Here is a 53,792-nt window from a genome sequence, read left to right as displayed (position 1 = left end):
CTAATGAAAAGAATTCAAATTAAGAAAATTAACACGTATATGTTGACACGATGATACATGCTATGATTATTACCATGTTTTCACAGGACATGTTTACGCATACGATTTTACTGCAGACATGAAATGTATGTTGATTATGCTATTTTTCAATGTTGTGTACTACGTATATGTACTCGTTACTTCTGGTACAGGTGTGTTGAGTCTTTAGACTCACTAGGCGTGTGTGATGCAGGTGAGTTTGCTGCTGAGGAGACTGGAGGTACTGAACTCTGAGTAGGCAGGTCTGGTGCGGTGACATAACCCGAGGACCACACGTTTTTTCCGCATATTGATTTATGAGTTTTGAGATGAGTTAAACAGTTTTTATACGTTGATGATATTACGATTTTTACACGTTAATGTTTACGTTTGAATTTTGGATGATGTTGGCTATCTTAAACCGCGCTATTCCTATTATCAAATAAATACGTTTATTTTAAACGTTATTTATTAGTTGTGAGCTTTTTTAAAAAAAATATATATTTCTGCACTTTTGAAACGATAGATGTTACAAATTATGAACGGGTTTGGAAGTCACCTGGTAAAACATGACCGGTGATCTTATGTATGTGGCAGTGGACATCCCTACCAGCCCAGTACTGTGGTTTAGTCTGATCAGGCGCAATATGTATGGGTCACTTGCTTTGAAACATATCTCTACGCAAAATGATGATGTTTATGTATGTTTAAGTATGTATGTCGTAAGCACGTTTATGAAAAAATTTATGAAATGATGGCACATTTATGGTTATGTAAGTATCTTCAGGTTTTAAGTATGTATGGACTACTTTAAAATGTATGTGGATTTATTACGTATTACTCGTTATTATCAGTTTATACATGTTGAGTCTTTTGACTCACTAGACTTGATCAATGCAACTGAGGACGAGTTTAAGGAGACGAGTTTTAGTATGTTGATTGAACATGGTCAAGTCCTGAGTGGTCTAGAAAGTCATAAGTTATCTAATTACTTCGGTAGAGAGTTTGATTGGTACGGTTAAGTTATGAAATTTTAAGTTGCTGATATTTTTTTAGTATGTATGTGCAGTAGTAGCCCAAGCAAGATCCAACGAAGCCTTCAATGCTATGTAAGTATGTTCGATGTGCAAAAAGAGAAAATGTTTTATTCTTGAGGTATGCGAATTGTCTTGTGAACAATTTTAAATGGGTTTGGAAGCCGGAGAACGTGTCCGGGGATCTTTCCACCCTGATAAAGCATGATCGGGTTATGATTAGGATTGGGAAGTGGTAAAGCATGACCAGGGACCAATCCACCCGGTAAAGCATGACCAGGGATCTTATGTACATGGCGGTGGACATCCCTACCAGCCCAGTACTATGGTTTAGTCTGATCAGACGCAATATGTATGGGTCACTTGTTTTGAAACATATCTCTACGCAAAATGATGATGTTTATGTATGTTTAAGTATGTATGTCACAAGCACGTTTATGAAATGATGGCACGTCTGTGGTTATATAAGTATGTTCAGGTTTTAAGTATTATTGGACTACTTTAAAATGCATGTGGATTTATTACGTATTACTCGTTATTCTCAGTTTATACATGTTGTGTCACGCCCCGAGCCCGAGCCCGCACCTGCGTGACTGCACAATGGGCTCCTATAGCAACTACTTCGTATTCGTCCTCGCTTTACGAAAATGATTAACCCAAGTTTATAGAAGTCCATTGTAGCCCTTTATAAACTCATTTTAAATATTTAGTTTTTAAGATGTGGGACAAGGGTATCACATGTTGAGTCTTTTAACTCACTATACTTGATTGATGCAGGTGAGGACGACTTTGAGAAGACAAGAGGCGGAGGCCGATGAGATGGATCGGACTGGGCGGAGGACTAACCCGAGGACCGCTTAAATTTTCAAGAAATTTTATGCATGTTGAACTCATTTACTCTGATTTTAATGAAACCACTTTACGTTGTTGTTTTAAACAAGTATTTTTACAAGCTAGTTAGTGGTTACTCGATGACACAAAAATAGTTTGAACTCTTTTATGTTTCAAGTATTTAGACAAGATTTTTATTTGTATTTCATTTTTGAGAGTTTATTTCTTATTTAAGAAAAAATTTTATTTTCCGCAAATTTTAAGTATGTTTAAAAGTACAGTACATTACAAAAGCTCTAGAATATCTCATCTTGACAAATAATTATTATTTGTCTATGTTTCATGAACAACTTTCTGGATCCATTTGGTAGTGATGGGATTTCTGGGAAGATGGGTGATGTAGTATAAATTGAGGCAACAACCCCAAATTCATTCCATGCTTTTACCTATTTGAGATAGGAATTTGGTTTCATCCATATACTATGATACTTTTCTGCTACATCAATTCGGATTGTGGCTGGGTTGATACTTATTTTTGTATTCAATTTCTCTTAGTTTTGTGGATATACCTGAAATGGAGAAATTATATGCTCGTTAGTACCAATCTTAGATTTTCATTGTCAGATTGAGTTCTAAGATTGATATCTCACTCTTCAATCCTCGAGGTGAAGGGTTAACTTGAAAGCTCGAGATAAGGATCTAGAGCTTCAATTTTTGCTTTGACCGACTCATTTAAGGATGATCTCGATTTAGCACTTGTGCTTGGGGTACTTGAATCTCTTACTCCAGGTATAGAGTCTTATACTCGAAAACTCTCTGTTTGAGAAACTAGTGGCTTCTCAAGTAAACAAATTGTTATTCAATCAGAAAGTGCTCTTATCAACTTGTTGTAGCATACCCACAGCTTCTGCATTTATGATAAGATTATTGAACTCGATTTGAAGCATTTCTTAGTGTTTTATCAAATTCCTCTATATTTTCATGATGACATCGACATTAGCGTTGTCCATCTCTTGTTAAAAAATATGCAAGAATATTTTCATGAGATTTTATAATATTAAAAGTATAATTTTGACACAAAGTCTGCCATCTCAATAATCTAGCCTTCTCGGATTTAGATTCAATTCTATTTTTCAAGAAAACTCTTACACGTGTATTATCAACTTTTAAGTTAATTTTTTTGCAGGTAAAAATATGATCATTTTTCAAAAGTCGTTTGTACTGCATAACATTCATTTTCATTGATATGAAATCTTACGGCTTCTGCTTCTGAGAATAGTCTACTGCAATACCTGCATAGTTGTTCTCCTTCTGGTATAACTTTGTAAGAACTGTTGCCTACCAATGTTCATTGACATCTGTATATAATATCAAATCATCTTCATCTTGAGGAATATCCATTTTAGGGAGCTTTTTTCAAATCTCTTTTAATTGGCTTAATCTTTTTGTGTGTTATTCTATCTATAAGAATTTTTCATCTTTCTTTAGTAATAGATAAACATTTTCCTTTGTTTTGTTAGATTTTTTATGAACATTCCAGCAAAGTTAACAACTCCTAAAAGCTTTGAAGTTGTTTCTTGTTTTTGAGTTTTTTTTGGAAAATTCTGTTTTTCACAATGTATTATTGCAGAATTATTTCCGATTAATCTATTTCTATTCCAAGAAATTCAATTTTCCTTGTTGCGATGACCACCTTATTTTCTGATAAAACAATTCCTTTTTTACAAACCTTAAAGAAAATATCTAAATTTTTAATATGTGTATCCATATTTTTAGATGTTATAAAATATTTTGAATACAAACACAATAATCTTTAAATAGATTATCAATATTTCAAAGTGATTTAGTCAATCTCACTGGTAATGCTTTCCAAATACAGAGTTTTTGTAGTGTAGAGAAAGTTGTGAATTTCTTGCTTTCTTCCTTCATCCGAATTTGATAGAATCTAGATTTACAATCAAATTTAAAGAATTTTTTGGCATTGCGTATACATTTGATTAAATGCTCTGTACTGGTATAAACACTCATCAAACTCCAAAATTTTATTAAATTTTTTATAACTAATTACTAATCTGATTTTGTTCTTTTTTATTGCACCGTGATTTCTTATAAGAAAACCTAGACTGCTATATGCTGATATTCTTACTTTGTCTAAACCAAGGTTAAAATGTTCTTCGATCATAATCTGTATATGCTTTTGATCTACTATCTTTAATTGGGATAGGCTTACATATGATGAAATCATATTTCTTATCTTCCTTAATTTTAAGGCTGACTTAAAGTTGGTTTCTGTCTCACCATGTCAAGGAATCTCCAATGTAGTTTTCTTTTATCATTTTCTTGACATCTTCTAGGGATACTTTTGATTCGAACTCTACATCATTCTGATGTAAAGCTATTTTGAGGAATTCTATTTCTTCTGGTTGGAGGTTTTGATCTGCACTTAATGTCTCTCTTACGCTCTGGACTATAACTTTGTGACCACATGATATCGTGAACACTAATATTCTAATATCATTTTCTTGTGTATATGATTTAAACAATTGCAAGAATTTATTTCCTAGCAGCATGTTTGCTCATGTATCATGAAAATAAATCGGTGGTGTTTTCACCTTGTATCAAGGTGTTTTCCAGCACCCCTGATTAATATTTCTGTCATCTTAATCATTTTATGTAAAATTAAGATTCTATTGGAGAAATCTCGTCCAACAGTATGAGGTAATTCTTTTTCCAATTTTTTTGAAAACACTCCTTATTTTGCTGTAAAGATTCCCGCTCCAAAATCAATATAATCAGCAAAATATTCTATGAAGATTCATATCGAAAATGGCTTGTGGTAATTGGATTTTACACATTCTATCTGCTGTCATTAATTACATTCCATTCTGTAGAAGCTTTCAAGGTTTGCGTTCCTCGAGAAACTCTAACCCAAGAACCAATTGATCTGGTTCTTTTCCTAGAATTCCTTTGTTATGAACTTCTAACTCCCCAATATTGAAAATTCCTTGGTAAGTTCCTATCATATATTGTTCCAAATAGTATAGAGTATTACAAGGAAAATAATTTATTTGTCTTGTAATATTAAATATTATTTCGACTTCTCTCTACCCTTTTGAAAATCTAAGCTTTTCTATTGTCGAAAGCTTTTTAGTACCTGTTGGATTTCTTGGACGTGTTTTTCTCCACCCGCAACTTATCAATCTATCTCCTTGAAAATATAGTATTTTGATTATAATATAAGACTTTGATTTCGGTTTATCTTGGATATGAATATTTGTTTCTTGTATTAAAGAAAACTCGATTTTTTCTAGATAAATTGCCTGATCAACTTTTCCAAATATTTCTGGTATTTCAACAAGCTCATTTCTAATAAATAATTATGAGAGATGTGTATTAGATAGAGCATATGCAATTTGATATGTAATAGAATATGGTCTATCACCATCTTTCATAAGCCTATTTTCTTTGAAATTTTGATATAATGTTAAAGTTCTGCTGAAATATCGATCTGCCAGGTTTTATGCTGAAACGTCTGCCCTTTTCATTGCTTAAAAAGTAATAGAAATTTTTTTTTTCTAAAATTTCGGCCTACACATAAACATTTTTATAAAATGTTTTGCCCCTTTAAAATAAAACCTCAACCAACCAATATTTTAAAAATCAATTGAATTAGTCATAAAATAAAATCTTCTACTGTTTTACCAAACCTAAAAAGCAATAATTTGAAAAGAATAGCCCATACTAAACCTCTCAAAAATCTCTCAAAGCATAGTCTTAAAAATCTTTAGCTTAAATCAGTAATCATAAACGTAAATGCGGAAAAGAAGAAGCGCTGGTCCTCGGGTTGTGTGCACCGACAGTCCAGCAAAATCAACCGTCAAGACCTCCCTCATACCCACCTGCATCCATCACACCTAGTGAGTCTAAAGACTCAGCACACCATAATCTTTATAACAAATAATACATATAAAATCGTATGCAACAGTGAAAATATTTTTACGTAAAAATAACATTTCATGACATGAATAAATAAGCCTTAACTTTTCCTCAACATGACATAAAACCTTTAAACATGATCATAACATTTTCTTTTTTCCTTTGTTGAATTCAGATCGTTAATTGTGACTTTCCTCAAACCTCAAAAGTCGATGGATCCATCTACATGTAACCACAGTACTGGGCGGCGGGGGACACCAGCAACACTCTCACCGGTCAACTGGGCCCTGGCCTATCCTATTTCGAATAGAAAAACGTTCGTCGGGGCTCCCTCTGGGGCATTCTCCCATAAATGGGCTCCCTCTGGGGCCTTCTCCCCTCACGATATTCTCATTCTTACCTCAAACCTCAATCCTCATAACCTCATATTCGTAATATTGGAAGCACGATCGTCGGGCTCCCACTGGGACCGTCGCCCTCACGATATCTCCAATATTAACGAATTAGTCACAATCACTTAACTTCCTTCAACGTTTTACATTCACATCACTGTATAAAATCATGCAAAACATTATCTTTCCTTTTTGAAACCAAGCATGCAACATGTATTTTAAATGTCTTCTTTAAATCATAAAAATCCTTTAGACATTTAAAAATCATAATTTAATCATGGATGTTTCATATATATTTAAAAATAATCATTATTTCATAAAAACAGCATTTAGGGCACTGCCATGACCTTTACTAATTTCCCGGTGTAAAAAAACCGTTTTACCCCTGGACTCGACATTTTTTGTTTTCGATTCTTTTCTTGGTTTCATGACTCTAACATGTCCCAAATAATTATTTAAGCTTACATGAATTTTTACATAATTTTATTTAGCTTAAATATTAGACTTTTTCGTTTATCTTTAAATAATTGTTTTGACGGTGTTTTAATCCCGAAAAATCCCAAACTTTAATATAAAATTCCTAAATTCTAAATTTAGTATTTTATATTATTTTAGCCCTTATGGACCACGAATCGACCCCTGTGAGCCGTTTTCCAATTTTCATTAGTTTGAAAACCCTATTTTGACACCAAAATTCGACCCCGAGCCAACTTCCGATTTTCACGAGTTACCCCCAAACCTTGTTGGTCCAAAACTTGACCAACCTCCTAAATTAACCTACTGGACCCTTAGACCACCAAGAACCCGGCCCAAACCACAAAAACGAAGCCCTCCCAAAAAAGCTGGCCGAGACCCCCTAGTGTTGTAGGACTCTATGATTTGCTTCCCAACCCTTGAACCAACGAGTCCAGCCCTTGCACCGCCCCCCGTGCACCCTCCTAGGACTCTAGTGCATCGCCTTAAACCAGCCCTTGAACTCCAGACCAAGCCCCCAAGCCCCTGGAAGTCTCAGCTCCCTGCGCATGCTGCGCGTTTTCTCGGGTAAAGTCCTAGCATGGCTAGGACTCTTTCCCTAGCCCTTGGTTCGAGTCCTAGCTTGGCTAGGACTCTCCCCCTGACTCATGACAGACTTTGGCCGAGTGCTAGACCAGGCCATGACCAAGCCGCCGTAAATGAGATTTTTATTGTCATCATGCATAAAATTGTATTTTTAGGAATATTCAAGTGACGATCGAGGAACGGGGACCGAGGGCTGAAAAATGCAAAATGTTTTTATCAAATAATTATTTTTAATTATTTAAAACATGGTTGATGCTTTTTAGTATTTTTTAAAATAAAGGGTTTTGAGGTGATTTTATACGCCTTGACGTAAATTTTATCGGTGTTGGTTTTTCAACTAAAATACGAACTTTTTGGCAACCCGGCTAATAAATTCACATGTTTAAATAAACCAAACTTTGGTTAAATTTTATTAAATCCTAATTAAAACTAATGGGCTTAAATTTTAAGGCTTAATAGGCCTAAAGCCTAGTTAGTAATTTAATTAGAGTATATATTATATTGAAACATAAAAAAACCTTATTGTAGCACCAACCAAAAATCGGCCACTCAATTTTATAATATGAAAATTCTCTCCCAACACTCACCCACACACGGCAGCACACACTCACAAGTCCAAAGGGTTTTTCGAAGGGTTCAAGAGGAGAACAAGCCAAGGTTTGCGTCCCGTTCTTCGTCGTCAACGTATATTCGAGCGTATAAAACGCAAATTCACGCCATACATCTCATTTTCTCATCCATTATATCATATTAATGTTTTAATTATAGGATTCATGAAGAACATGTCTAGTTTTTTCAGAATTTTGAAATATAGCACTTATGGGTTTCGAGTTCATGATTTGTGTTGCATTAAAAAAATTGTTCAAGCATGTAGGGGGCTGCCATGATGTCTAGATATGATTTAGGAAGGCTTTTTATGTTAATTGAAGTCCCACATTCCCACGCAATACACGCTGAAACAAAAAAGAAACAAGAACAAGATGAACCCGAGAAACCTGCTGTCATGGGTTTTGGGATTCGGTTTTCATGAGGGAAGGGGGCGGCTTGGTCTTGGCCTTTTCTAGCACTCGGCCAAAGTCTGTCATGGGTCAGGGGGAGAGTCCTAGCCAAGCTAGGACTCGAACCAAGGGCTAGGGAAAGAGTCCTAGCCATGCAAGGACTCTACCCGAGAAAACGCGCAGCATGCGCAGGGAGCTGAGACTTCCAGGGGCTTGGGGGCTCGGTCTGGGGTTCAAGGGCCCGGTTAAGGCGATGCACTAGAGTCCTAGGAGGGTGCACGGGGGGCGGTGCAAGGGCTGGGCTCGTTGGTTCAAGGGTTGGGAAGCAAATCATAGAGTCCTACCACACTAGGGGGTCTCGGCCAGCTTAGGGTCATTTGGGAGGGCTTCGTTTTTGTTGTTTGGGACAGGTTCTTAGTGGTCTAAGGGTCTAGTAGGTTAATTTAAGAGGTTGGTCATGTTTTGGACCAACATAGTTTGGGGGTAACTCGTGAAAATCGGAAGTTGGCTCGGGGTCGAAGTTTAAGTGTCAAAATAGGATTTTCAAACTAATGAAAATTGGAAAACGGCTCACGGGGGTCGAGTCGTGGTCCATAAGGGCTAAAATAATATAAAAAGACTAAATTTAGAATTTAGGAATTTTATATTAAAGTTTGGGATTTTTCGGGATTAAAACACCGTCAAAACAATTATTTAAAGATAAATGAAAAAGTCTAATATTTAAGCTAAATAAAATTATGGAAAAATTCATGTAAGCTTAAATAATTATTTGGGACATGTTAGAGTCTTGAAACCAAGAAAAGAATCGAAAACGAAAAATGTCGAGTCCAGGGGTAAAACGGTCTTTTTACACCGGAAAATTAGTAAAGGCCATGGCAGTGCCCTAAATGCTGTTTTTATGAAATAATGATTATTTTTAAATGTTTATGAAACATCCATGATTAAATTATGATTTTTAAATGTCTAAAGGATTTTTATGATTTAAAGAAGACATTTAAAATACATGTTGCATGCTTGGTTTCAAAAAGGAAAGAAAATGTTTTGCATGATTTTATAAAGTGATGTGAATGTAAAACGTTGAAGGAAGTGAAGTGATTGTGATTAATTCGTTAATATTGGAGATATCGTGAGGGCGACGGTCCCAGTGGGAGCCCGACGATCGTGCTTCCAATATTACGAATATGAGGTTATGAGGATTGAGGATTGAGGTAAGAATGAGAATATCGCGAGGGGAGAAGGCCCCAGAGGGAGCCCATTTATGGGAGAATGCCCCAGAGGGAGCCCCGACGAACGTTTTTCTATTCGAAATAGGATAGGCCAGGGCCCAGTTGACCGGTGAGAGTGTTGCTGGTGTCCCCCGCCGCCCAGTACTGTGGTTACATGTAGATGGATCCATCGAATTTTGAGGTTTGAGGAAAGTCACAATTAACGATCTGAATTCAACAAAGGAAAAAAGAAAATGTTATGATCATGTTAAAAGGTTTTATGTCATGTTGAGGAAAAGTTAAGGCTTATTTATGCATGTCATGAAATGTTATTTTTACGTAAAAGTATTTTCACTGTTGCGTGCGATTTTATATGTATTATTTGTTATAAAGATTATGGTGTGTTGAGTCTTTAGACTCACTAGGTGTGATGGATGCAGATGGGTATGAGGGAGGTCTTGAAGGGTGATTTTGCTGGACTGTCGGTGCACACAACCCGAGGACCAGCGCTTCTTCTTTTCCGCATTTACGTTTATGATTACTGATTTTAGCTAAAGATTTTTAAGACTTTGCTTTGAGAGATTTTTGAGAGGTTTAGTATGGGCTATTCTTTTCAAATTATTGCTTTTTAAGTTTGATAAAACAACAGACGATTTTATTTTATGACTAATTCAATTGATTTTTAAAATGCTAGTTGGTTGAGGTTTTATTCTAAAGGGGCAAAACATTTTATAAAAATGTTTATGTGTAGACCGAAATTTTAGGAAAAAAAATTTTTTCTAGTACTTTTTAAGCAATGAAAAGGGAAGACGTTTCATATGCAATCTCGAGTAAATTACTCCTATAATTTTTCCCGCACATAGATTCCATAAGATTATTCCCCGTAATGAATTTTGAATATTAGCTATTCGTTTATCGCATATAGCAATGTTAATAGGTGAATCTAGTCCTTCTTTAAAATTATATTTTATCATAATCTGGATTACTCCAATATGAATCCAGGGCATGGTTTGTGCTACTTCTTTCTTGAGTTTTTGTAATTCCTCCTTAATTTCTTCAGAAAGAATTAATTGCATCTCCATCTGGTTTCCCGTAAGTTCCCTTCTAGAAACTTTATAGATTAAATGATGCTTTCTATTTCTTAGAACAAGATTTCTTCAGAACTTTTCTACATGTCATGCAGAGAATCCTTGATATCTCTGTACGCTATAATTTTACCACATAATTTTTTTGACCATTTTATGAGATATTGTTGTATGTCTAAAGAAATCAGACAAGTATTCACGTGTTTCATGTCTAAACACTCCGCCTTCAGTTAGATTCTGATTCTGATTATGTTCCATCAGATTCTTCCTGACTCAAGATTTCTTCTTTTTCATATATATTTTCATTTGAAGTAATATATTTAAACTAGTATACTTGAACTAGATCTTGATAATAAACGCTTCTTTAATATCCCGAGTTGGTTTAAAGCATTTTATCCATTTTTTGTCATTTTCTGGATAGTTGGTCAAATTATGGTCTCTTGCTCCACATGTCCAATAATTACAATATTTAAAACTTTTACTAGCTCGTGTTTGAGCTCTTCTGAAAGTTTTTTTTGCTGTTCTACGCCTCATGCTTTGAGATGAGTTTGAAGCTTGGGATTTTATCTTACTTCTTGATGGTCTATTTCTTTGCCCAAATTTGTTAGATCTGACTTTTTTCTAGACCATATTGTTCTAGGTTTCCAAGAACTACTTCCACTTCTTCCCTTTCTAGCATAAAGATGAGATCTAATGCCCTTCTTTTTCTGTCTTTGTGGCTTACTTCGAATTATTGTTGGAAGATAATTTTAAATACAACATAAAAAATACGTTTATTGATACCACTTAATCGTTTGTAATTCTTTTGTAATGATGTCATATGACACAATTCTACAAATTTTCCTTAGGATTTCTCTCGAGGGACTTGGCATTTTTGGTAGGGGTGTTCATTGTTTGGATATAACCGAAAAAACCGACCGAATTTTGTAATTCGGTTTTTTTTGATCGGTTTTTCAATTCGCTTTTGGATTTGATTTTTGAAATATTCGGTTTTCCGGTTTGATTTCGGTTCTTATGTATTGAAAAACCAAAATAACCGAATCGGCCGCATTTTATGTTATATTATTATTTAGTCCCTAGGGTTTCCAGCTTTAATAGATCTTAGTCCAAAACTTTTGGTATTTATAATATAATTTGTTTCCATATCTCACATATAAAAAAAACTTAGTCGGCCCTAGCTACTCTCATACACAGAAAATCAGGGCTTACTTTCTTCCTCCTCATGACCTTTTCTCTTGACTGTGTTGTATGTTGTCGGCCTCAATCCTCATACTCTGTGCTGGACTATTGCTGATTATGATGAATCCTCATGCACCGCTGCTGCTGAAATCATTATATCGCAACCATGAGAAATTTTCGAAAATATGGCTAGAAATCGAAGATGATAATGCTTCTTATGTAGAGGTTTGTAAGTGGGATTCGTTTAATCCTTAAAATATTTAATCTTTATGTATGGAAATTTAACTATTTTTTGTCATTTTTTAAGTTTATAATAATTAAAAAAAAAACTTTTCTTTGGAATGAAATTTTTATAATTCTCGGTGCTTCAATTTATTTTTTGGAATGACCAATTATTGTGAAAAGAATGTTCATGGGACTATGAGTGTGAATTTGATAAATTAAAGTATATATTATTGGAATGACCAATTATAGATATGGATTTAGGAGTGAATAAAGTAAATAACATTTTCCATGTATAGTAGTCTTTGATAATTTAATTACATACTTCTTTTGTCCTTGTTGGATTTTTTCATTTGTTCTTATTTTAATCTTCATATTATGTTTATTGTATTATTAGATAGCTGAAATTGATAGTACATTTGGTGAAAGTAGAAATTCAAATAACAAGCCACCTATTGCAACTTCTACAAAAACTACTGAATATTCAAAGAAGAGAAAAACGGTAAAGCCTAGATCAATTGTGTGGGAAAATTTTGAAAGGTATGTTGACTGTGATGAGAATAAAAGAGCAAGGTGTCTTTATTGTAGTTCAAACTATGCTGCTGATTCAAATGCCAGTGGAACATCTTCTTTAAATAATCATCTGAGAAAGTGTACACAAAATCCCCATAATGTTGGGACTAAACAAGCCAAATTAAGATTTCAACCAAATTCAAAAGATAGTGAAAATTCAGTTAATATTTAGAGATTTGATCAAGAAGCATGTAGAAAATTATTAGCTCAGATGATAATTGTAGATGAACAACCTTTTAGTCTTGTTGAAAGAGAAGGGTTCAAGCACTTTATTAATTTAGTACAACCTCTATTTCGAATTCCTTCTCGTGCAACAATAACGAGAGATTGCTTTGAACTTTTTTTGGAAGAAAAGAAAAAACTGAAGTTGTTTTTTAAAGACACACATTAAAGAGTTTGTCTCACAACAAATACATGAATTCAATACAACGAATCAATTATATGTGTCTCACAGTTCATTTTATTGATAAATATTGGAAACTGCACAAGAAGATCCTGAATTTTTGTCCAATTAGTAGTCATGAAGGTGATGATATGGCAATTGCAATCACTAAGTGTTTGATTGATTGGGGTTTAGACAAAGTATTCACTGTTACCATTGATAATGCTAGTTTAAACGATACGACAATGAAAGAACTTTCAAAACAATTTAGCAAATGTGGAATAATTTCATGAATGGTAGTCACCTTCATGTTAGATGTGTTACTCACATAATCAATCTTATTGTTCAAGATGGATTTAAAGAAGTTGGTGATTCCATGAAACGTGTGAGACAAGCTTTGAGATACGTTAGGCAATCTCCTGCGAGGATAAAACGATTCAAAGATTGTTGTGCAATTGAAAAATAGAGTGTTGGAAACTAAATTCCGGCGTTTGACAAAATATGAATCAACTGATCAAGTAAACTGAACTAAGCAACTGAATTTAGCAAATTGTTATACGTAACTGAACTACTCAACTGAATGCATAACTGAATGAGCTAAACTTTCAGCAGACATATTTTCAGCCACCGTTCAGTAGCTGATCTCCCAGTTGTACACGTCATCAGTTGATCACGACAACCGACAAATAGTACAGCTAACTGCAACTAGTAGTGGAACTCCGAATATCAGAATTTGCAGTGTACGACTGTCAGAGAATGTCGACGTGGCAATCAACGGTTATAATATTCAAAATTATGTAATGTTACCGTTGAGAGGAAAACCTATAAATAGCTAAAGAGAGCAGCTGAGAATATACAACAACAAATCATTCAACTATTCTATTTTACTTGCTGTTACTCTGCGAAAATCTCTACTCACATTCAGCAATCGAAAGCTCACGCTTACCAGTTATATCAGTAGCATTCAAGGCTACGTTCTTGAGCTTATAAATCACTTTGTAATCTTTGATAGATTTTATAAGTTGTGCTAAGATCAGTTACGATGTGTAAAAAGTGTTGTATTCTAAGAGTTTCAGTTTTGGCAAGTGATAAGTTCAAACTGAAGTGGGTCAGTACAGTTCATTGTATTTGATCAAAGTCTTTTAGTGAAAATCCTATCTCTGTGATAGAAAGGGTGACGTAGGAGTTATTCAAGTCTCCGAACATCCAGAAACAATTTGTGTTCCTTTTACTTCAGTTATATTTTTTCTGTTAGATATTCTATCTTTCATTCAGTTTATATTCCGCAACTGTTTTATCAGTTTAACTGATTGTCATCGACCGACGAGATACCTAGAGTCAGTTTTTAACAAAATTGAACTTTGTCTTCGAAGAATTTTAAATCTGTGAGTGTTTATTCAAACCCCCCCTTCTAAACACTTATCATCCAGTTAGCCGATCCTTTCAAGTGGTATCAGAGCAGTTGTATCGTGTCAAAGAATATCTATACTCAAATTGATTCACTATGTCTTCATTCAACAAGATTCCTATGTTTTCCAGAGAAGATTTTGATGATTGGAAAATCAGGATGCAGGCTCACTTAGCTGCACAAGACGATGATATGTGGTACGTCATAACTGACGGACCAATGAAGATTCTCAAAGCAAACACAGCAGTCACAATCACAGATGGGGCACCTCACAGAATTGAAAAACCTAGAGATGAGTGGACTGCTGAGGACAAAAGAAAAGCGAATCTAGACAACGTAGCAAAGGACATATTGTATAAAACACTGGACAAAGTAACATTCAGTAAAATCAAGATGTGCAAAACAGCCAAAGAGATTTGGGAGAAGTTGATCCAGCTGTGCGAAAGAAATGAACAAACCAAAGAAAATAAACTTTCTGTTGCTGTGCAGAAGTTTGACAATATCAAGATGAGAGCTGGAGAAACGATGCATGAATATGATGAAAGAACCAGCTGCATCATAAATGAGTTAAATGCACTTGAAAAAATGTATACAAACAAAGAGGTGGCACTAAAAGTTATCAGAGGTCTTCCCAAAGAATGGGATGTCAAACCTATGGCAATGAGGGAGTCAAAAAATTTAAACAAAGTCGAGCTTCATGATTTATTTTTTGATCTAAAAGCTTATGAGTTTGAGCTGCAAACTCGAGAAGGAGAACCCTCTACACCAGCAGCCACTACCACATTAGCTGCTATAAGAACAGAACCAACTGGTTCAGTTGAGAAAGCTGCCGATCAACTGAGCAATGATGCCATGTCATTGTTCATCAAGAAGTTTGGAAGGTTCATGAAGAAGAATCAAGGGAACTTCCAGAAGCACTATCAGAGAAACAACTCCAGAGAAGAATCAAGCGCATGCTACAACTGTTGTAAACCAGGTCATTTCATTGCTGACTATCCCAAACCTAAGAAGGACAGTCAAGTTTCAACTGAAAGGAAGAAGAAATCATATGAGCACAAGAGGAGACCTAAGGATGATAAGAAGCCTTACAGAAAGAAACATGAGGTGCTCTTAGCTGAATAGAGCAAAGCTAAATGGGCAGAAACTGACAGCGAAGAGTCAGAACTAGAAACCTCATGCAGTTCTAGTGATAATGAGGAAGAAGTAAAGTGTCTGATGGCTGATGACATAGAGGTGGAGACAAAAAACCAACAGGTATTTGATTTTAGCTCAACTGATTTCACAAGAGATGAACTCATTTCAACTCTTCATGACATGGTTAGTGAGTATCAAAAGCTTGCTTTATGTTTTGAAAAATCCAAAGCAAAGCAAATTGATCCCATAGACAACAAGACTAAAACTGATGAATCAGTTGATATGTTGAGTCTAAGAAGGGAAATTGCTGAGCTTAATACTGAAAGAAGCAGGAATCAATTGATGATTCAAAAGTTGATGCTGGAAAATTCAAAGCACACTGAGCTTATTCAGGCTTGGAACAAATCATCGGTTGCTTTGACTGATATACAGAACTCTCAGAAATCAGTTACTGATAAAACTGGTTTAGGGTTCAGCAGTCAAGATGAGATGTCATCCAATGATACTCAGCCAAAACTGAATATGGACAAAGGGAAATATATTCACTTTGTCAAATCAGTTATGGCACAATAACAAATCGAGCCAAGTAAACCGATTGAACAGCCTACTGAAAGAAAAAACAAGGCTAATAGACATGGTATTGGTTATAGTCCAAAAATTTCGACTGAATCACGTGGTCAGTCATCAAAATGATTTACAAAAAATTATTCAAGTGGCTATTCCAATTACTATAATAGAAAGCCAGTTCAGAAGAGATATTGGCTGAACAATCAGTCGAACAGAGCAAAATCACATGTTGTTTCACCTACACACTACACACAAGGCACACACAAACCGAGAAAGACCATTTGGAATACGGTAACTGGACAGTCAGTTAGACTAATCCAGGTCTGGATTCCCAAGGGACTAATCAGTTTAGGACCCAAATAGATATGGGTATCAAAGTTATATATTGTGTGTGAGTGCAGGTAACAGGTACAAGCAAAGAATTAGTCTGGTACTTGGATAGTGGATGCTCACGACACATGACAGGAGATGCAAACTTACTATCCCAACTGATCAAGTACACTGGACCAAACATCAGTTTTGGAGACAATTCCAAAGGTAAAACTGTGGGTAAGGATAAGCTTATCCATGGTAACTTTATTATCAATTATGTTTTATTAGTTGAGAATCTTAAGTATAATCTGATCAGCATCAGTCAGTTATGCGATAATGGATTCTCAGTTCAATTTGAAAAACATTCTTGTTCAGTCAAAAGATCATCTGATAAGATTATTCTAACTGAAAAACAATGTGGAAACACTTACAAAGTCAGTTGGAATAATCAGCCTTATGCACCGGTTTGTTTTATTGCTTCAAAATCTTCTAAAAACTGGTTGTGGCATAAGAGATTAAACCACCTGAACTTCAAGTCTATTGCATATTTGAGTAACCACAATCTTGTTACTGGATTGCCCAAAATAGATTTTACCAAAGATAAAATTTGCTCAGCATGTCAGTTTGGTAAACAAATCAAATCTTCTTTTAAGAACAAGGGTCGTAAATCTTCTTCCCGATGCTTATAGTTGTTACACATGGATCTATTCGGTCCAATACCAGTCATGAGCTTAAGGGGAATGAAATACACCTTGGTGGTTGTAGACAATTTTTCAAGATTCACTTGGGTTATATTTCTCAAGTCCAAAGACCAAACTGCTGCTCAACTGATCAAGCTTTTCAAAAGATTATTAAATGAAAAATCAGTTGGAATTGACAGAATCAGATCCGATCGAGGAACTGAATTCATTAATCAAATTCTTTCAAATTATTTAGAGAATATCGGAATCAAGCATGAGCTCTCAGTAGCTAGAACTCCTCATCAAAATGGTGTAGCTGAGAGGAGAAATCGGACCCTCAAAGAAGCTGCTAGAACAATGCTTGCTGATTCTAGTATCTCTCAAAGGTTTTGGGCAGAGGCAGTGAACACTGCGTGTTACACTCAAAACAGATCAATGATTAACAAGAATAATTTGAAAACACCTTATGAGATCTGGCACGGACGAAAAAGTGTGGTTGCCTATTTCAAAATAATCGGCTGCAGATGTTTTATACTCGACAATGGTAAAAATCATTTAAAAGCTTTTGATGCTAAATCTGCAGAAGGAATATTTCTTGGCTATTCATCAGTGAGTAAAGCTTATAGAGTCTTCAACAAAAATACTTTGAATGTTGAGGAATCTATTCATGTTGTTTTTGATGAATCTGCACTAACTATTAAGCCAACTGATCCAGTTGAGCTAGCTGATAGATTTATAGATATCAGTTTGGAGGATGATGATGAAGAAGACATTCATATTAATCAAAACAACCTCCAAACACCCGAACCAGAAGTGCCAGTTGAACCAGAAGCTGTTCCTAATGATCAGTTGATAGAGCAAACGAATGACATTCAGCTACCAACTGAAACAGTTCCAACTGAAACTGAAAACATTCAGTTGCCTACAGAAGCAGTTGCTGATACAGAAGCAACAAATGCTGAACTCAGATGGAAGAAGTCACACCCTCAAGAATTGGTGATAGGTAACCCATCTGATCCAGTGAGAACTAGAAATCAGATGCTAAACTTATTTATTCATTCAGCTTTTGTATCACAATTAGAACCAAAGAAAACTGATGAAGCTCTTGCTGATCCACACTGGATAAATGCAATACAAGAAGAGCTGGATCATTTTACCCATAACAATGTCTGGAACTTAGTTCCAAGACCAATCTAAAAAACTGTTATAGGTACAAAATGGGTATATAGGAACAAACTGAACGAAGATGGTTCAGTTGTGCGCAACAAAGCAAGGCTAGTAGCACAAGGTTATAGGCAAGAAGAAGGAATTGACTACGATGAAACATATGCACCAGTTGCAAGACTGGAAGCGATCAGAATATTCCTTGCCTATGCATCATTCAAAAACTTCAAAGTATATCAGATGGATGTGAAAAGTGCATTTCTGAATGGCCAGTTGCAGGAAGAAGTCTACGTTGAACAACCTCCAGGTTTTATCAATCATCACCTTCCTGATCATGTCTACCATTTGAATAAAGCCTTATATGGTCTTAAACAAGCTCCAAGAGCTTGGTACGAAACCCTTTCAAAATTTCTAACTGATCACAATTTTTCTGTTGGATCAGTTGATAAGACATTGTTCAAATTTTCCAAGAATGATCACATTTTACTTGTTCAAATTTATGTTGATGATATTATATTTGGGTCAACTAACCCCAAACTATGCGAGAAATTTTCTAAGTTGATGCAGGATAAATTTTGAACTGACATTCTTTCTTGGATTACAAGTGAAGCAACTGGAGTCGGGCACTTTTATCAGTCAAACTAAATACACGAAGGAGTTGCTGAAGAAATTTGGCATGGAATCGTGTTCAACTGCAAGTACTTCCATGAGCTCATCAGTAAAACTGGACACTGATCAAGGGGGAATATCAGTTGAGACGACACTCTACAGAGGTTTAATAGGTTCATTATTGTACCTAACTGCTAGTCGTCCTGATATTGTATTTGTTGTCTGTATGTGCGCTAGATTTCAGGCAAACCCTAAGCAATCACATTTTTTTGCTGCCAAACGTATTTTAAAATATCTTAAAGGCACGCAAAATGTTGGGTTATGGTATTCCAAAGACTCATCTTTCAATCTAGTTGGATATTCAGATGCAGATTATGCAGGGTGTAAGCTTGATCGTAAAAGTACAAGTGGATCATGTCAGTTTCTAGGATACAGACTGATCTCTTGGTTCAGCAAGAAGCAAACATCCATAGAAACTTCCACAACTGAAGCAGAATACCTTGCTGCTGGAAGCTGATGTGCTCAACTGCTCTGGGTTCAGCAACAATTGAGAGATTATGGAGTCGATGCTAAAGAATCACCCATATTCTGTGATAATACAAGTACGATTGCTATCACCTACAATCCAGTTCTTCACTTGCGGACCAAGCACATAGATGTCAGACATCACTTCATCAGAGATCATGCTCTGAAGAAGGAAATCAGACTGGAATATGTCTCAACTGAGCAGCAAGCAGCTGATATCTTCACCAAACCATTACCCGAGACTAAGTTTTCTCATTTTCGAAATATACTTGGTTTAATTGATTTATCTTAATCAGTTTTACTGCTTATATGTCAGTTGTTGATGTATTTCACTTATCAGTTTGTCAGTTTTTGGCTCAGTTTATCATTTACTTTTCAAACTGATAAAATTAACTGTTGCAGGAGAGTACGAGACAAAGATAAATCTTAACAAGCTCTAAAGAAATTGTCATGGATTACATCAAAATACTTTTCCTCTACATAATCCATCCACAGGAATGTCCATCTTTTTATTTCTCCAGTGGACGTCTTGGAAAAACTATCAGTATTGACAAGATTCTTCAAAGTTTCTCTCTCCTTGTAGAGCATCAACTGATAGATATGGCCATCGTCAAAAAAGTTCATAGTCTCGGAAACGTGCAAACGTTCCCGATATTTTTCTAGCTTGGCCATCAATCTAGGAGTAGTCGCCTCTCCACACTCGTACAATAACTGGAGTTCTTGTAGATTCTCCCAGAGACGAAGAACCTTCTGGAAAACTTCCTCTTCTATAGAAGTCTTCCTACTTTCCAAGGCTGCCTTCGTAAAAGCTTCGGCCATATCTGGAGTACTTGAGCTTCCAGCACCTGCCATTTTATCTATTGCTTGAATGCTATTTGTTTAAAACTAACTGAGCTACTCGCATTTATAGCACAGGGTCAAGGAAAATGAAAGGATGACATCATTACAGCAGACATTTAATCTTCTAAGCAAAGGATTTTTTTTTATTTATCTTGCTTAAGTTGACGTTTTATGCATTTATTAAGGGGGAATAATTTGGTTTAAGAGGTTAACTTAGAAGACAGCAGTTAGTAAATCTTCAACTGAATTAACTCAGTTTTACAACTGAAAGTTCAGATGGGTATTTTTCTAATCTTCTCACATACGTTAACCAATTAACCATTTTTTTATTCCAGATTAAGCGACGTGACTGATTATCTAAGCATTAAATGCTGTCTTTCTTCAAATAATAGGTTGACGCGTGGAATCTTTAGAACCGTTTAAAAAGTACACACACTTACAGCACACGTACACACGTCTTTCATTAAAACTTCCTGGACTGACACGTGTCCGATAATTCAAACAGTCACAAACATCAGTACTTTACCTGCTTCGATTCAGTTCATCTCCCTTACACTTACGTTTATCTACAATCCTCAGAGCAAAAGCAAATTTCATCCTTCATTTTTTTCACAGGAAATCATTCAGTTCCAAATGGCGAATCAAATTCCCGCTTATATGCTGAATGCGATGGCTATCAACTTTGGATCCATTCTATCTTTCGGCGAAACAGATGTCAAGAACGTCTTTCAGAAACTCGAAACTGCTAGGTTAAGGACATTCTTAGGGCAATCGTCGCAAGAGATTTACCCAAAAAAACTCCAAGAATTTTACTCCAACGGTAATATCAATTCTGATGGAAGCATATTCTCCACTATAAATGGTCAGTCCTTGATTATTTCTGAAGACTCATTTGGAGACTTGTTCTGTTTACCTTCCGATGGTCTGCCTCATCTTGTTGATGTAAAGGCATCTGATATTGAGGATATGCAAACTTCACTATCTGCTGATGGACGGAAAATCAAAGTTTCCGATCCCAAGAAAGAACTGAAACATGAGGTTCAGTTACTTGCGGATATTATCGCCAAAGGTTTATTGGCGAAAGCAGGATCCTTCACAGCACTGACGTTAGAGAAATTTCAAGCCATCACCGTCATCATGGCTGAACAAAAACTTAACTGGAAGCACCTCATATTTAACATATTGAAAAATATGTTTCTATCATCCAAGCAATCCAAAGGGTTTGCTGTTCGGTTGAGTTATCTGCTGAAAATCAAAGGTTTAGTGGCTGATGACTCGGAAAGATCGTCAAAGTTCAAAATCTTCCATGCAAAGAACATTTTGCCACTAAAGACGAAGCTAGACATCTCTCCTGCCAAATTTGTGAAGATTAAGCAAGAGATTGGGGCTCAGCAAGCCGCTCCAAAATCAGTCAAGAAAGCCAAGACTGTGGCTCAGCAGAAAACAGCCAAGAGGAAACTGATTATCAGTGAATTTGAATCAGAGAAGACATCCTCTCCCACAGTTACCAAGAAACCAAGAACACAGAGGATTAAGTTGATAACCTCAGTGGAATCTATTCCGACTGAAAGGCTGGGATCGTCAGATGCTCAACAGCCAATTCAAGCTATTCCTCTGAAAGTCATTCCTCCAGAAGCTTCAGTTGATACACAGGAAAATTCAGCTAGGACCAAAGCTTCAATGATTCAAATCAATCGCCATACCATTCTTTCACCGGCTAGACCCAAAGGGGTAACGATTAGAGAACTGGTGGACACCACTCAGACTGGGCTGAATATTCGACATATTCTCAGTCAGGAAAAAGGGAAGGGCAAAATGATCGAAGAACCCAGGCCTTCTAATGCTATCCAAACGCACATTGACCTTGTTTGGCAACAGGTTAATGAATTTGCAACTTCGAAACTTGCAACTTATGATGAGTGGCACAAGTTCAGAACTCAGGTTTTTGCCAAGCAGTTAAAGAAAAAGTCTCAACTGGACACGTTCGTTAAACTGGAAGCGATTGTTCTGAAAATCGTCAAAACTGCTACCATCTCTCAGGCTCTTGAGAGACGTAATTACTTTTTTGATCAGATAAGAGCCAAGAAGTTGGCCCAGCTGTTGGAAAAACTGAAAGCTAACTACGTTTCTACCAATCCCACCGCCTATGATGATCGTGCTGTGATCACTCAATTAGACATAGATCTCATTGGCCTGCAATCTCAGATAAAATTTTGGGAATTGGATCAGGAACTAGTTCTTCCTGAAGAAGCTTCAAAAGAAACAGACGTAGAGGAAGAAGAGCTGAATCAAGAACTATCCTCTGAAAAGACTGCTGTCTCAACTGAAGAGCCAGTTATGGATGTACCGCAATCTTTTGTTGCTGAACAACAAATGTACTCGGAATCGGAGTTATCTTTTGCCAATATTGATGAAATCATTCAAGCGGTGGTGCAAGAATCTCTTGTTGATGAACCCGTTTCTAAAGAAGTTGATCATTCTTTTGATCAAATTGCTCAAGAGGTTCCTATCCCCACAGAAGCACTAGTTCAGTTTGAAATATCTGCTGAACAAGTTGCTCCAACTGATGTATCAACTGAATCACCACCTCTAGAAACAGCTGAACAAACGCAGGAGCAGTTGCTCATTTCAACTGATGAGCCAGAACAAATTTCAGTTGATACTACAGTTCATATCACTTCAACTGAAAATCCCGAGGAATTTAATATTCAGAAGAAGACCTCATCTGCTGCTGATCAGTCTTCTCCTCACCAATATTCAACATACGCAGTTAGCACATACTTTGAAGCTGGAGCATTCTCAAGAGTTCAACTCAAAATATCTGAAAGAAATGCAAGCAGCAATAACCACTCTCTCCGCTACTGCTATTGATATTCAAAAGAATAAGGGTCTTGCCCTGAACAGCAGAAGAAATCTTAGCAGTCTCGATTGTACTTGAAAAAGACTATTATTCAGTTGATAAATCTCTTATTTTATCTACACTGAGTTCAGTCGTTCAGTTATTATTTTCTTAGTTTTGTCAAACACCATAAAGGAGGAAATTGTTGGAAACTAAATTCCGGCGTTTGACAAAATATGAACCAACTGATCGAGTAAACTGAACTAAGCAACTGAATCTAGCAAATTGTTATACGTAACTGAACTACTCAACTGAATGCGTAACTGAATGAGCTAAACTTTCAGCAGACATATTTTCAGCCACCGTTCAGCAAGTGATCTCCCAGTTGTACACGTCATCAGTTGATCACGACAATCGACAAATAGTACAGCTAACTCCAACTAGTAGTGGAACGCCGCATATCAGAATTTTCAGTGTACGACTGTCAGAGAATGTCGACGTGGCAATCAACAGTTATAATATTCAAAATTATTTAATGTTACCGTTGAGAGGAAAGCCTATAAATAGCTAAAGAAAGCAGCTGAGAATATACAACAACAAATCATTCAACTATTCTATTTTACTTGCTGTTACTCTGCGAAAATCTCTACTCACATTCAGCAATCGAAAGCTCACGCTTACCAGTTATATCAGTAGCATTCAAGGCTACGTTCTTGAGATTATAAAGCACTTTGTAATCTTTGATAGATTTTATAAGTTGTGCTAATATCAGTTACGATCTGTAAAAAGTGTTGTATTCTAAGAGTTTCAGTTTTGGCAAGTGATAAGTTCAAACTGAAGTGGGTCAGTACAGTTCATTGTATTTGATCAAAGTCTTTTAGTGAAAATCCTATCTCTGTGATAGAAAGGGTGACGTAGGAGTTATTCAAGTCTCCGAACATCCAGAAACAATTTGTGTTCCTTTTACTTCAGTTATATTTTTTCTGTTAGATATTCTATCTTTCATTCAGTTTATATTCCGCAACTGTTTTATCAGTTTAACTGATTGTCATCGACCGACGAGATACCTAGAGTCAGTTTGTAACAAAACTAAACTTTGTCTTCGAAGAATTTTAAATCTGTGAGTGTTTATTCAACCCCCCTTCTAAACACTTACCATCCAGTTAGCCGATCCTTTCATAGAGAGTAAAAAATCATTGTGTTTGGATGTCCCTACTAGGTGGAATTCGACCTATTTGATGTTGAATACATCATGAGAATTTGAGAATGCTTTTGTGATATATAGTTTTCTTGATCCTGGATTGTTGGATAATCTTCTTAATCATATTTGTGAAGATGGAAATATTGTGGGAGCTTTTGCTAATGATGACTGGAAAAATATAAGACACATGGTAAAGTTTCTTGAAACTTTTTACGAACTTACCTTAAGAGTATCGGGGTCATCATATGTTAATTCAAATGTTAACTTTCATGAAATTGGTGAAGTTGCTTGCATTTTGAAAATGTTAGTGGATAGTGATGAAACTGATTTGAGTTAGTTGTATGGCGGAGAAGATGAAAGCTAAATTTGAAAAGTACTGGGGTGCTCCAGAAAAGATGAATAAGATGATTTTTGTTGCTTGTATGTTAAATTCTCGTTTCAAATTTGAGTATGTTGCTTTGGTTCTTTTGAGTATGTATGGAGAAGAGAAAGGAGGGAAAATGAGAGATGATCTAAAGATCTATATGATATCTTTATATGATGAGTATCGAATGAGAACTTCAAAAGAATCTCAATCTGAATCATATGCTTCAACTAGTAAAACAATTGACAATGACATGTCAAGTTCTGGAAGAGCACATAAAAAACTTTAATTCAACAACAATACTTGAGGCACATAGCCATGTGTGGAATTATGGGTGCTAATTCAGAGTTGGAAAAATATCTTGGTGAAGAAATAGAGCCTAGAAATGAAAATTTTGATATCTTGTTTTGGTGGAAGTTTAACAAGCCTAGATTTCTTTTTGTTGCTGAAATGGCTTGTGATGTGTTAGTAATTCCTATTTCTACTGTGGCGTCAGAAAGTACATTTAGTACTGGAGGACGTGTGCTTGATCCATTTAAGAGTTCGTTAACTCCTAAATTAGTGCAAGTTCTTGTTTGTACACAAGACTGGATTCGTAATGAATCTTTACATATCACAGTAGAAGAAGACTCGGATAAGCTCGAGAAATTTGAAGATGGTAAAAGTTACATATGTTTTTATATTAATTTGACAAATATTGTATTTTTAAATGGATAAAAATAATTTTTTCCCAGATTTGGCTTTCGGAAGAGGTGTTCCTTTTATGACTGACATGTAATTGAATCTAGCAATCAGGTATGACAAATTAATTTATATTAAATTTTTTTATTAATATTAGGAATTTATGATTTATAGACTTTCATATTTTATTGTTGATTTAATATTTAGTGGGATGATTAACATTTGGGCGTTTTTTTAAGATGTTGCATTGATTTAATATTTAGTAGGCAATATGGCATCAACTTCTTGGATCACCTCCCTTTCTTCCTCCAGAATTGCGACGCCATCATCAATCATCATCTTGAGTGACTTTTTTACTTCATATTTTTTGACTTTATTGCAATGATTTGAATATATGTGTTTATGAATCTAAATTAAATGTTTTAATAAATTTATGTTTTTTTTTTCACTGTATAATATATTATTAATTAAACCGAACAAACCAAACCGTATAAACCAGTCCATTACATTACCAAACCAAAACCGAACCGAATGACAATTGTTCTGTTTCGGATTACATAATTCAAAAACCGAAAACCGAAAAAAAATTAGATATATTAAAACTGAACCGGCCGATGAACACCCCTAATTTTTGGTGAAGAAAACTTGCAATGCTATATTTTCTTTGATCCCTGAATTCTATCTATATTAGTGAATAATATAATGTTTTCATCCACCAAACAGATGTCATGTAATTCAAGACTATATTGAGCTTGTGTATATTTCTTTCTCTTGTCTGTGTCTTGGCTATTAAAATATTTTATCCCTATAAATTGTGCTTTAAATAGGATAGTCATTCTCTTAACTATCTCACTAAGAGATTTTTTTCCTAGGATTGATTCTTTGGTTTTTGCTTGAGGTCCTCTCATATTTGTATTATTTCTTTTGTGGTTCATGGGAAGATGACCAAGTTATTGAGAGAGGTTTGCCTCATGTTATATTCATATTCAGATCTACGACCTTGAGATTTGCAAAAGACTCTGCAAAATCTTAAAGATATTCTAGACCAATCTTTTTTATTGTTTAATCAGCTTAATTGCTTTTTTGAGACAGTTTAATCAGACTGATCATTTTTCTTCGTCGGCTAAAGTTTTTGGCATTAGGTGTGATAATAGTTCAATAGCAAAGGATGGTGGTAACCTTCATTTAGAATCATTTTACTAAAACTTGATTGTTGTTTTATGTTTTAGATTCTTATTTGAATATTATTTAATGCACCAAGAATTTCTTCTTTTTTCAAAGATTTCCTTGATTTTATATGGTACATAGTATAACTGATTGTCATAGTTTTGTACTATCTTTTGAATCTTTCTAAAATATCCGGAGAGTTTTAGAGGAATCCGAAACTATTTCTGAAACCTATTTCTTTGAGTAACAAGTTTATCTTAAAACTCTAAAGTGTCCTTTGCACTTGATATATAACCTTAGTTAACTATACTTATAAATATTCTAAATTATTGAAATAAATCTTGTAAATATTTAATCTCAAACATACGTTCATATCCATAATTTTTTTTTTTTGAAAAAATCTCATTATCAAGCATTTAATTAGATAGTAATAATAACATTGTATAAAATAATTTTACTGAAAAAAAATATATATCAGGCAAGAAAATAAAAGTCAGTCAAAAAATATATTACCTAAATAATTTATATAAAATTTAGTTGCAGAAAATATATCACCAAGCTCAAAAATAAGAAATAAAAGTAATTAAAATTGCCCACCATAAGCTAAATGCTGTTTCTTCCTACATGTATTTAATGACCATATAAAAGGGCGAGGCGGGGAGAGATTGTTCAATGTTCATTGTATTCAGGCAAGATCTTTCCTTTCACTTTAACATGGAAATTTGGTAGCAGCTGGTAGTTGATGATGGTCTGCTAATAATACACAAGAAGAATTTCAAGGTTGGGTCCCCATTTCTGCTGGATCCCATTACTGTTAATTGAACCGTACAGTCCAAAAGCAAAGCCATGGAAAGTCGCAGCTAATGATCCTACTATTTCAATTTGAACAAAATTGGCAGAGTGAACAGAGAATATGAATAATCAAGTCACATTGTGGTCCTCTGATTCCTAACCAAGAATTTCCTTGATCTCTGTCTTTTGGGCCTCTGTCAATAAAGTGGGAAAAAGAACTTCAAACTTGACATATAGATCGCCCTTCTTGTTGCTAAAATGTAACGGCATCCCCTCGCCTCTAAACTTCCTTACTTCCTTAGGCGTCGTGATACCCTGATGGAGAAGGATAAAATATTCGTGATAAATTCTGGTTTCTCCTCCAAATAAGAGGATACAGCCGCAAAACAATATAGTTGGAGCTAATGCAAACTATAGTCATGTAACGTTGATACTCACCTTGGAGCTAACGTCCACTAAATGTTCATCAAGGTGTTTAATGGTTTTCTCGAAACCAACAAGTGCTTGCACCTGAACATTAGAGGTTAACACTACTCGTTACAACCAAAATGGTGACTGTAAAGCCAGACAACCAGAAATTTACAAATTCACATCAATAGAAAATGATAGTATAATTCTAAGAACAGAAATTAAAAAATCACACACAGAATCTACATGAGCTCATTGTTAACCAAACAAGTGATCATTGACTAGCAGCGATTAGCAAAAGCTTGTTGAGTAAAAGAAAATCCACATCGTCTACTGCCAAATACTTCAATGGATCTTCTCAAATGTTCAATTTGAAAAAAAAAGCTGCATTCACACGATTGTTTCTAAATAGCTCCACCAACCAAATAAACAAGCCTTCCAAAATGATTTGCAACGAAAATTATCTCGCAGTGGCAAATGTACCATGCGTCTACAAATAGTTGGCAATATAGTGAAGAGATTATGATGCAAAAGGAGGGTGTAGAATTGTCTAAAGCAGCATTACCAAAGTAGTGGTGACTGTTGTGTGTAGATCATCGCCTTCCCTTCTGAATCGATCGTGGGGTGCCGTATGGATTCGAAACTGAACAAACATGAATAAACAATCAACAAAGTGAAATGGCCCGTCAACCGTGTTACAAACTTGGGTTCAAGGAGTTCTAGTGGGTTGGGCCAAGACACCGATCCCAAGTAATAATAGGCCTTGGCTATTTCAAGTTTATAGTGGGAGAATCTAGAAAGTGGGGGAAATTTTGCACATGTAGGGGAGGGGATGAATAAGGTGGGAGTTAGTTATCTAAGCAAGGCACTTTTTCCGATTGAATGTTGCTAGCGTTGCTAGGGTGAAACTCGAGAGAATTATATTCTGTTATTATTCTTGCTCAAGGAGGCATCTCTATTGAAAAGAGAGTGGTCGTTTTTTGTAAGGTATCCCCATTCAATGAAGGTACATTTCTATTTTGTTATTGAGCTTTAATCCTATCCATATCCTGCCGACAAATTGTGTGTTTGATTTAGTGGTCGTAACACAGCAACATTAACTGCAGTGAAAACCATGGAAAAAAAGATCAGACCTTAAGATCTCCAGCTTCACCATCAACTATTGGCTCCCCATCCTCATAAAACAACACTTCCTGTGAAGCAAACAGTACAGTTTTTTTAATTGAAAAACCGAGGGACTCGGTGCAGTTGAGAAGATTGCAAATGCATGCCTTAGGACAACTAACTTAAACATCCCAGAAAGTCCCATTTAAATAGATCAGTCAGATGTATCACTAATTCACTATACATCAATGTAAAAGACGTGCTAAGAAGCAAGTACATAAAATGTGAATTTCAATTCAACTTCATATCTCAAGTATACAGGGAATGCAAATTTAGCAACTGCTCCAACACATAAATGCAAGTTCATTTCATGGAGTAATTTCAATAGGCCATGTACAGCAAGTGGTTACAAATTTGGAAGATCGGCCCCACAATGTTTGGAGCCAAACACATTTCTATGGACAAAAGTCAAAATTATAGTGGTTTCCATCATATGATATAATGGTGAAGTACTCTGAAATTGTCACGGACTACAATATTGATAGGGGTCCTAATATATTGGGCCTAGATCAAAACAGGCCCAAGAGTTACAAATCTAACGAAGGATCTAGAATGCAGTAAATAAAAATGTGAATTGGGAGATTGAGATAGCATTCGGATATTCTCTATCATTTGGCATTTTACCATCTGCGTTGCGGAAAAAATTGTACAGAGCATAGCTCTGGGAAGATCACTTTGTTCATTTTATTCTAATATAGCAGTTTCATTCCATAGTTCTATTCTCTGTCTGTTTTCTGGATAATATTCTGCATATTATTTTGAGTGGTTGCGACATAAATTTTGTGTTGCCGACATGGTATGCTGTTTCTGACAGTTCTACCTTGAAGAAAGTGCCCCTCCAGAAGGAAAAAAGGAATTTGTAGATCATGAACATTTGTGGGATTCTGTTTGTATTAAATAATAACTGAGTCTAATCCTGACCCTATCTAAGCACACGATTGGGATGATAAAAAGTAGTGAAGGTGAAATGGTTCAAGAAAATGAAAGAAAGGAATCCAAAAAAACAGTATGGGCTGATTAGAGTAAAATGATGTAATTAGAACAAAGCATCTGCTCAAAAACACGGTACTCAAGCACCAACTGCATGAGAAGAGGGGTGGGGGTTAGCTTACTTGCCCATCCTGAATTCCTTTCTCAATATCCACCGTGATAAAACCACCCTCTCTTTCGTACTTTACATTGGGGCATTGCTCGCAGACCTGGAACACAATAAGCAATTTAGATAGATGTGACAGAATCACAGAATAGAAGATACCAGCGGCACATAAAGTCTGGCTGCCGCCACATGATGTTCAATGATATTTCACAGGGAAATAACATGCCTGCTCTGTCATTTGCTGGAACATCCCTGGACCAATTTGCTTATGATAAACCTCATTTCTACAGTTGCAGCGTCTCTTCCCAGGGGCTGGTTTTAGCACATTTTTCACCCTCCAAACCTGATCATTTTCACATTCGATATCCACTCATAAGCCAACTACAAGCTCTTAAGATGGCTCAAACCGAAATATAACATTTCAGTAAAATCAATGGAGCTTTATTTCATATCAAGTTTCAACACTTTCTAGAATCATTTTCAATTTTCATAATTGAAGGAGTCAATCTATGGGGTTGTCTATGAGTCTATATGTATCGAACAAAGTACCTTCAAGGTTCCCCCCATATACAGATCTTCAAGTGTAGCGTCCAAATCAACAATCACATCATCCCCTTTTACAATTTTCTCTTCCTCTTCCACGGGACCTCCACCAAAGAAACTGGAAACAAATTTCTTTGTCACCAACTAAACATATACACACACTTGTGCTATATTTTGAATATAACAATCAACAAAAAATGCCAGTACATTCAGGAGAAAAAATGACAAATAGGATATCTGAATGAAACTATCAGCAGTCTAACCAGCAATCTGTATCACAATGATTATCATCATTTAACACCACAATTATGCAAGATATTTTGATAATTTGATTAAGCTATGCTATCTTGGAAAATAACAGTAACAATGGGCTAAACCACCATGGTCATCTCAAATTCCAAATTCTCAAGTAGAAGAAACAAACTAATCTGGTTTGTCAGCATGCAACAACTAAAAGCAAAATACATGAATGCAAGTTTTTTGCACTTTAGAGCCTACAAATTGCCCTTTTTTGCAGAATCCAAAGCAATACATAAATATAACAAACATCAAACGCATATTAAATTATCAGTATATCTCTTCTGTAAAATTCACAGACCTCGAAATCATCATCACATACACAAGTAAAAAGCACAAATAAATGGGAATTGTAAAACTCAACTTAGCATCATATGCATGATGATCAGTTCAATTAGCAAAACATTTCGGCGGGCACAACAATGCATGTAGCGGTTAATGTTTAGCCGAAGGAACTTACGAGCTAAAAATATCTTGAATATTCATTCCTCCTCCTCCTCTACCCCCACTAGCAGCATGCTGTTTGAGACCTTCTTCGCCATATCTATCATATATACCTCTTTTTATACCATCAGATAGCACTTCATAAGCTACAAAAAGCCAACCATTCCAATCCAACCAATCAAACCTTACAGATGGTCACATCCACCAATATAATATGTATGACCTAAGCTTATCCCACAAAGCCAGTTGACAAATAACATAGGAAATCGAAAAATACCATTATTGATTTCAGCAAATTTCTTATTTGCCTCTTCGTTTCCTTGATTTTTGTCTGGGTGATATTTCAACGCAAGCTTTCTATAAGCACGCTTTATTTGCTCATCCGACGCTCCTTTGGCCACTTCGAGGATGTTATAATAACTCTTCCTGCAAAAAAACAGATAAATAAAAAGTAGGTCGAATCAATACCTTGCACCAAAAATTATCGGCCTACTACTCACGCAGAAATGGCAATCAGATGGCAAGATAATAGCCACAAAAGGAGCAATAATTTTGATCATGGATGCGCCATATTGCTCTGGCACAAAGACCAAAACTCTCCCCGAGAAAATTAGGTCTTGAAATCGCCAATCAAATCAACAGTCTCGGCAGAAATGCAATTGCTACACAAATTCTGAAGATTGTATCCATAATCGATGCACGTACAAATGCGAATTGTGCGTGGGTAAAAGATTTGAGTGTGCTCGTGTGGGAAGAACGGTGAACCGCGGAAGCAGATGCCAATTTTTCATATTTGCAGTGCCAAAGATCGATTCACACATGCAACGTGGTATTTCGCCAAAGGACCAATGAGAGAGCCCTCCAACTTTTCATAACCAATCAAAGTCCGCCACGTTTCAAACATCCTAGTTGAGGTTTCTTCGTGCTATACACATGAGCGGTATTCTAATTTACTAGTTACTCTACACACCGCGATGCGTGTGTGTGCAATTTTTTTTATCATTATTGATGGACTAAAGCGAAATTTGACAAATTATGAAGGGACTAAATTGATATTTGAATTATATAAAATAAATAAAAATAGAAGTGTGTGTTGAAATTAAAGAAAAAAAACAAAAAACAAAAGTGTAATATTAGTATCATATAAGGGTAAAATTGGAAGAAAAAGTTGGTGTCATCTATATGTAGTTATTATCATGTTCTCACACTTAATAATATAGTATAGATTTACGTTGAGTGGATAAATCGTGATCACTCGTTTAATTATGACGTGTAAATGAATGATCATGATTTATTATTTTTCAGCACACATATAACACGTTGGATCAATAAAAATATTATTCATATTAATAACATCTATGAAGCCTGATTTGGGATCCGGATGCTCTTTCCTGATTATCATAAATGAACACAAACAAGACATTATTCTGGAAATTATTTAAAATATATATTTATTTTACATCAATATATCCACAAAATTACTAGTCAATATCGCGATTGATATTATTTTAACTATAACTTTAGAATTTTAATTAAATATGATACTTTTTTAAAAAAAATGACATTTTTCATATTTTTTGAATTAAAAGTGATGTGATCATCTAAAAAAATTTAACAGTATTGATGAAAACAAATAAATACTTTTATAAATGTAAAAGATTTTTTAAAGTTAATAATGTATATTAGTTTCAGATAAGTTAGGACACCCACAGTAGGGTGTTAAATGGGTGAGGGAGAGGGACATTCAATTGTTTGAACGCCCCTCTCTCAGTTTATTTTTTNGAGCTAAAAATATCTTGAATATTCATTCCTCCTCCTCCTCTACCCCCACTAGCAGCATGCTGTTTGAGACCTTCTTCGCCATATCTATCATATATACCTCTTTTTTCACCATCAGATAGCACTTCATAAGCTACAAAAAGCCAACCATTCCAATCCAACCAATCAAACCTTACAGATGGTCACATCCACCAATATAATATGTATGACCTAAGCTTATCCCACAAAGCCAGTTGACAAATAACATAGGAAATCGAAAAATACCATTATTGATTTCAGCAAATTTCTTATTTGCCTCTTCGTTTCCTTGATTTTTGTCTGGGTGATATTTCAACGCAAGCTTTCTATAAGCACGCTTTATTTGCTCATCCGACGCTCCTTTGGCCACTTCGAGGATGTTATAATAACTCTTCCTGCAAAAAAACAGATAAATAAAAAGTAGGTCGAATCAATACCTTGCACCAAAAATTATCGGCCTACTACTCACGCAGAAATGGCAATCAGATGGCAAGATAATAGCCACAAAAGGAGCAATAATTTTGATCATGGATGCGCCATATTGCTCTGGCACAAAGACCAAAACTCTCCCCGAGAAAATTAGGTCTTGAAATCGCCAATCAAATCAACAGTCTCGGCAGAAATGCAATTGCTACACAAATTCTGAAGATTGTATCCATAATCGATGCACGTACAAATGCGAATTGTGCGTGGGTAAAAGATTTGAGTGTGCTCGTGTGGGAAGAACGGTGAACCGCGGAAGCAGATGCCAATTTTTCATATTTGCAGTGCCAAAGATCGATTCACACATGCAACGTGGTATTTCGCCAAAGGACCAATGAGAGAGCCCTCCAACTTTTCATAACCAATCAAAGTCCGCCACGTTTCAAACATCCTAGTTGAGGTTTCTTCGTGCTATACACATGAGCGGTATTCTAATTTACTAGTTACTCTACACACCGCGATGCGTGTGTGTGCAATTTTTTTTATCATTATTGATGGACTAAAGCGAAATTTGACAAATTATGAAGGGACTAAATTGATATTTGAATTATATAAAATAAATAAAAATAGAAGTGTGTGTTGAAATTAAAGAAAAAAAACAAAAAACAAAAGTGTAATATTAGTATCATATAAGGGTAAAATTGGAAGAAAAAGTTGGTGTCATCTATATGTAGTTATTATCATGTTCTCACACTTAATAATATAGTATAGATTTACGTTGAGTGGATAAATCGTGATCACTCGTTTAATTATGACGTGTAAATGAATGATCATGATTTATTATTTTTCAGCACACATATAACACGTTGGATCAATAAAAATATTATTCATATTAATAACATCTATGAAGCCTGATTTGGGATCCGGATGCTCTTTCCTGATTATCATAAATGAACACAAACAAGACATTATTCTGGAAATTATTTAAAATATATATTTATTTTACATCAATATATCCACAAAATTACTAGTCAATATCGCGATTGATATTATTTTAACTATAACTTTAGAATTTTAATTAAATATGATACTTTTTTAAAAAAAATGACATTTTTCATATTTTTTGAATTAAAAGTGATGTGATCATCTAAAAAAATTTAACAGTATTGATGAAAACAAATAAATACTTTTATAAATGTAAAAGATTTTTTAAAGTTAATAATGTATATTAGTTTCAGATAAGTTAGGACACCCACAGTAGGGTGTTAAATGGGTGAGGGAGAGGGACATTCAATTGTTTGAACGCCCCTCTCTCAGTTTATTTTTTTAAAAAAAAATTAGATAATTAGTGACGGTTTTTGAAAAACCATCGCTAATACCGTCGCTGATTTGCTGACACGCGGGTCCCACGTGTTTTGAATTATTTTAATTTTGTTTTTAAATTTTTACATTTTGACTTTCCGGATTGGTTTTTTTTTAAAAAAAAATTTAATATTTTTTTTTCATTTGTAAACCGTTGTATTTATTTTATTTTTTATTTTAAATATTTTATTAATGAGTTTGAATGTTAAAAGGAAGGTGGGTAAAGAGATATGTTGTTATAATGAGTATGTGGCAGTGAGACCCATAAATAATGAGTTTGAATGTTAAAATGAATGTGGGTAAAAGAGATATGTTGTTATAATGAGTATGTGGCAGTGAACCTCATGCTTTTTGATGAGTTGACACCCACCCATTGTGGATGCTCTTATAAATTTACTAAAATACTTCTTTCTGATTTTTTATAGATAAAATTTGAGTATTTTTTTTAATTTGACGATAGAGGTATTTTTATACTTAAAAAATGTTATATATTTGAGGCATGAAAAGTAGTTGGTCAAAAACCATTGTTCTTTACAATATAATAGGTATAATAATATATATTGTTAAAGTATGTGTTCATCGAGTCAAATTTCGACTTATGAGTAAGGCAAAAACTTTTGTGAGACGGTCTCACGGGTAGTATTTTATGAGACAGATCTCTTATTTGGGTCATCCATAAAAAAATATTACTTTTTATGCTAAGAGTATTACTTTTTATTGTGAATATCGGTAGGGTTGACCCATCTCACAGATAAAGATTTGTGAGACCGTCTCACAAGAGACCTACTATGTAAGTAATTAGAGTCTAATGTAAAAATAATTTTTATTTTAATAATATTTTACGGTTTTATCCAATTATAACAATTATTTTAACTGTGTACTCATATAAGTTAAATAGATAAAAATCTTGAATATATTATGGTACTATGAGGTCGAACATATGATGGTGATCATGAAATTCATTTATAAGTTACTGTATATTCTAAATGTGTTCCTAGTTGATAGAGATGGATTTTACGTGTTTTTCGTATCATGTTATGTCGTATATTGTTGCATTTATCATTTAGATTGCATGCATTTTGTGTTATTTTAGAATAATTTATATCTTCGTGTTGCTCATATGCTTAGTTGGTGAAAATGCAGGAGATTCGTGAAGAAACTGAAAATAAAAGGGAGAAATTCGAAAGACATCCGCCCGAGCGCACATTCACATCCGCCCGGGCGCGCCAAGGTGTGAGGAAAAAAAGAATTTTTGCGAAAGTTATCCACCCGGGCGGAAACTTATGTCCGCCCGGGCGCGTCAAAGGAAATGGGAAAAATAAAATCTGCGAAAGATGTCCGCCCAGGCGGAAACTTATGTCCGCCCGGGCGCGCTCGTTATTTTTGGAAAAAATTGTGGACGATTCCTTACCTTATTTTCTGGATATGGATGATATGGAAGGAGTTGAGGCACGAAATCAGACATTCTTCATCATTATTCAGAGCCGCCACAAGTTTTGGAGAGGATTTAGCACTTGGATTGAAGATTCGAAGATTTCCGGTACCGTTCTTCGTGTTTTTCGTCAAATCTAGTATTTCTTATTTAGTTTTTATCTTTCAAACATTAATGTGTTAATTTTTACTATGAATTCTAGTAGCTAACTTTAAAATATTTGTTGGGATTTAAGGGGATCCTACCCCAAACTTTGATATAATTAATTTATATTTCGATTCTTGCGTTATTCTTGAATGTACTATTGTTTTATCGTGTTGTTAGAGCGTAGCTAACTTTAACAACGTTTTTATATTGCGAGTGAGTTCGAGAGAATAACTTGTGATATGAACGAGTAGTATATTCCGTTAGACATATGAAATTGGATACGCGTCGGTAGTCATAGTCCTAAGGGTAAAAAACTAGGGGATTTCATATATCGACATGCGATTCACTCTTGATAAATAATTAAAGACATTTAATTACTTCATTGAGTAGAATTAGTTTGGCATAGCTCGAGAGAGTGTGTTCAATTGAATAGGAAATCCTGTCGGAAGTATAAAATCAATATCAAACGAATTAATTAATTAACGAGGGGTAGGTGAACCGATATTCCCAACAAATTCATTTCTCATTGAATTTTAATCAACTATTTTAGACATTGTATTTCATTATCTAATTCTTGAATCATTTCATTTGCATGTTTATTTAAAGTATAGTAGTACTAAAACAATCAATCAAATTTCGTTGCTAAAGTTTTAATAACTGAAATAATAATTGTCAAATACAGTCTTCAGTGGAACGATACTCGTACTCGCGTACATTATACTATTACTTGACATCGTGCACTTGCGATTAATTTTTGAGCATACAAAACATATTTTTATTAAGGATTCCACAGTGCAAGTTTTGCTCGATCAAATTTTTGACGCCGTGGCCGGGGACTGTTAATTCACAATTTTATTTTTAGTTATTTTCTTTAGTATTATTCCATATTTCTTGAGCTAAAAATCCATATTTTATTACATATATCTTTCCCAGTGCATGCCAAAGTCACTTGACGTGTAGCTTTAGCAGTTTGACCCTGAAATTGAAAGAACTTTCCGCAGGAGAAGACAGCAGCAAAGACTGAAGGAACTAATGGAGAGGCACGAACATGAGCATGAGGAGGAACACCATGATGATAGACATGTTGAGATGCCACGCCGCATACCAATGCTAGAGTATGCCCAGCCTTCGTTATATGGTGCACGCCCCAGCATTGTGAGGCCCATTGTGCGGGCAAACCACTTCGAAATCAAGCCATCTATAATTCAGATGATTCAGAATACAGTCCAATTTGGAGTATCTGCAGCAGATGACCCAAACCCGCACATCGCAACTTTTAAATTTAATGGAGTTTCTGATGATGCTGTTAGGTTGCGTTTATTTCCTTTCTCCTTACGTGATAAAGCTAAAGCATGGTTAAATTGTTTGCCTGTAGGTTCGATCATCACATGGGAGGATATGGCGAAAGCGTTTCTCATCAAATACTTTCCTCCATCTAAGACTATGAAGCTGCGGGCAGACATCACCACATTTGCTCAATTCGATCAGGAGTCTTTATATGAGGCATGGGAGCGCTTCAAAGACCTATTGCGAAGATGCCCTCATCAGGAACTGCCACTTGGGTTAGTCTTTCAAACTTTTTATTATGGCTTGCTTACTCCTAATCGCACTATGATAGATGCTGCTGCATGTGGAAACCTATTGAGGAAGACTGCTGAAGAGGGATATGAGCTGTTGGAGGAGATGGCTGCTAGCAGCTATCATCCTCAATCTGAAAGGAACAACCAGCGGAGAAGTGCGGGAGTTAACCAGGTAACTGACCTTTCTGCTATTACTGCACAACTTGATGTTTTGAACAGGAAACTAGATGGCTGGAACATGGGTGGCACAACTTTGCGTTTTCAAGAGATATGACATTTTTGAAGGACTGTAAAGATGAGAATCCATTTTATGTGCAAAATGAGGCACCGGTGAATCAAATGGGAGTCCACAACCGTCCAAGGAATGATCCATATTCAAACACATATAACCCTGGATGGAGGCAACATCCCAACTTCTCATGGGGTGGTCAAAACAGTCAGAATCGACCGCAAGGAGGACAACCATATGGGAAACAACCAATGTACAGATCTGACCCTCCTAGAGAAGAGAAATGCAATTTGGAGCAGATGATGTCTAAGTTCATCTCATCTACCGAAACTAGACACCAAAATAAGATGCATCGATAAAGGGGCTAGAAAATCAGAATGGACAGTTAGCAAAGATGATAGCAAGTAGAGAGCCGGGCACCTTGCCAAGTAACACCGAGACTAATCCAAAAGAGCAAGTGAAGGCCATCGAGTTGAAGAGTGGGAAAGTTTTAGAGTGAGAAAGAGATAAAACTCAAACATTGAATGGGCATTCTGAAACATCCAAAGGTAAGTCTTCTAACTTTACACCAACACCCACTGCACAATCTAAAATTGTTATACCTCCTCCTTTCCCTGCAGCACTGAAAAAAGCAAAGCTTGATGCACAATTCGGTAAGTTTCTTGAGGTATTTAAAAAATTGCATATCAATATTCCTTTTGCCGATGCTTTGATGCAAATGCCTAGTTATGCTAAATTTTTGAAGGACATATTAGCTAATAAGAGGAAGTTGGAGGATCACATGACGGTGAGCTTAACTGAAAATTGCCCTTCTTTGGTGCAAAACAAAATCCCACCGAAACTGAAAGACCCAGGGAGTTTTTCTATTCCTTGCATGATTGGTGATGTTGTTTTTCACAAAGCTTTGTGTGATCTTGGTGCAAGTATTAATTTTATGCCTTTGTCTATGTTTAGGAAACTTGGGTTGGGGGAACCTAAGCCAACGAGGATGTCTTTACAGCTGGCAGACAGATCTGTCAAGTATCCACGGGGAGTTATTGAGGATGTGCTAGTGAAAGTAGATAGGTTTATTTTTCCTGCTGATTTCGTGGTGCTCGACATGGAGGAGGATATGGAGATGCCCTTGATTTTGGGGAGACCGTTCCTTGCGACTGGCAAGGCCCTGATTGATGTTCAAGAATGGAAGTTGAGATTGAGAGTGGGTGAGGAAGAGATTACTTTTGATGTTTTTAATGCACTTAAGCACACACTGCATTCTGATAGTTGTTATAGAATTAATGCTTTTGATGCTTTTGTGTCTAACTATGTGCAAGCTGCTCTTAGGGACCCTTTGGAGGCCACTCTCAATACTGAAATGCGAGAAGATGAATTGGATGCAGAGAAAGCCAAAATAGTGGCATACCTCAATGCCAACCAGCCATGGAAGAGGCCAATAAGGATGAGATTAGAGGATTTGGGAGATCTAAGAGACTTGCTCCCCCAGAAGTCAAGCCTGGAAGAGCCACCGACGCTTGAGCTCAAACCATTGCCTCCACACCTAAAGTACATATACCTAGGTGAGAATAACACTTTACCTGTCATAATTTTTGCTGCTTTGACAGATGTGATGGAAGACAAACTGTTGGAAGTTTTGAAAGCACACAAGAGTGCTTTTGCGTGGAAGGTGGCGGATATCAAAGGAATCAATCCATCAGTCTGCATGCACAAGATCTTGATGGAAGATAAGTACTCACCTCTTGTGCAACCTCAAAGAAGATTAAATCCAAAGATGCAAGAGGTAGTAAAAGCAGAAACTATCAAACTCCTTGATGCAAGTATTATCTATCCTATATCTGATAGTGCATGGGTAAGTCCTGTTCAATGTGTGCCGAAAAAAGGTGGGATTACTGTGATCACAAATGAACAAAATGAATTAATACCCACTAGGACAATTACGGCATGGCGTGTGTGCATTGACTATAGGAAATTAAATGATGCTACCCGTAAAGATCACTTTCCACTGCCCTTCATTGATCAAATGCTTGAGAGGTTAGCGGGTCATGAGTTTTATTGTTTTTTGGATGGGTATTCAGGGTATAACCAAATTATGATTGCGCCTGAGGACCAAGAGAAAACCACTTTCACTTGTCCTTATGGCACTTTTGCTTTTAGACGAATGTCCTTTGGTTTGTGTAATGCCCCTGTCACTTTTCAACGATGCATGACCGCTATATTTCATGACATGATAGAAACTTTTCTTGAAATTTTTATGGATAACTTTTCGATTTTTGGATCTTCTTTTGATGACTGTTTGCAGAATTTGAAGGTGGTATTGATGAGATGTGAGGAGACGAATTTGGTGCTGAATTGGGAAAAATGTCATTTTATGGTACAAGAAGGAATAGTATTGGGGCACAAGATATCAGGACATGGAATGGAGGTGGAAAAGGCAAAAGTTGAAGTTATCAAGAACTTACCATCTCCAGCATCCATTAAGGGAGTTAGAAGTTTTCTAGGCCATGCCGGTTTTTATCGGCGTTTTATCAAAGATTTTTCTAAAATTGCCAAACCTCTATCTTCCTTACTTATGAAAGATGTGTCCTTTGATTTTAATTCTGACTGTTTACAGGCATACGAGAATTTGAAGGAGCGCTTGGTGACGGCTCCTGTCTTGGTGGCACCAGATTGGGATCTATTCTTAGAGGTCATGTGCGATGCCAGTGATACTGCGGTGGGAGCTTTGCTTGGCCAGCGACAAAACAAGGTATTTCATACAATTTACTACATAGGTAAGACCTTAGATGAGGCTCAATTGAATTATGCGACAACTGAAAAGGAATTACTTGCATTAGTATTTGTGCTTGACAAATTTCATGCATATCTTGTTTTGTCCAAAGTCATTATTTACATAGATCACTCGGCACTGAAATATTTACTTGCTAAAAAAGATGCAAAGCCACGCCTCTTATTGTTGCAAGAATTTGATTTGGAAATAAAAGATAAGAAAGGTGTTGAGAATGTGGTGGCGGATCATTTGTCTAGACTGGAGCTTGTTAGTAATGACTGTGTAGATCGGGCTATTAATGATTGGTTTCTTGACGAGCAACTGTTTGAGATGAAACATTGTCCGTGGTATGCAAATTTCGATAACTTTCTTGTCACAGGCACACCACCACCAAATCTATCATTTCACCAACGAAAGAAATTCTTCTCTGACGTGAAATATTATTTTTGGGAGGAACCGTATTTGTTTAAAATTTGTGCAGATGCCATGATAAGAAGGTGTGTCGCAGAGGAAGAGTTTGGTCAAATTCTCAATCACTGCCATGACCGTGAGGTAGGTGGTCACTTTGGACCAACAAGGACGGCATCTAAGGTACTTGAATGCGGCTTTTATTGGCCAACCCTCTTTAAAGATGCTCGTTCTTATGTGCTAGCCTGTGATAAATGCCAGCGGACATGTGCCATCTATAACCGTCATGAAATGCCATTGAATAACATCATTGAGTGTGAGGTTTTTGATGTATGGGGGATAGACTTCATGGGACCGTTTCCCAGCTCGTTCACGAAAAAGTATATTTTGGTGGCGGTTGACTATGTGTCTAAGTGGGTAGAGACAGAAGCATATGCCACTAATGATGCCCAGGTGGTCTTGAAATTTTTGAAGAAAAATATTTTTAACAGATTTGGAACACCGAGAGCAATCATTAGTGATGGTGCACCCATTTTTGCAACAAATTATTTGAAAAACTCTTGAGCAAATACGGTGTCACACATAATATCTCTACCCCATATCACCCCCAAACGAGTGGTCAAGTGGAAGTATCTAACCGAGAGATCAAGCGGATTTTTAAAAAAGTAATAGGTGTCAGTCGAAAAGATTGGTCTGTGAGGTTAGACGATGCTCTTTGGGCATATAGGACTGCTTTTAAAACACTCATAGGCACTACACCATATAGACAACTGTTTGGTAAAGTGTGTCATTTACCTGTGGAGTTAGAGCATCGACCATACTGGGCAACAAAAGCACTAAACTTTAACTTTACTGATGCAGGTGAACGACGTCTGTTGCAATTGGATCAGTTGGAAGAATTCCGGAATCTGGAATACAATCTCGCATTATCATACAAGGAGAAGACGAAGAAGGCCCATGACAAGCGGATCATTGAGAGGGAATTCAAGGAAGGTGACAATGTCTTATTCTACAACTCCCGATTGCGACTGTTTCCTGAAAAATTGAAGTCACGTTGGTCTGGACCATTCGTGATTTCTAAAGTATACCCGTCGGGAGCCGTGGAACTGCACGATGGAAAGGATGGGACATTTACGGTAAATGCCCAGCGACTGAAGCACTACATGGGTGGCACAATTGAGCCACAATTTGGAATCACTCGGTTCCAAAACAATTCGAACTGAGACCGACCGACAGTTCAGTTCTCGATTTTAAATTGAGAACTACATTTCTTTCCCTTATCTTGCATTGAATTCGGATTTTTCTTGTCATCATGTTTTTTTTATTTAACTTTATTAATGTTGTTTTATTTAATAAATAAAAAAATTATTATTTTGGGGGCAGCGAAAGAGGTCCGTCCGGGCGGAAACTTACATCCGCCCGGGCGCGCCCTATTTCCAAAAAGTTTTTAAAAAGCCGAGGGTCATCTGCCCGGGCGGACATTTACATCCGCCCGGGCGCGCCCTCCTCAAACAATTTTTTTAAAAAGACGAGAGTTATCCGCCCGGGCGGACATAAGGCGGATCGCGCAGATTTAAAAAATCTGCAGCTCTTTTTTTTCTTCCCCCATTCGAAACCTAGCCGCCCCCTCGATTCTTCGCCCCTATTCTCTCAATCTCACTCAATTCACTTCTTTTGTGCAAAATTTCAGGTACAATCTTGTCTCTCCGCATTCCCCAAGCGTCAAGAAGCGATTTTTCCCGTCAAGATTTTTTCCGGTCATCTCTTAAACTTCCGGTCACCCCTGAAGCCGCCGGTCACCGCTGCTCTCCTCTGACCGCCGCCATCGATTTCCGATGAAGCATTCTCCAGCCACACGCCTCCTACTCCGGGCTACTTGTGCTCTTCCCAAATATTCCACAATGGCACCCAAAAAAGCTCGGGTAAGTCATGGTGCTTCTTCTTCGTCATCTCATACTTCCCAATTATTTGTGAATATTGCGGCTAGGGAACGATATGAGCATGCGAAAATACATCGCGCTCCAATTCGGGAGCGAGGTTTCCAGCTTGAGCAGAATATTCTTATTATTAGACAAACTGCGAGTAGAGGATGGGGTAAATTTTGTTCGCAACCGCGAGCCGCAGTGGCACCAGTGGTGCGAGAATTTTACGCCAATGCGGCTGAGCGGAGCGACAGCAAGGAGTTTGTGAGAGGAAAATTGGTGGATTTTAGTTCAACAGAAATTAATAGGGTGCTTGAGACACCGGCGGTGGACGATTCGTTGTATACGGCATGGGCGGCAGAACCCGATTTAGAGTTAATGATGCGCCGCATCTGCTATCTGGGGTCTCCGTGGAAGACACTTGGATCGCACACCTGTTTCGCTGAAAAATATCTGCTAGTCCCAGCTGCGATGTGGTATGCTTTTCTGGCCACATGATTGATGTCAGTCGGGCACACGAGTGACGTCCAGAGGGAAAGGGCAGTGTTGATATATGCACTGATCACACATATGCCGCTCAACGCGGGAAAATCATTCATTCACAGATCCAGCTGAGCATCCATAATCCAAATGTGGCGTTATTCTTTCCCCATGTTATCACCGAACTATGTGCGAGCGCTGGGGTGGTTTTTCAGGACGACGATGAGTGGCTGCCACCGACCAAGGCCCTCGATGACGCCAGCTGGCTACAGAAGACCACGGTACGGTGGAAGGCGTTCCCTCAGTTTGGCCCTATCTGGGACAGTTTGACTTTTGATCCACTGCCAGAGCAGCCTCCACCACCAGCCCCACGACCTAGACGTTGCCTTCTGCATGAGAGGATGGATGAATTTGCTGCATTTGCTGATCATTAGCTCCAGTGGCAGGCTGTGAGTCAGACTAATCAGACCGCCACTGACGCCATGCTACGTCTGTCCCTGAGCCACAGTGGCATCGACCCGGCCCTTATGCCGCCCCCTATGCCAGCTTTTCTGCCGCCGTTCCATTTTCATTACGCCGATGCACCAGAGCCGGACGCTGGCGTCGTTCCCCCGGAGGCACACAAGGAGGAGGATCAGTGAGAGGGGAGTCACTTCTATCCCTTCTTTTCTTTATCGCATTTCGTTTCGTTCAGTTTATTTATTTTCGTTTATCTTGCATGCTTAGGGTATACTACATTCATTTTGTTGTGCCTGTCTGTCTCTTTTTCTATCGTCTGCTGCATTGGGGACACTGCTCGACTTTAGTATTGGGGGGTGGATGGGTGTTGTGTCGTCTTTGTCGTGTTGGTGCTTTGTTCGTATTGTTCGTCGGCATGTAGTTTTAGTTGTTTTGCATATGTTTGTGTGTCAGCCGACAGTATTCGATATAGTACTTGTTAGCCAAGGATGATTAAGAAGTGATGAGACATGCCCTGTTGATCGTGTACTCGCATTTCTTTAGCACTTACTGTCGTAGAGACATGAAGTTTTATTTCGAGTATTGAACTCTCTTTACACGAATGTTAGAACTAAAAGCATGCATGATAAGATGGTGAAAATTTTAAACTAAAGTGGGGAACAAAGATGTTTGAAGGTGTGAATTGAGCTTGACTATATTCTCTTGAATCGAGGTATCTATTAGCAACTAAAAAAAAGAGAGAAAGTTGGAGATGTAAGGTGTGGGGGAGCCGAATAAAGGAATGATATTCTATTCATGGCTAAAGTTGGAGATGTAAGGTGTTGTGGAGCCGAATTACGGAATGAAATCCTATTCCGGGCAAAAAATGAAAAACTCATGAATGTGAATCTGAAATGAAAAGTTCTAATATAGTCCTTTCATTGCTGTATTCCTATTCAGAAAAAAGAGGAAAAAATAGAAAAATAGTTGCCGATGGATACCGAGTGCAGAGGAATAAAAGAGAGTAAGATTTACACTAACAGGCTGATTTAAATCTCTGACAATGGTTGAAAATGGATCTCTCTGTCGTTTGTGACACTAGGACTAACAACACACACATACGTTCAGAATTTATTTGAAACTATGTCTAGACCAAAGAAAGTGCGAAGAGTTGTGTTTGTATTGATCGACAAGGGAATATGTTGAGTTTCGCTGAGGCTAGTTGATGACTATGAATTCACTGTCGAGCTACTTTGTGTCTCGTTCCATTTTATCTTGTCACCTGTTTTGCTCGAGGGCGAGCAAAAGGTTAGTATTGGGGGGTTGATAGAGGTGGATTTTACGTGTTTTTCGTACCATGTTATGTCGCAAAGTGTTGCATTTATCATTTAGATTGCATGCATTTTGTGTTATTTTAGAATAATTTATATCTTCGTGTTGCTCATATGCTTAGTTGGTGAAAATGCAGGAGATTCGTGAAGAAACTGAAAATAAAAGGGAGCAATTCGAAAGACATCCGCCCGAGCGCACATTTACATCCGCCTGGGCGCGCCAAGGGGTGAGGGAAAAAAGAATTTTTGCGAAAGTTATCCGCCCGGGCGGAAACTTATGTCCGCCCGGGCGCGTCAAAGGAAATGAGAAAAATAAAATCTGCGAAAGTTATCCGCCCGGGCGGAAACTTATGTCCGCCCGGGCGCGCTCGTTATTTTTGGAAAAAATTGTGGACGATTCCTTACCTTATTTTGTGGATATGGATGATATGGAAGGAGTTGAGGCACGAAATCAGACATTCTTCATCATTATTCGGAGCCGCCACAAGCTTTGGAGAGGATTTAGCGCTTGGATTGAAGATTCGAAGATTTACGGGCACCGTTCTTCGTGTTTTTCGTCAAATCTAGTATTTCTTATTTAGTTTTTGAAACGTCTACCCTTTTATTGCTTTAAAAGTACTAGAATTTTTTTTCCCTTACTCTAAAATTTTCGGCCTTTACGAAAATATTTTTATAAAATATTTTGCCCTTTTAAAATAAAACATCAACCAACTAGCATTTAAAAGTCAAGTGAAATAGTCCTAAAATAAAATTGTCTACTGTTTTACCCAACCTAAAAAAACAATAATTTGAAAAGAATAACCCATAGTAAACCTCTCAAAAATCTCTCAAAAGCATAAATAAATAGTCTAAAAAATCTTTATAAATCAGTAATCATAAACGTAATGCGGAAAATAGTAGCGCTGGTCCTCGGGTTGTGTGCACCGACAGTCTAGCAAAATCACCCATCAAGGCCTCCCTCAACCTCACCTGCATCCATCACACCTAGTGAGTCTAAAGACTCAACACACCATAATCTTTATAACAAATAATACGTATAAAAATCGCATGCAACAGTGAAAATACTTTTACGTAAAATATCATTTCATGACATGCATAAATACCCCTAATCTTTTTTCCTTATCATGACATAAAAACATTTTAACATGATCATAAACATTTTCCTTTTCCTTTTCCTTTTGTTGAATTCAGATCGATAATTGTGACTTTCCTGATCATGATCATAAACCTCAAGATTCGATGGATCCATCTACATGTAACCACAGTACTGGACGGCGGGGGACACCAGCAACACTCTCACCGGTCAACTGGGCCCTGGCCTATCATTTTTCGAATAGAAATACGATCTTCGGGGCTCCCTCTAGGGTCTTTTCCCATAAATGGGCTCCATCTGGGGCCTTTTCCCCTCACGATATTCCCACTCTTACCCTTACACAAAACCGTTACCACATAACTGTTACCACATATTCGTAATGATGGAAACACGATCGCCGGGCTCCTACTGGGACCATCACCCTCACGACATCGCCAACATTAACGAATTAGTCATAATCACTTCACATCCTTCAAAATTTTTCATTCACATCACTTTAGAAAAATCATGAATAACATTTACATTTTTCCTTTTTGAAACCAAGCATGCAACATGTATTTTAAATGTCTTCCTTAAATCATAAAAATCCCTTAAAAATTTAAAAATCATAATTTAATCATGAATATTTTATATGCATTTAAAAATAATCATAATATCATAAAAACATCATTTCGGGCACTGCCATTTTCCCGGTGTAAAAAGACAGTTTTACCCCTGGACTCGACATTTTATGTTTTCAACTTTTTTCTTTATTTCATGACTCTAACATGTCCCAAATAATTATTTAAGCTTACGTGAATTTTTCCATAATTTTATTTAGCTTAAATATTAGACTTTTTCATTTATCTTTAAATAATTGTTTTTACGGTGTTTTAATCCCGAAAAATCCCAAACTTTAATATAAAATTCCTAAATTCTAAATTTAGTCTTTTTATATTATTTTTGTCCTTATGGACCACGACTCGGCCCCCGTGATCCGTTTTCCAAATTTCTTTATTTAAAAACCCTAATTGACACCTAAACTTCGACCCCGAGCCAACTTTCGATTTTCGCAAGTTACCCCCCAATCATGTCAAACCAAAACTTGTACAACATCCTAAATTAACCTACTGGACCCTTGGACCACCAAGAACCCAGCCCAAACCACAAAAACAAAGCCTCTCAAAACTCCCCATGCCTTGGCCGAGAACCCTAATGGCGCTAGGACTCTAGTTGTGCGTCCAGGCCTCTCCCAGCGAACCCAGACCATGGACCCCCCACTCACATACCTCCCTAGGACCCTGAAGACTCCTCTCAGCCCCGGCCCTAAACCACAGACCCGGCCCCCGTCCCCTGGAGGTCTTCCCATCGCAGCGCAAGTGTTGCGCTTCTTCTCGGGTAGGAGTCCTTGTTTACAAGGACTCCTCCCAGCCTTTTATCCCGAGTCCTAGCATAGCTAGGACTCTCCCCTTGACCCATGACGACCTCTATCCGAGCCCTGACTCGAGCCAAGGCCAAGCCCGACCCCTTTCCCTGGAACCCGAACACCCCAACGCCCCAAGACAGCAATTTAAACGTTTTCTGTTTGTTCATGTTCCTGCCGAATTTTTTGATGCTTAGGGTGCGTGTGTGTGGCTCTATCACATGTAAAAACCACCCTTGATCTTACCTATGTCATGGCAGCCCCTTAATTAAACAATAAACACGATTTTGGGTTAAAAAAAAACAAGTTTCATCATGTACACATGCACATACCGAAATTTCTGAATATATTTCTATGGACTTCAAGCTTTTCATGCAAACATAATATAAACAATATTATGATATGATGGATGAGAAAAAGAAGATTAAGGCGTGCCTTTGCGTTATATACGCTCGAATATCCATTGACGACGAAGAACGGGACGCGAACCTTGGCTTGATCTTGCTTGCAACTTTCGAAAATTCCTTGCCAATTGGGAGTGTGTGTGCCGTGAGGGTTGAGGGGGTTGGGGAGAGTATTTTCAGAAAATAACCAAGTGGTGGCCGATTATTTTTTTTTCTAGAATAGGGTTTTAATTATTTAATACTTTAAATACTAATTTGCTTACTAACTAGGCCTTAGGACTAACAAGCCATTAAAATTAGGCCCAATAGTCTAATTAGGATTTAAATAAAATATTAACAAAATTTTTCTTTAATCAAATATGTGAATTTATTAGCCGGGTTGCCAAAAAGTTCGTATTTTAGTTGAAAAACCAACACCGATAAAATTTACGTCCCGACGTATAAAATCACCTCAAAAACCCCTTATTTTCAAAAGTACTAAAAAGCATCAACCATATTTTAAATAATTAAAAATAATTATTTAATAAAAACCATTTTACATTTTTCAGCCCTCGGTCCCCGTTCCTCGATCGTCACTTGAATATTCCTTGAAATACCATTTTATGCATGATGATCATAAAAATCTCAATTAACATATAAACATGTATGTCACATAATTAATTAGCAATTAAAATCGATTAATTACTCATTTTTCATAATTTCCTAGATTCGTATGTAGTTGGTTTACGTCGTCCTAATTTTGGACCTTACAGCTTTTATCTTTCAAACATTGTTGTGTTAATTTTTACTATGAATTCTAGTAGTTAACTTTAAAATATTTGTTGGGATTTAAGGGGATCATACCCCAAACTTTGATATAATTAATTTATATTTCGATTGTTGCGTTATTATTGAATGTACTATTGTTTTATTGTGTTGTTAGAGTTTAGCTAACTTTAACAATGTTTTTATATTGCGATTGAGTTCGAGAGAATAACTTGTGATAGGAACGAGTAGTATATTTCGTGGATCTACAATTTACATAGACATATGAAATTGGATACGCACCGGTAGTCATAATCCTAAGGGTCGAAAACTAGGGGATTTCATAGATCGACATGCGATTCACTCTTGATAAATAATTAAAGACATTTAATCACTTCATTGAGTAGAATTAGTTTGGCATAGCTCGAGAGAGTGTGTTCAATTGAATAGGAAATCCTGTCGGAAATATAAAATCAATATCGAACGAATTAATTAATTAACGAGGGGTAGGTGAACCGATATTCTTAACAAATTCATTTCTCATTGAATTTTAATCAACTATTTTAGATATTGTATTTCATTATCTAATTCTTGAATCATTTTATTTGCATGTTTAATTAAAGTATAGTAGTACTAAAACAATCAATCAAATTTCGTTGCTAAAGTTTTAATAACTGAAATAATAATTGTCAAATACAGTCTTCAGTGGAACGATACTCGTACTCACGTACATTATACTATTTCTTGACATCGTGCACTTGCGATTAATTTTTGAGCATACAAAACCATATCTTTATTAAGGATTCCACAGTGCAAGTTTTGCTCGATCACTAGTCTATTCAACCGTCTAAAATAAGGATAAAAGTCGTTTGAGCTTGAGAGTAGCATTTGTGATTTGGTGTACCACGTTTCATTTGTAGGAATATGGAGATCTCAGAACATACAAGTGAATGATCATATGATGAATTACTGAACAACCCTCCCTCGAACTTTTCAAGTGATTATCACTTATCGAGTGGATAAGTCCATGGTCATGGTTATACACCATTAATCCTTGACCCAGAACAACATGGAGGCTCTACGTACTAGCACTTTTGATTCGTTTATCGACTCCACGAGGGTCATGGGTGTAGTTTCAACATACGTATGAGTCGATGCATTGTAGTCGAGAATTCACTGCTCATCTATTGTTGTGAATATTCTATGTGATATGATGAGTTAATAATGCAATGAATCTCTGACCAAAGTATGAGTTGTACTTTTAAAAAAATCGTTATCTTAGTTGCACACATAATGCAACTACGATTACTCAAAGATACATCACATCGTTATCGAATTTATATAAAACTCTCGATATACCAATGATTGCAGATTCGATAAGGATATATGAGTTAAAAGGACTGCAATGTATGATAACCATAACTTAATGGTTATTGCATGTATTATCAGTGATACCTAAGGAATCATGCGTTAATGCTACTAGAAGCTCTTACCATTATCCAGTGAGTGCAATCAGACTTAAGTTCTGACGTTCTTGTGATCAAGGGATTGATGAATAAAATTGGCCTAATTAGGGTAAACCCATATAAGAGACACGTGTTGTCTCAAATCACATGAATTGTGAACCATTGGATAACTGTATCTCTGAACCATTAAGGATCACACAAGTGTTGAACTTTATGTTACTGTTGAGATATTCGAATTCAAGGAGTAGAATTTGATAATTAAGTTTGACAGAGATCAAACACATTGCTTATAAACAAGTATATAAGTAGATTTCATATTTGAAAGTTTTGGAAGTTATCTTTACTGCAAATTTAGTAAGCAGAGTGCAACTGCTTAAAGAGTTCCAAAATAGAAAGTTGCCAAAAATGAACCAGTGAAAAATTTTTAACTTCAAAATTTTCACTTTGCATAATAATAACGAGATTTGTACCATCATCACATCGACGTTACCTGATCACCAATCGTGATTATGATGAAGTTACAATATTTTAACTAGTAAATTTTGAATATGTTAATTAAATAATATTTTGTAGTTTTAACTACCATGTAAAAACTTGTCATAGAATATTATAGGAGAGTCTATAATCTATGGATTGATAATAGTTAAATAATAATTGTTTAATATATCAAGTATTATCAAAAGTTGAAAACACAACATCATAATTTTGACAAGAGTAAAAATATACCATAGAGTTTTAATAGAATTGAGATTCAATAATTGAGAGAGATTAAATATGTATAATCAAAAGTTAATAACACACAACATAATCATATCACAAGAAAATCTACTCTACATTATCTGAAGTTTTTCTCTCTCCCTCACAAGCAAAATCGCCCCTTTTGTTTAGAACAAGGCTTTGACCGACCACCACTTACATCGCCGTTCTCTGCCGATACCCAGTCACACCACCGTCGTGGTTCTATCGTCTTCCGTCGATTGATTCTCAAAGCCAAATTGTTTATATTTCTAGTGCGATATAAACGACGAATACAGTATTTGACCGTGAACTTGATTAGATGATTGAATAACGAATTTTTTCCAGTTGATTGTTCGTAGGGAGATACAAAAAGAACTATTACTAACTAAATAACAAGATAGTTAATGCCGATTGTAATCTCTAAAGGTAAATAATCTAAACACCATATAAAGTGATTTATAATAATACAACACTCAAGAACATTTTGATTATCAAAACTAAAAAATTTTAAATTTCTGTTGTCTTGGGTGCAAGAAAATGGTATACCGAAATATATGGTATAAATATTTATGAATTTTTTAAATAGAGAGAACTTTAGTGAAAATTATTCACTTTGATTTTTTTTACCATTTGATTTATAAGATGATAAATGTATATAAAATATAATTTACTTTCCAATATTTATGATGACATTGGATTTCTTGCAAACGTGCATATTCTAATTCCATATCGTTTTCTCCAAGAAACATGAGAGTAAATGTATAAATTTGAAACACTATAAGAGAAGGCTGTGATAGAAATTGTCGCTTCATTTTGATTTCACGACAAATAAGACATACATTGTTTTGAGAAATGGATGCGAATCGAGATGAATAACAATCAAGATCTACGCCTTTAAACTTCAAGATTTCTTGTTCATTATCACCCTGAGTTTAACACATGAAAGTTGATCAAATATATTAGAGACGACCAGTGAATGTGCGTGAGCTTTTAAATTCAATTAGAAAGACAAAATGAACACTAAGATTTACGTGGTTCGATCGGTGAGACCTACTCCACGGAAACCAACAACTGAAGAAGCTTTCTGTAAAGGCCCGTATTTCGTATTTGTATTTTTGTGGAATTATTAAAAATTTTCTAATTAAATAATTAACTCGCCTCATTTATAAAATAAACTTGTAAATAATTTAAACTTTAAAAATAACAGCGGAAGTCAACATTGTGTTTCAACAACAACTAAAAAAATAATCCAACATATTAAAATAGTGTTTGAATGATAAAAGGTGCATAAGCTAAAACATGAGGTCCTCGGGTTTACTACTGCTGTCCCAAGATCGCTCACTGGTCTTCGCCCGCGGTCTCGACCTCATCAGTACCTACAACAATCAAGTCTAGTGAGTCTAAAAACTCAACATGTATATATCGTTAATAACAAGTAAATATATCATAAAATCGTATGCAACGTAAAAATAACGTATCGTAAAGCGTACGGTGAAATCGTATCATGAATAATTATAACTACGTGCATATCTGAAAATCGTACGTAAAAGAATTGCTCCATAGAGCTCTGTCATAGCATATCATAATTTTCTGGTAGAGATAATGTTTCTAAGCTAGTGGCCCATAACATAACGTGAGCGCCTGATCAGACTAAACCACAGTATACTGGACGGTAGAGATCACCACAGCCCTTGGACTGGATGTCCGTACCCATACATAATCGTAAACCGGTCGTAAGTCACCGGGTGGAGAGGTCCTCGGTTGCGCCTACCGACTTCCAAACCCATAAGCATAAGGTGGCCACAAGACATATAGCATATATCTCAAAAATAAACATTTTATATTTTTATGCACGTAATATAGTTATAAACTTATTTTTACCAGATGAGTTGGATCGCTCCTAGGCTCGCTGCGACTTAATTCTAATATGTGACACATGCAAATAATTTTAACTTGACAAAAACTTAACAACTAACCCAAAAACGAGACGATTAGGATCAATAATCTAAATTTTCAATCATGGCTTCGTACCAAATCGAACCAACATTAAACCGACGTTTAACCATGATTAAAAATACCCCAAACATACTGAAAAATATGCATAAGAACTGTAAAACATGAAAATAGGTGAATGGAATCCAAAAACATAAAACACTCTTTCGAGAGTCATTTTGGCACCTTTCACCGTAAATTCTCGTACGACCTCTAAACTCGACCAAATCACAAACGGCCAAAAACATGACCTTCCTAACTCATTGAGGTACTGTCCAGTCCAAGGCTATGGGCTAAAAGCCAACAAAGAACTCAGAAAAACCTCCTGAACCGAAATGAAAGTTGCTGTTAAAATACAGCAGTAGCATTTTATGTGTTTGTGGAGTAAACTCTGAAAATAATGACCATTGGCTTGAACCACCAACCCAAGACTCTTACCAACATCCTAAGGCATGGCTTGAACCATGGCTAAGGGCTAAAAGCCAGCCACA

The 53,792-nt window shown here is 36.3% G+C and overlaps 1 protein-coding gene, 1 long non-coding RNA gene, 1 other non-coding gene and 1 pseudogene across 3 annotated transcripts; 1 reads left to right on the top strand and 3 right to left on the bottom strand.

Moving 5' to 3' along the window:
• Nucleotides 1-26,973: 26,973 nt before the first annotated feature.
• LOC140956788 (dnaJ protein ERDJ3B-like) lies at nucleotides 26,974-31,945 on the bottom strand (annotated as a pseudogene).
• Nucleotides 31,946-32,931: 986 nt separating this feature from the next.
• On the bottom strand, nucleotides 32,932-33,711 carry LOC140956789 (uncharacterized). The gene is made up of 3 exons (XR_012171536.1): nucleotides 33,416-33,711; nucleotides 33,193-33,341; nucleotides 32,932-33,061 (listed from the first exon to the last, which is right to left on the bottom strand). It is a non-coding gene; the product is annotated as an uncharacterized lncRNA (long non-coding RNA).
• A 4,045-nt stretch (nucleotides 33,712-37,756) lies between these two features.
• LOC140958149 (small nucleolar RNA R71) lies at nucleotides 37,757-37,863 on the bottom strand. Its single transcript, XR_012171745.1, has one exon. It is a non-coding gene; the product is annotated as a small nucleolar RNA R71 (small nucleolar RNA).
• Nucleotides 37,864-38,415: 552 nt separating this feature from the next.
• LOC140958020 (uncharacterized) lies at nucleotides 38,416-43,130 on the top strand. The gene is made up of 4 exons (XM_073415426.1): nucleotides 38,416-39,896; nucleotides 40,416-41,744; nucleotides 42,095-42,458; nucleotides 42,982-43,130. The coding sequence occupies exons 1-4, from the start codon at nucleotides 38,832-38,834 to the stop codon at nucleotides 43,128-43,130; spliced, it is 2,907 nt and encodes a 968-aa protein (XP_073271527.1). The 5' UTR covers nucleotides 38,416-38,831.
• The last annotated feature ends 10,662 nt before the right edge of the window (nucleotides 43,131-53,792 follow it).

This window comes from Primulina huaijiensis, chromosome 14 (assembly GCF_012295235.1).
Source record: "Primulina huaijiensis isolate GDHJ02 chromosome 14, ASM1229523v2, whole genome shotgun sequence".
Classification (NCBI taxonomy): Eukaryota; Viridiplantae; Streptophyta; class Magnoliopsida; order Lamiales; family Gesneriaceae; genus Primulina; species Primulina huaijiensis.
This window is presented reverse-complemented; position numbering and strand designations above follow the sequence as displayed.

Bases quoted from the DNA above. Each gene is read 5' to 3' on its own strand.
- LOC140958020 (XM_073415426.1), top strand. From the start codon at position 38,832: ATGCAAATGCCTAGTTATGCTAAATTTTTGAAGGACATATTAGCTAAT. The intron at 39,897-40,415 runs GTAGTAAAAGCA...GACTGTTTGCAG, and splicing joins TAAATCCAAAGATGCAAGAG to AATTTGAAGGTGGTATTGAT. The intron at 42,459-42,981 runs GTGGCACAATTG...GCAAAATTTCAG, and splicing joins GCGACTGAAGCACTACATGG to GTACAATCTTGTCTCTCCGC.